This window comes from Ruditapes philippinarum, unplaced genomic scaffold, assembly GCF_026571515.1.
Source record: "Ruditapes philippinarum isolate M1 unplaced genomic scaffold, ASM2657151v2 ctg233_1_1_1_1, whole genome shotgun sequence".
Lineage (NCBI taxonomy): Eukaryota > Metazoa > Mollusca > Bivalvia > Venerida > Veneridae > Ruditapes > Ruditapes philippinarum.
In genome coordinates, this window is record NW_026865271.1 from 37,722 (window position 1) to 97,021 (window position 59,300).

A 59,300-nucleotide genomic window follows, 5' to 3' on the forward strand; every position below is an offset into this window, starting at 1 on the left:
CAACTGGGATAATGTGCTTTTTTAATATATTTTGTATAAGTTATTTTAAATATTTTTTACAAAAATGAAACAATATTTCAAATAGATTTTGTTAAAGCTCATTTTAATTTTTTTTTTTTAAATAGTAAAACAAACTCTCCCTGACAATCCAATACGTGGAGAGATAATTAAATGTCCATCAACATCGTTTTTTATATAATTTATAAAACATAACGATCAATGGGAAAAATCTTTCTAGTGATATGAAGCATCAATTTTATACTACAGACTTGCAAAGGAATAAACACTTATTTCTGTTATTCATTATTAAATTATTATGCATAATGTCTTTTTATTTTGGATGTTACACACTGAAGTTATTTTATAACTATTATAATGCAACTTGTATTATGAAACTTAAATAATTATTTCACACATAAAAGTATTTACCAAATTCAGCATAATTATATATGTGTTGTTCATACTTAATTTAGTATGCTTATTTATTGAATTTATCGCTATTTTGTACCTTTCACTGTGTTCCTATATTTTTACTTTTATTTCCAACCTGTTCATTTCGCAACCCACCGACAATTCAACATACAGATAATAGGTTTTAACAGGCAATTAGTTATTCTCTCTGACATTCGATGACGTTATAAACGCTCGGACAGTTATCAGGCGTTCCATGTTTTCTTAAAGATTGTCAAACACTGTTTATATTACACTGATATTTTAAACCCAAAGAGAGATGTCCGATAGCTCGATAAATTAACATAAATGAAAATAATCTTTACCAATGTCTGTACAGAACTGAATGCCGTTGATTTCAAAACTAAAATCAAACCGTTTAATCGGGTAAAATAATGACAGATCCGGTTTTAACCAGTCAACATGCATTGTCTTAAGTGTTAGATCAAATTAAAGCGGTTAAACATTTGCACAATCTATTTTAGCATGATTGTGACTGGGTGATGAATAGCATACGGATTAGCAATGTCATTAAAAATATTGAAAAAATCTACAACGTTGAGATTTTAATGGCATACACTGTGACGTCAAAATAACATCACGCGTATCAACAACGTGCCTTAATTTCATTTCAAAAATTTTCCAGCCAGCTTACGTATAATCGTTGGTTCTACTCAAGCGATTGCAAGTAACTTCAAGAACACGAAGCTACTTCACCGACAAAAAGTCACCTTATGATTTTTTTATCTGTGTAGTTTCTTAAATAATATTAATAGTCGATATTATAATTCATTTTTTAAATGCAGATTTACCGTTTATTCTGAACAATAGACCGCCTATATGTTAAAAAGACAAAATATTGTGTGTAGCGGCTTAAAGGTCGAAGAGGTGTATCTGTAAATTTTATTTTCCTAAATGAAACATTAAAAATATAGTATGCTCATCTTAAAGTTAAATATTGTTGTCACAGAAAACTATTGAAATCAGTGAAATTCTTACTGAATATACATGATATATATGACTTATTTTAAACAAGAATAAATAAACAATGTACTGGAAGCTGAACTCCCTATTACAGGTCAAGTTAAGTTGGTCTCATTTCAAAAACCTGCCAGTTTTTTAATGACGCTATATATTCATATTGTGTGAAGAATTTTAAACATAACATATTTACTTTGTGTGAAGATTTATATTTACAAAGAGACTGTGTAGCAATTAAAAGTATTTTCTAATATCAAATTTGAGCACAGTATATCTTAAAGGGTGGTCTTTAGCTGTGTTTTAATTAAAGTGAATGAATACCAATACTGACAGGCATTTTGGTGCACCATGATAACTGCATAAATTCAAGGATCACAGGCAGACAATAATTGATAATTGTTTAATTTGTCCGTCGCAGTACAATTAATATCGGATAAAGATTTCTAAGGGTCACCACAAATTGAAAGATCCCTGCTCTGACCTTTTATTTGAATAACTATAAATTTTATCACAAACATGCCGGAACAACAATGGAAGGCAACATATCCTCAAATGAGCTAGCAGATAATGTTTATGCAAGCTATAAGTTCGGGAAGGAAGGAAATTCATACAAGAAATATTTTATTGGCAACAACGTAGTCGGATAACAAATCAATGTTTTGTTGGAGGTCCAAAGTACCATTTCGAAATCAAATATACAATTTTTGTAATTTATTTTCAGTTTCGAAAGCAGATTTCTTACGGAACTAACTTGACCAACATCTGTCTCGATCAAAACTGCCGAATATGTGCTATTGAAACATACTGCATACATATTACACAACTAAAATACTGCAGGGTATAGAAATAACTAACTATTTTATTTTATGAGAATATATCTTTAATTATTGGTTGTTACCGTGACATAATTTTTGCAAGCTTTGTTATAATTTATTCCAATAAAGAACTCTAACTTTCATATATAAAGTTTAAACGTATTTAATGTACTATCTTATTAAAGTCCGTTGTACACTTTAATATGTATACGGTATCCAGAAGGTGGTATTGTTAGCGTATCGGCAAACTCCTTTCTGAAAATATATGTTAAAACTCCATTCTGAAAGTTTTGTTTATATACGTAAGCATTTGAGATTTATTCTTTAAAATTAATCTTACTCTTACAAAATTGCATAGTTATTTAAAACAAACACGAAACCAGCTGACATTTAATCAAGATATTATAGAAAACAAAATGAGGAAGGGGGATCAAAATAGTCATCATATTTATTTTCAGCAGTCTGTATTAATTGCAGTGTGACAAGATTTTATTTTTCCTATCAGTACAAGTGAATACGATTCAGTTTATGACAGAATCTGATCATTGTACATATTCATCGTTATTAGAAATTATGTTATTTACCGTTCCTCAATTGTCAGCATTGGTACAGAATCCACACAAAGGACAAATGTTACAAATGTTTGAGCTCTTCAGCAGTCCAAATTCATATCTAGTTATTGCTTGGTGAACTGGCAAAATTCAAAATTAAAGAAAAGTATTGATGTTTCAAGTTTCAAACAGCAAATGAAAATGATGTATAACACTAATACATGTATAAGTGTGTGGACTTTAAGATCCTACAACAGCAAATATACCACTAATAATCTAGTGTCTACATAAGTGTGAGCATCACTGAGAAATGAACAGAGCATTTTCTTTCATGCATTTAATCGTTGTAAAAACCTTTAATGTTTTCATTATTTTAAAATGTAATGTGCTGGTATCTTCTTTATTGTACCAATAAATTTAACTTTACACTCATCAACCCGTTTTTGCCAATAGAAAACATTTAAATGAATGTGAACAATAATGGGTTTATGCCTTTCGCTCACTTCAATTGACATTCTATTTTACCTGGATCATAGTAGTCGTATGCTTTCACGTGACATGCTTGACTTTTAACAACAGGGTCAACACGGTCCATTTTCACATCAACACAAATGTTTGTACTAGGTTTAACCTTCATTTAAAATAAAAAGCATGAAATCTAAGTCTATCTACCGCTTAACTTGTTTCGATGGTTAACATTTACAAGAGTGAACCATAAAACAAAACGTGTATTAAATAGAAGTAGAGTATCTTAGCAAAAACGTTCCCTCAATGGCATATAAATGCAAAACATATTTTGCTATTAAAATGTTAAATGTGTTTATATGATCTCTTGATACCTACACCATTGAAATATAGAGCAATTATTCTGCCATTTGTTTCGTGTTTCATTATCATACTCTGGCGGTTTAGTACAGTGGCATTAGACTGAAAGCCAGTTGGCATTTCGACCTCCATAAGTAACATGCCACTATCCAATCTTCCATTCCATCTTGCATGAAAACAAAGTTAAAAGGTGTCAAATGTTCAACATACAACAAAAAATATCAGTAATAAAAATCAATCATTTTTAAACTTCTTATCTTAATCACTTTCAATAAAAAATGTTTAAAGATGTATAACAATAAATTCATGTTAAATGTAAAAGATCAACTGAAATTTTCTATGAAAAGATCTGTGAGTTTTATAGTCTGATCCATGAAGATTAATTCAAGAATTATCTCGGAAAACAGTTTTTTAATATTATTTTGTCAATAATTATTGAAGTGATGTTTACCTTAAGCACGATTTAATCGAAACAGTATTTATAAGCTCTGTTGTAACTGTCACGTTCACTCCGATCTTATCATCAATTTCATTTCCAGTAACATAATAGGAAGTAGATACCTGTACAAAGTAAGTGACATAAATATATATATATATATATATATAATGTTCATTATTTTGGCTGGATTAACGAAAGCTCTTGCAAAATCATATTGGTTAAAAACTTAAGCAACTGTTTAATGAAACAGGGGGTGCAAAATGTTCAACCAAAATGAAAACAAATGCAAGTTCAAACCTCTCATTATTCTCCAATCCCAAAAATCAGTCGATAATTTTTTTTATAAAATATGAAGGTGTAATCGAACTTAAAGGGACTCCACTGAGGTTTAAAACCCTAAACATAACATTTGAATTTCTTACATAAATGAGCTGGGGCACTTTTAACAGAAATATTTGCAAAGATAGTTAAGAAATATACTTTGAAATAAGTTGAAAATCGTATTTTGATGCTTTTCTCAGCCCGATTTGTGTGAGAAGCGTTTAAACGCTTTTCATTTTGGGTCATTTTTCTACAATTTGAATATTTATTCTGGAAAAACGAAGTGCGCGAATGATCTGAAATTTTGCATAAAGTTTAGAGGTCTAAACTTACATCAAATGATACATTTATCTGGAAAAAATATTTCTTATCCTATCATGACAAAAAAACTCAGAGGAGTTCCTTTGAGAAAATATATTTACTAGCAGATTTTACAAACAGTTATACATTTTCGGTGTCTTAATGCTACCTTTAGAGAAAAGAATTATTCACTAAACTTAAAAGAATTAACATGCAAAATTAATACAGACGTTTTTTACAAAACGATATTTCTAAGACACGGAAGTAGTATTACGCGCATGCGCATTATGTATAAGGCAAAAAGCAGTAAATAATGAAAAATACATTTTATCAGTATTCAACAACTTCATTAACGACTTGTCCTAGACTAAATGATTAAGCACTAGTTCAAAATACTTTCTTTTGATGCAAAGTGAATTTAAGTAATAAAAGGTGTAACCATATAATAAAATATGCATGGCTAACAATTCAATGTTCCAGAAGTATACATATTAGTTATCTGCTTAAAGTACCATCATACGACTTATACATCAGTAATTTACACAAAAACAGCATGGTATTCAAGATAAACTTATATCACTCGTCCAACACTCGTCCATTGCATGATATAACACAATTTGTATTGTCCTTTAATAATGCGAATTGGCAAGCGGGAAGTCTTAAAGAGATAGACACGTGTAGGTTTGTTTTAGCCAGTTTTCAATATTAATCAAACGCGACTTGTAAAAAGTAAAAAGTCTCCCCGTACATTTAATCAATGATGTTATATTTTCGATCCCTGTTCAGCACGACATTATTGTTGTGCTTGTGGTAATTTTAGTTTCAACTTTTCGGCATTTTCTAGTTGGGTGGTTCCATATTCCTACTTGAATAATGTTAAAAATCATCCTTAGGGTATGCTGCCTTTTTTTTAATTTGTTTTTTGACGTCTTATCTGTGATACGCAGGCTTCATAACCTCTGATCCCCTTTTTAAATTCAATTTTATTTACTTCCGCCCATTTTTTTCTCGTTTAAGGCACACGCTTTTTATTACTTGGAGACGATACGCCGCTTTTCGTGGAATGGCATGAAGTGTCACATTGAAGGTTCCATGATAAACGCCGTATGAACACATCTGCGGATGTTTCTAAAATCAAAATTTTACTATTTCATGTTTATATGTTGAATTCTGCTTAAGTCGGTGCTAGGGGGCGTGGAAGGTAACTTGCACTTTCCAGTACCGTCCATGAACAGGCTCAATCAAACCGAGCCTGCAACATTTTCAATTTTGCCGTGTCGGGCTTTCTTTAGGGATTTTTTATTCATCTATTTTGTAAGTACCATGGAAAAGATAATCACTAAATTATGATGAAGGTTATTTAAATATCTTATATATATTTCAATCTTTTCTGTGTTTGGAATTAATTTTGTGCAGCATACAATAACATTAATATAGATTTTGAAGATGTGTTACGATTAACTAAGTAAAAATCTGTGTTATAAGGCAACACGCCGGGGAAATGCTCTTGACTTCTCAAGATTTTTACAAAACATATCAACATATTTTTGTTACTTTTAAATATATATAAATGTATGACATAACAGTCAAATGAGATCAAGGGTAAAATCTGGAAAACTGATATCGTAAACCATTTTCATAGTCATTCATTATCTCATGTTCATTACCTTTTCAGAATAATGATTTACCTCCAGTACATATGCTACATAAATCTCTTTAGTTTTTCAAATAAACTACTATGAATAAAGAAGAGCTCTTTTCTTTCTTTAATATACTTTCACATTTTCAAAATAATTTACTCAGTGATTTTCAAGTCCAACATGGTGACATACACGAAATCTTCTTTTTCTGCTTTATTTATGACAACAATGGACCAAAAGCTAAAAAGACAATTTTGTCGTTGGTAAAATTTATTAAATATAATTTTACACTTTGTACCGTCAACTTTTGCAGAACTGTTTATGAATTTTACTACATTTCTATGTAGGGCAAGGATTTTTTGCCCTACACAAATTGCACATGCGCTGGAGAAATTATCAGGTAACGGTCCGCATCGTAGAAATGTCTGGAGGCAAAGTCACTTCTTTCAACATTACATCATGTCTATTTGAATACATTTCTGATTTTTTATTGACTCAATATACTTTTTTCATCACTCAAAATATCATGTAAGTGTATAATTATAATAAAAAATAACTTACATCAATTACCGCTAAACCCGATCCGTTAACTAGAACCGTTATTGTTTCAACATCGTTTGGTACCTATAATATTTCATGATAAATATCTTACTGAAAATAATATAGTGTATATACATGTATTACTTCTTTACTTAACATAACATTCAGGTTTTATCCTAATAATGTGTTGGCATTTAAACCATGTTTTAAATTTGCATTTTAATTTTTTCAACATGCAACTTTCTTATAATTATGTTCCAAAATAATTATTTCTTGCACATTATGAGGATGATTGTAAAAGAGGTTATGGAAGTGTTTGTCGGTAAGGCTTACAAAGCGAAATTCCATCACATTATTGCATATTTCGTATGAAGTTACCTTAAAAATTCGATAATAAGCCTTGGCTTATTTCAAATTTTGGAATCAGATTAGTGAGTTATTTTCGAGATTATTTTTAGATCATCAGTAAATCTTACTACAAATGCTATCGGTCCATGTTCGTACGGTATACAGTCAGTGTTTGGGTATTAAGCTGTTTGTGGATACAATATTTAGTTTAATGACTTTTACACAGCTTTTATCTTTTACTGAAACTGTCAAATGTTATGACATTTCATAATTTTGTAATTCAGTACAGTATTTATAAAATATATATATAATATTGAGTTTTTTTATTTCAGTGTTTATTTTTTCTCTGTGATCATACAGTAATAAAATAGGCCGCGTCACGACCAAACCAACATAATGGGTTTGCGACCAGTATGGATCCAGACCAGCCTGCGCAACAGTGCAGTCTGATCAGGATCCATGCTCTTACCAACTCTATTACAAGTAGAAAAATTGATAGCGAACAGCTTGGATCCTGATCAGACTGCGTGGATGCGCAGGCTGGTCTGGATCCATGCTGGTCGCAAACCCATTATGTTGGTTTTGTCATGACGCGGCTCAAATGTACTAACATATATTAAACTAAGAAACAATAAGGAAAGTATGCAGTACGACACGTCAGAAACACCATAGTAGGTTTGAGATATTATTAATCGACCAGTTTCGGTCAGATAATAATCTTCATTAGGATAATTAAGACAACTTTACTGCAAGTAATACAAAAACATAGTGACTAAGAGTTGTTTCTACACACAAACGCACATGCACGCACGAACGCACTCACTGCAAATCATAAATATCAACAAAATTTATAACTGTAAATATTTCGAACATAACACACACACAAAACAGCACTCATTCATTTCGGGTACCTTCAGTAATACGGTATTCGTTTTAGAGTTACCTATTATTTACAAGAGCACCGCAAGGCGGAGCTTTATATGCCCGAAAGTGATTTTTAGTAAGGATGAAGCATTTGTAAGATATAGGATAGGGAATCAAATAAAGTATTGCCTCCTTCAAAATGCGATCCTCCTTTTAAGTTGAAGAACCTTCATATATATACAGTTGCAGTTTCTAAGCACCACAACCATCAAGTTGTTATCTTGTTAAGTAAACATGCTACGACCGATGGATGTATTGGACATAGCTGTTCATCCTATACAATTTTACAGCTGTGGGTTGATTTATACTTAAGTTATTGAGCGGAAACTGTATTCAATTTTAAGGTAATAGTGACCTAAACCTTTTGACCTTGTTCTCCCAAATCAATAGGGATCTTCTACCAAATATGGACACTCATCGTATGAAGTTTGAATATTGTGGACCAAATGGAACTTCAGTTATGCTCAGGAAACTGTTTTTAGTTTTAAGTTAATATTAACCTTGACCTTTGATCTTGTGACCGTCTTCTCCCCAATATGGACAATCATCCTATTAAGTTTGAATATTGTGGGCGAAATAGAACATAAGTTATGCTCCAGAATCTGTTTTCAGTTTTAAGGTAAAAGTGACATTGACCTTAGATATTGTGACCCAAAAATCAATAAGGGTCTTCTACCCAATATGGACAATCATCCTATGACGTACGAAAATGGGCCAAATGGAAGTTAAGCTATGCTCCAGAAACCAAATTGCTAACGGACGGACGGACGGAAGTGCCAACATTTTGGGTTTATGATCTTTTTCTTTGATCTTTATTTGGCATATTTCCCCATAAACTAGTAAAATTACCACATAAACCAGTCGATTTATGGGATTTCCCTCTTTTAACTAAAATTATGGACGGAATGAAGCTCATAGACCATTGGATGTTCGCCCTGACAGACCCCAGGCGGTATAACATAATATGCCATATAACATATATTAACAAAAAAGCAGAAAGGAAAAGTAAAGAAAGTGAAAAGAAATACAAAGGAACACAAAAGCAGAAGATACCTGTACAGTTTTTGACCATTTGTTAACTTAATTGTTTCTATATTCATGTAAGTAACATATTTTCATGTGTCAGTATTCGTATCTATTTCTAATCCATCTTTTCGAATGAAATACCAGTTTATAGTGATTAAATGCAAGACATTTTTCATAAATTATACCCCGGTATGTCCAAATATATTTTTTTAAAACATAAGTTGAATTGAGGTGTGTGTATTCCTTTTTCTACACTAAATGTAATATTTTGCAACCAAAAGAATAATGTTTGTTGCACCTGCATGTATCTGCCTTTGAAATTAAGAGATATGTTGATTTTAGTCAATTTCTATAATTCATTTTTAATATTATATTAAATCTCTCCAAAAAGACTGCGTGTATGAACTTTGCCATAAGAGGTGTTCAAAAAATTTACTGCCCACTGCACAAAAATCACAAAGTCTCGAGGAAAAAAGGTTTCATTTAAGAAGAATTTTGTTTGTAGCAATTATGTATGTAAATATTAATATTGAAATTTCTGAACTTAATGTATATTGTTGTGTTAGAATGTGTTTGTATGTTTAGTTCCAACATATGTTTTCGTTTCCAAAGATATTTTCCAACTAATTTCCAGCATGAATTTTGAATTTGTTATCATTTTAAATTGATTTGCATATAGAAATTTAATTGCCTCTTTTGGTTTTAAGCTTAGGCGCTTAATGTTATTAATTGGGATGATTATATTACCATTGTCTAGACTGATACAAGAAATGACGTCAGTATGCTAAAGTCAGATATTCAATGTAATCTGCATCAGGGTTTCATGAATAACTAGGTAGAGGTAACACAGATGAGAGCTTAGATCAGTTTTGGTTAAGTAAAGGATATGATAACATTAACATTACCAAGGGGTGTAAAAGAAATTTCGGTGTTGCCATTGCTTAAAGTAATTTTCAAAATCATAAATTTTAGGTTCGTAATTCTTTTGAAGAGTAAAAGTAGAGTTTGTACAAAATTTCATACCTTAAGATAGTGCACTGTCAGAAGTCAATTGGACAGTATTTAGATTCTGAAATACTTAGTCAGTCTAATTTTAAAACGTGAAATTTCTTTCGTTTCATTTTTGGCCTGGAATGGTGTTGAAATCATCGAATAATCGATTAAGTTTCAAAAGATCCATTCTACCCATCACTTATATACGTTGCATCATCCGCAAACAAAAAGATGTTGACCTCAATTTTATTTATTGTTATCCCCTATATTTTGTCATGTTTAATAATACAATTGGAATGGAGTCGAATGCTTTAAAAAAAAAATATACGAGAGAGTGGAAATCCTTGCGTACAACTCTAATCACTTTAAAGACACATGTCCCTCATCAATAAGACTGTTTTGTGGATCATTGTATAAAAGTTTTATCCACTGTATTGTTTACCAGTTTCCCTAAAAACCGAGTATCTTTGTTCGTTTATTGTAACAGAGTGATTATAACAGAGTGATGATACATAGTTTCTAAATTTCAGTCAAATTTCTAATTTCAAAAGAATGTTTGATAGGGTTAATGTAGATATATTTTATATCAGACCCAAAGATTTTATATAATTATGTTGCTTATCCATCTGATCAAGGACTTTTATTATCATTTATATTTTTAAGAGCTGGTAAAAATTAAATTTTTAGTAAGTAAGCTATCTAGAGAAGTTTGTTCTATATCACTCATTTTTGTATTGTTGGAACCACAATCATACCATATATATCCTATTTACTTCTTTCTCATCAATAAGTCACAATTTAAAAAATCGGTATTTGTGTAATTAAATAGATTGAGCTGTCTTTCACGCCGGCTAACTTACAGTTTAATTTTAGTTTAAACATATTTTATTTCTCAGAATATATATACATGTTATAATTCACAATATACAGATGCAATTCAAATATTCTAAAAAAACAGGATTAGGATGAAAGACAATATGTCTTATGAAATTCTTCTCCTAAGTGAGTAATTGACATGTAATAGGCGCTTAAATAATTACATATTTTATAATCTGAGATGAATAAAATATAGAAAAAAAATCTTGAAAAAAAAATATATTAGAGAAAAAAACACACAGAAATTGATATGTATTCAAATGCTTTAAGAAACATTTATATGTTCCATTGAATATATTTAGGATGAATATATATTTAGAATGAATATATCAATAGATTGAATTAACATTCAAATAAATATTATCATACAAAGTAGAATAGTATTTGAAAAAACACAGAAAGGTGAAAAGGTAGTGAAGAAGGAGAAAGATAAATAATGAGGTATAAAGTATATGAATATAATGTTTAAGTGTTTGGGTGTTAAATGAATCTTTTTGTCTCTTGGATGTAAGTGTGTACGTGTGAAAAAGTTTTGTCATTAATTGGTCAGAAAGGTCTGGGTTGCCTGAAAGTAGAACATTTAAATCAATGTCAAAGTTATTTAAAATTTCGAAGTAACTTTTGTCGAGCTGTGTCATATTGTGTACATTCGAAGAAGAAATGAAAGTTATTTTCTATTTGGCCGCAAAGACATAAAGGTGATGCAGTTATTTTTTTCAAAAACAAATGGTAGTTTAGAGAACTACACTTTGTTCGAAGTCTTGTATGAAGAATTTGAAGTTTTCTTTTACCAGACAAGTAATACTAAGGCGTGTGCCGTATGTTTTTCTTCAAATTTTGTTTAAATGATGTGATAGTTGGAAGGGTACGGACGTCGTGTGGAAGATTATTCCATTCCCTTATTGCAGTCGGAAAAAAAGAGTTAAAATAAAGTGTAGTTCTTGCATATATTCCCGGAATATTGTCACTATTTCTTAGGTTGTACCTATTATTAGTTGATGTTGGGAGAATTGAGAAAAGATAATCTGGAGCTAGTCCGTTTTGAATTTTAAAAAGTAAGATCATTCTATGTATATATCGTCTTTCTTCGAGAGATTCCCAGTTTATTTCATTTGAAAGATTTTCGAGTGAAACAAGTCTTGTACATCCGGAAGCAATACGAGCACATTCGTTTTGGATTTTGTTAAGTTCGTCTAATTCAAAATTTGTAGCATTTCCCCATATAACATCAGCATATTCAAGTAATGGACGAATGAAAGAAGTGTAGATTGTCTCTAGTGATTTTCTATCTAGGCGAAATTTAAGTTTTCTCATAATATTTACCCTATTCCATGCTTTATTTGTTATATAATCTATATGTGAGTGCCATGTGCAGTTATTCGAAATTAAAACTCCAAGATGCTTGTGGTCGGAAACTTCAGTAATAGTCTGATTATTCATTTGTAGTTCTGGGTGTTGATTTGGATATCTCTTTCTAGAGACTTATAAAGACTCAGATTTACAAGGATTAAATGAAACAAGCCATGTATCTGCCCATAATGAAATTCTGTCTATATTACAGTTTAATTTTGACTGTAAGGCAATGATAACTTTTTTTCAAAACATTTTGTATCGATTCAGGCTTATAATGCTTATTATAGAGTTTTAAGAATTTAATTGCAGCAGTTAATATAATATACGTTGAATATAAAATATAACTTTACACAGCTATTTTCAAAACAAGTAAATAATCCTTTTTTAAAGTATGACCAAAGTACACTGATTTATTTATATAATATAGTCAAAATGTTCTATTTGACCACAGAAAAATAAAGTTCTGATTTCAAAAGCACGGTCATATCTAGTAAATTGCCTAAATTGTCAATTCGTTTGGATCATTACATTTTGTATCAGAGATGGTCAATTTCAATTTCAGATATACATGTCCGACAATACTTACAAAAGCAATTACACTTGCAAATGTCACCATTTAACTATTGTTGAAATAGAGCTGTATATTGTCTTACAAAAGTTGATTTTGATCTTAATACTTTTTCACTTTTACTTTTCTTCTGTACTTGGGAAGAAAAGCTGAAACTAAACGCTCTATACTTTTGAAATAACAGAACACACTAGTTTCGCATCTGATGTGGCATTTATATTATTAAATACGAAGAATTACTGGTTATTTCTGCGGATAGCTAATTATGCGATATTTTGCGGATCCCTTCCGACCGCAAAAAACAAATTCGCAAATATTTTGTTGTTTTATTAAGTAATTTACCCCGTTTGTCACCTCAATTTAGCTGTTAAATTAATCAATCACACTTCCCGCTGGTAGCCCCTAGCTCTAGTGAAAATCGTCTATTATTATGCTAGAAACGTTGCAAAAAACTGTGTTGTATTATTGTGTTGTATTGTTTTGTATTGTATTGATTAAGAAATGTGAGATGTTTATAACGCGGTCTAGGTGTAGTCAATTATCACAAAGGATTTAAAATGTAGATTATCGTGAATTAAGTTAAGCTAGATTGTGTTTGTAGGCTGTACATTTAATAAAATAACAAAGGAATTATTTTTTTCAAAAGTTTTTTATGCAAAACGCAGAAATTAAATTCGCAAAAATTAATTTACCCATTTTCAGTCCCAAAACGTAAAGAAATTGCACCCCAGAAGTTACCAGTTATACGGTAATTGAATGAATACTTACCTCGATTCTATGTACGAAGTCGAAAGTAGCAGAGTTAATTGAATATTCATGTTTGAAATTCCCTGAACTAGATAGTCTAAAAAATACTCCGTAGCCTGGACCTGGTGCACCATTCCCGCTACTTGCATATTCGGCCATCGCTTGTATTGATATAATTGTGTCCTGAAAGTTATGTAATCAGCAATGAAATAGTCAGCATCAAGCAACACGCTTTAGACAGCTACTGAGTTTGATGTCTATGTATCCACTCTGCCATTGTTATGACGATTACGTATGTATTATAGATTCAATTTAAGCCGTCATGATCGGAACTATATCTATATAATGTGCATTACCTGAGTAGAACTCTGACCACCAGTCGGGTTTCGTTGTGACACAAGCCATGTAACGATAGGGAAAGCCTCTGAGAAGTATCCAAGTTTCATGTACGTTAGTAGAGCATATGATGATGCTTCTATATCCTTTGCCGGTGCTCTATCTGTTAATACCTTGGAACCTACTTCCCTCTTGGAGACTTTACGATTAGCTTCCCAGTGTACCTTATCATCTACAAAGAAAATATTTGAATGTTTTAGGTCATGAATAACATATCTTAATACTAGCAGATTAAAGTGTTTTCTTTAAATCTTCAACAAAACTTTATATCTAGCTTTAAAAAAACTTACTTTTGAATCATATTAATAGAGAATATGTATCGCATATTGTTTGTGTTATAACGACTGCAAATCATTTCCTACTCGAAACATTTAAACACTTGATTAATGAAACTCTTGTAACTAATAAAAGTTTTGATATCATCTTTATTTCAGAAAATGTATATTGAAATAAGACCATCGTATATTGCAGCATCTTTCAACTTCATATAACATGTTGATCTCAAATGGCTGTTGGCACTTGCAAGAGCGTAGCAAAGAATGGCAAGTGTATAAGAATCTGTGACATCGTGAAGTTTTCCTTCCAAATATGACGAAGCCTTTGTAATTGCACTTGTTAAACCCTATTTTAAAAGAACTACTTATGTAATTATCTGTACAATGCCTGAAACTCTCTATTTTCAGAAATCAAAATTCTTTATTACTTTTATTAAGGGTCCGCATATGCAATTATGTAATCGCTCAACAATATTGATGAATATTTTAATTTATAGGCTAAATTATTATAACATGGGAATGTCAGTTATCTTGTGGTTATATATAAAAGTGTTACTTCTATTACCTGAACACCTCCCATGTTTTTGTTTTCTAATAATGATATAATAATGAAAGCTGACATCGTTATACCAGAAGAAGTACCACCCTAAAACAAGACAAAAGGTGTTCTGTTCGTGACTAAGACTCGTATAATAAAGAGATTGCAAAATTTGATACATGAAATGTTCAAATTATAATAAAATATATGTAAAGAAAATTATAATAAAGAAACCAACAATTTACTGAATTTTATAAACAAATTTTGAAATATTCGAGAATAACAATAAAAATGCAAGACAAGCAAATTCAAAATCGTATGAAAATAATTATGAAATGTAAATGACAAGAATCATGCTGTATTGTTTACCTGCATCTGGTAGTGAATAACCCTTCCAGGCTCTCGAAAAGATCCGTCACTATTTTGATACCTCAGTAACCATGTCATAGCGTTCACCATAATTGTATCATCAATTTGTATAAGCCCTTTCGCTTCCCCAAAGCATTTCAATACGAATGCCGTCAACCTTTGTATCACAATGGAAATCATTCGAGAAATAATTACAATATAGTAACTGTAAAGTATGAACAGATATTAATGTCTGTCAAAAAGTCACGAATTTAAAATTTCACGTGTGTGAATATTAGCGAATTGTGCCCGAGTAGAATTAAATGACATGTTCTGTGATGTTTACGCCAGTAGAAATTTTATCATTTTTTTTTCAATTTGCAAATATTTCCGCGTCGCTAGCTTAACCACTTATATAGTAATTTGTTATAATTGCTCCGCTGTCATTACTGATATTGGAAGATTTGACTAAATTACGAATTTATTCAATAATAATATTTTACGTTATATTTTACATAACTGTTAAATATACATTGAATTTTGTTTATGATAAAGATATACAGATATTTTAAAATGATAAATGTATTCGTTTGATCGTAACAATACCAGCTGCTTCCTGACGAATCACGATTTCCAAATGCGCTAAATGAGCCGTCATAGCGTTTAAACGTCAGTTCTTGTTGAAATCCTGAAATGTGTTTTCAAATTCCCAAATTAAAGCTACATTCTGAATGGCGATTAAGCAACCTATTGCGCATTTCACTATTTTGCAACTGTATGTACTTTAGACAGTGATTTTCTCTTTTTCATCTGACAATAGAATGAATTATGTTTTTTGATAACTAATAATTATGTTGTGGTGAATTTTTTATTATATATTATTTTATAGTTCTAAAATAAACTATAAAACTGTAAACTGCTTTCTTTAAAAGTAAATATTCTCAATCTCAAAAGTCAACCAAATGATGTTAGAACTGTTACCTTTATGCAAACTTTCAGCTGATTTAAGTCGTATTTCTGCAGTCAATTTTCCCACGATAGTAAGATAATCCGTGATGTATATTGTTGGGGCAAAATTAATCATAGTCTGCTCACCGCAACCATAAGGCAATTTTATCAAACTGTCTAAACCTTCAATACTAGGTACCATGAAATTTCCTGAAATATTTTTATCAAAAATTGAATTATTTTTCAAAAGCAAAGATAAAAATTTGATGTAGATAGATCTTGACCAATAACTTGTGTGAAAAATTTCAGATCATACACTCATTCAGTTTTTTGTTGTTTTTTTTTTTTTACTTTTGTGTCAAATGAGACTAAGAACATCATTGTACACTTATAAATTCACTAAATATAGCATGTGTCATAATGTAATGGAATTAAAAAAAGCATTGAAATACTAACCGGTTATGATGATTATAGTAAATTCGGAATTTTCCACCATATTGTCAGGAGTAATAATGGTAATTTGTTTTGTAACTGGGCTGGAAGCTGGAGTAACGGATATCAAATGTTGTTCATTGGTTGTTTTAAAAACGCCATTCGGCTGGAATAAAAACAATTAATAATTTACTTAATATGTCTTATTATCAACAGATGTTACATTAATTACTTTTATATCATGTTTGGAAATTGATGTCAAAAATACACTAAGATGATGCTTTGGACACAATATTGTTAGGTTTTTTTATTAACAGTTCAAGGCACGTAAAAAATGAAAATCACATGCACGATGTCCTGTCGATTTTCTATGATGGAGTTAATTGAGACGGAAATATTTAAAAGAGTACCCTAGATTGTACCCTAAATGAAATAACATCGAACAATATATTTATTAGGGGATTTAACAGGGAATGGACAGCTACAGATAATGCTTTGAATTAAAATGACCAATATCAATCAATCATGAAATCCTGTTTTACTCCATATTCGACCTTTATGTCAACTGATAAAATTTCATGTTTGTTATGTGACTAGTGGCCTTTGCAGGCGCAAATTTTATTCTCAACAATTCGTGTATTACTGTGCCACTATGATAATGTGAGAGTGACGTTTCATTTTTTGTGTACACAAAGGTTTACAACCTTTGTCTGTATAGTTAAAACAGGATTTTTAGAAGCGAATATAATACAAGATAACAAGAATTATTTGAAATGTCTTGATAGCAAAGGTAGTATAGTCCTTGGGATGCGAATAAATGTGAATTTTATCATGAGTTCGAGCCCCACAAGTTTTTTTACTTTTTCTTTTTTTCTTTCCATATTTTTTTTAATTTACATTAGATGCAAATTAATTGGAATATAAAAGTAGTTTTATATATAATATGTTATCATTCAAATATACTGGTAAATTTGTGGTATTAATGACTTCTAAAACTGTCTAGTGTGTTGTATGTAGTAGTCATAGTACTTACACAGTGCACGAGTATTTCGTGTCAAATGAACCATAGTTGAAACATTTTTTGAATATTTATGAAATCCGTTCAGTATTCAGTATAAGGTTGCACTAACTTAACTTGCTAGATATGGCTTCATTGAATTCTGGTCGTAATTACCAGAATTACGACGAATTGTCTAAGAAAATTCTGCATCATGTTATAAAGGCATGTTGTGTGTTTATATACTCTTTTGTTGGTTTTCCATAGTCAGCCTAAATCGTTGATATTCATTCATATGTTTCCATATTTCAGGTCTGTAAAGATGAAAAGCAGTCTGGTGCATTACAGATTCAATTGTCATCACCCATGGAAAGGGCTGCAAACTTGACCGGTGTCTCACAGGCCACGTTATATCGCATACAAAAGATGATGAGCAAGCCGGCTGCTCAAAGGAAGGTTAGGAAAGACAAAGTCATCTTGGATGATTTTGATCTTGGTGTGGTTCGACGGACAATGCAAGAAATGTTTATGCAACAGAAACGCATCCCAAACATTAAGACCCTTCAAGAAGCCTTACACGAGAAAATCGGTTACAAGGGCGGAAAAGAGAGTCTACGAAAGACCCTACATCAATTAGGTTTTGTATGGCGAAAGACACAGACAAACAGAAGTGTACTAATGGAGCGTTCAGATATAGTTGCAGTCAGAGTTCACTTCCTGAGACAAATAAAAAAGTACAGGGATGAAGGCAGAAGCATTGTCTATACAGACGAGACATTCCTTCACACTTCCCATACGGTTGCGAAATCCTGGCAGTCAACTTTTGTTGGACTTAAATCGCCGTTGAACAAAGGGGATCGTTTAATTGTGGTACACGCCGGAAACGAAAATGGCTTTATTGAAGGAGCATCACTGGTGTTTAAATCGAAGTCATCTACCGGAGATTATCACAGTGAAATGAACGGCGAAAATTTCCTAAAGTGGGTCAGAGAATAACTTGTTCCAAATTTGCCAGCAAGGTCAGTCTTGATAGTGGACAACGCTCCGTACCATAATCTTCAAACCGACAAGTGTCCTACTCAAGCCAACCGTAAAGCCGAAATTCAAGACTGGTTACGTCGTCATGGTATTGTTTTTGAAGATAACATGTTGAAGGCCCAGCTACTGCAGCTATGTAAGAGTAACAAACCAGCGCCCCGGTATGTACTTGACAGCCTGTTGAAAGATCATGGCCATGAAGTTTTACGACTTCCAGCATATCATGCTGATCTTAATGCCATAGAGCTTGTGTGGGCAGGTGTGAAGGGATCTGTTACGCGACAAAATACAACCTTCAACATGACGGCGCTGCTTCAGAAAACAGAAGAGGCTTTATCATCCATCACAGTTGACTTTTGGCAGAACTGTATTTCACATGTTCAAAAAATAGAAAAACAGTACTGGGAGCTAGACATCGCAGTTGATGCCGAAATAGAAAAGATTGTAATAGAATTGCACTCTAGTGACGAGGAAACCGACACAGCGGAGGAGGGTGAGGACGTGTTGACGGATTCGGAATCATCGGAATGAAGTAAATGTATTGTTTTTCAAAATATTGAACTGAATTGAAAATAATTGTTATGAAATAAATTGATAAGTTATATATATAAATATAGCATTGCAATATATAAAAAAAATAAAAAAAAAGAAGAAAAGAAGGAACGAAAGAAAAAATATTGAAATAAGAAAATAACACAACCCTTATAATCTTTACAAAAAAAATATTTGCGAAAAGAAAAACAATCAAAGTCTGACTGTCTTGCATTGATATTTAACTAGAAAATTAACAGACGATATCCTTACCTACTGCGTTACGCTGACAGTTGATAAATTTGTCGATATTTAAATTTATATCGCTACTTTGCTTCCCTACAGATAACAAATACAGTGTAATAACTGTTTTACACCGTAATAGTGGACTTGACCGACGCGTCACTAAATAATTATCCTAAACGGACAGTAACTTAAATAAAAACCTATATTTTGTACTTAAAATCAATACCGTATGTCTAACCCATAATTCAAACAGGATTTCGAATGTATGTTTAAAAATCTAGAAAAATGGAAAATACCTCGAGAGCAATAAAAGTAAAAACTGAAAACAATGAAAATTGAAAAATCGGTGTGATTGAGGTGTTTTAGAGATACGGGTTTTTTTCTAATTTTTTATGAGAAATATATCTATAAGAAGTCAATATCAAATATTCTACATCACCAAAGATACATAAACTCATAAACGTATTGGGAAACCTACCCGTACTATAACACTTTTCATTATTATGTCTGGTACAGGAAAGAACATATTGTCCATGATGAATGCTTTAACTGTTATATTTAATACTCCAATTTGTTCAGGCTGAAATCGAATAAATGTTGAATGACCGTCATTTCCTTTCACCTGCAATATACAAAATAACAAGTCAGTTTTAAATTAAAAACATGATATGAATTAAACCCATCAACAGAATTCGAATACTTCTTGACCGGTAAAAAAAAAAGTGGTATTAGGTCAAAGACCTTACCCAATCGGCCACAGTGTTTTAACTTATTATAAATTCAATACAACATACCTTAATTAAAATGAATCAATAAGCAAAGTTTCTGTCCGTTATTATTATGTTTTGAGTAAACGAAATGTACTAGTGTAGTTGATTACTTTTGAGTAGTTATATCTTAAGGTTTACTTACTTTAGTCGAAGCTGGAAAAAGGTTGTTCGGATTATCAGACATCGTTATCTGTAGGAAAACCTTTAAAACGAAACCAGGGTTTTTTTATTTGTTTTTGTTCTCTTCATTAGAAAATTACCTAATCGATTTTCTTGATGATATAGTGTACACAGAGATAAATTAAACATTTCCTGAATATAAGCTTACAGCTGCTGTGGCATACCTTTAACATTTGTCTCATTAACTAACAATCTTTTGTTATCATTTACTGCAAGATTCACGATGTATGTGTCATAAATATTAACATAATTTCAACATATAACAGATGATCCTTTTGAAATATTCAATACGATTACTTCGAACCAAACCTATAAATGTTATATGGTGACTTGCCCCCTTTTCTGCGGAGAAAGTCGTCAGAAGCAGCTCTTGGCACTAACAGGCAACTGAGTAGAACCACTACTTTCTGTAAACTAGCTGGAAAGCTTCCTCATATGAAATAGTGCAAGTCCCTGACATAACCCACGGCAGTAAGGGGATAGTGGTTAGGAGGCAACACACTTAATCTCTCTGCAATGGACGCCCAATCAATTATCAATAAGCTTTATTATTGATTTTACCATTTTAGTCACAGGGTAGTTATTGAAAACTGTAATCTGGAGGAGAAACTCTTCGCCAAGAACAATCGACGCTGGAAGGTCCATTGTAAGAAAAAACATTTTTCTAACTGTTACCTGAAATAATTCAAACATATGTTTAAAATGCTTATTATGGGGTTGCGCTTATGGCTTGGTAGCACTACGAGATAAGACTTTTGAGACATAAGACTGTCGAGACTGTTGAGGAAATAATAGTCTTTGATAGTGTATCGAAATATTTAAGTGACAAAGTATTTGACGTACGTTCACTCACACAAAAAAGAGTTGGAAGGTACACATTTGTGCCTGGAGTGTAACTTTTTTTTTAATTCAAGGCTTTAAAAATAAGTTGGCACAAATGTCTACAACATCAAGACGACGTGTCGCGCCCAAGAGTCATGTATTTACCTTCAAGTAAAGGTAGTAAGTTTGATGTGAATAACACTTCATTTTTCAAGAACAATTGTCAGTGACAGTCCTTGTTGTTGATGCTGTTTGTCAAAATGTCATCTCAGTTCAATTCCGGCAATGAACGATGATATCAACTCGTGATCGGTCCTCTTTAGAAGCGCAAACATCCGCAATGTCAAAAGGCGCTACGGGAAAGCAAAACTATGTATGACAACGCAGAACACGGTCTAAGCCAATTTTGTCGTTTTAGGCGAACAGAAGATTTTTTTTCTCTATCTTATTGCAGCATCTGATATCTATGTTAATTGTGCTTGTTGAGGCCGTAAAAAGTCGACCAATACAATATTATCAAACATGTAATGTTTCCGGTCCTTGAATAACGACATATTTTGTCTGTATCTGTTTTGGTAATTAATTTCCTTCTTTGTTTACCTTTTTCAACTTGGGTGGTTCAATGGTTCAACACTACCCTACTTTTGACGTCATAATTTTAACAATATTTTATTTGTAAACATTTTATTTACATAATAACTGACAAATAGTAAATTGTACGGATTGAGTAGGAAGCTTGAAAAGCTTTTTTACAAATCCGCACATTATTGACTTCTTGTTTGTAATATTCAGGCTTCTGATCCTCTTTCAAAATTCCTTTTTATCCTTTTTATCTAGTTCGCTCATTGTTTTTTCTTGTTAAGAGCAAACACATTCTTTTATTTGGCGTGGAATGGCACTTGTATTTATAGGTTTTGTTATTCAGGGAAAGTAAGATTGTTGGCTTATAACGATACAAGGACTTCAGCTTCTCTCTGTTATTTACTGATATTGGGATGTTAAAGGTACTGCCTGTGTGAACAGCTTTTAATGACTTTTATTTCGTCATAGCAACTTACTGTTTCTACATAATTGTTTCTAACAGATAGATTTATTTCCTGCAGGCAAAACTGTTTGAAGAACTCAAAAAAAAGTCATATATTGTAAATAAATGATAGTTTAGCAGTATACCTCTGGCTTTAAATCATAAATTCCAAATCCCGTCTTCGGGTTAAGTGCAAATACTGACGTCACCCACGTTGTCATGGAGTCGGGTACTTTCAGGTTGACATTTATTTCTCCACTTGACCTAAAATTATAAATAATAAACGCATATAGATATCATTTTATAGCATGGTACTTAGCTACTAAGTGCGCACGCGATAGCTACTACTTGTGAACGAGATAGCCTCTACGTTGGTCAATCATTACCAGGGCTTGTAAAAGCTATTGCGTCCGCACGTTGTAGATATCGTGTGAGCACGTGGTAGATATCGCGTGCGCACGTAGTAGCTATCGTGTTCGCACGTGGTAGATAAAATATTTCTGATGGCCCCCAAATGCAACCTTAATTTTATATCATTTGATGATATATTTATTCTTCATATACATGTACGTATACAGTATTAAAAAAGTCAATTTCTATTTTCATATTTCAAGTGTGTCGTTCAATAATCAATTTGAGAATCTACATAAATGGATAAAATCAAATAATGTATCAAATATTCCATTAAAATAAATTTTGAAATATAAATCCTCGACAGCAATGAAACAAAATTCAAAGAGTTGAAAAATGCCGACTCGATTTTATTTAGCTTGTTCGTGGGAAATATTAACAGTGCACAATAGCTCACGTCCTATTCTTTAATACTCGCTTAAGAATGTTTCTACTCTTAACACTTAACTTATTGGAATCAATTATTAATTATCCAGAAAAACAAGAAAAAAGAAAGTGCCGAGAAAACAGAGCTACCGGTATTTATGATATGTAGGAAGTGTTTTTTTTATTCTTGTTGAGTTTGTAAATAAAAACCTTTTATTTCTGATTCTGTTTAAGTCCATCTTCTAACTTTCTGACCTTTTTTTAAAAAAATAGTCTAGCCGGACACACTTTTACTTAAAGCCTATAACCACTACGATAATATCTAAGAAGATTTAAAATGAAAACTGGATGTTCGTGAGTGTGGATTCTTGAGTAAGGTGATAGATTGTTTTGGCGTATTTATATTGCAAAAAAGATATCTAACCCAATTCTATAATCATCCCATAACCACGTGTCTGGAAACCTAGTACGAACGATTTCCTCAAGGGATGGACCTGCAAACATTGATTTGTAAAGTTAATCATTCTATTCACGAAGAAAAACCTAGACTTTCAAAGTACAACTGAAAAATGTTATTTCAGTAAACAAAGTTAAATTCATGATAATAGAGAATCAATTATAATTAAATTTTGCAGTAGCGTCTGCATTCTTCGAGTTGAACACCAATCGATTATTAAATGTTCAATTGAGCCGTATTTAGAAACGAAAGTCAACTAGCGGTGTTTAAATGCATGTTGACTTTAAATAACTAACATTTAAAACAGGTTATAAATACAGAATATAAGAAACACATAGCCTAAACATTACTCACCCGGCTCAACAATGCCTTCTATGGGAAATCCTTAAACAGTAAAACAATATCCATGTTACACAAAATTCATGTTTTACAATTAAGAACGATAAGTATTAAAATTGAATGTGTTAAGCATATTTCCGTACACCTGGCTACTACTATATATACAATGGTATCAATAAATACATTAGCAGATTGTCACATATCAGAAAGTTATATTAACTGATGACAATTTGTGTACAAATCATTAAATGAAAGTTATCATTATCCATTATCACATATAATCATCATGGTTTCTCTTCATATATATATATTTATAGCACATTTTAATTCAAACAAGATGATACAATATAACATTTGTTACTATTTTGCATGAGTAAACTGACAATACGTTTCCTTAACGATGCCGAAAACTATTTAAGGATGATAATGTATAGTAAGTTTTTTTAATTGTTATCCTGGTAATATGAAATGAATCATATTTCCATATATAACAGGTTTTGCTCTAACGATAGCATGGAATCAAATCAATGTTCCGATGTACGACTAATACGTTGCAGGACGAAGATATTGCTCAGAAAATATAAAGTACTCATTGCTGTAAAACACTTACTGTCCATAGGCCGCCTTGGTGGTAGCATACCTGGAAAATGTAAGTTTAATAATTATATCTTGTAGCAAAGGTTCCAATGTATCTTTCTTACAAACACATTATTATTGCTTATCCGAAAATAACAATGACTATTTTTTGAGTAATTCTAAAACATTGGAACTTTTGTAAAGGCATCATTTTGTGTATCAATCCTTTTCGACAGAAAACACTAACTCAAACATGATCACATTTCTCATCTGTCGATAAAAGCATCTGATATCCGATATACAACTAATCTTTGCGGAGATATTGCTAAGAAATGATTAAAATAACTTATGTATTACGATGAAACACTTACTGTCCGGCATCGGTTCCATTCCTGAAAAATGTAAGTTTCAAAATAACATATTTTAGCAAACGTTACAAGGTTGCGTTTTTATCGTTGTTCATAAAACTTATTAATAATGATAAAATAGACGAGACAGACGCTAGGGCACATTTTTCCGTTGTTTTGTTTGCTTTATTGTCTGGTGTGTATGTCTATCTCTAATTCACTTGTGACTGTATATCAGCGGCCGGTCCGCCTTATCAGCTTTTCTGAATAACATACCCAGTCATTATAAGTTACCGACAACTAATTTTACACTGTTTCTGATCCAGCAATACAAAGTTCGATTTACCTTTATGTCTGAGATCAGTTGTCACGGAGAAGTTTTAACAGTTTATATATTTACAATATTTTGTGACAAAAATTAAACATTTTATTTATTGAATATCAAAAAGTGCATTATGTGATGATACGTAGTACGTAGATCGCAGGGGTCCAGGACAAACTGACATAACACATAATTGCATAAAGAGAAACATTCGTTACAAATGTATTTTGTTGATACTATCATTTAAATGCCAGACTATATCACCAAATACTAAGTAAGTCAGTATCTATTTGTACCAACACATTCTGAAAGCGTGTTTCTAAATTAAAGTATACTCAAAAATAATGTAGTAACATCACTACAATTATATTAGCGTTGATGTCAGGGTTTGATAAACCCTACAAAATATAAATTTAAATTACCATCGTCTTGCCCTGTCGTTGTGGAATATGATGAAGCTGGTGTCGTTGTCCCTGAAAGAAATGATAATGATGATGTTGAAAGTAAGAAAAAGAGATTATTCATGCAAGCCTAAACGAATACTTATCAACATAAAATGAATAAGTAACAAAAATATTTGTAATTCAATAACTATTAAGACTTTATCCTCTTAAATGTGTTCAATAAGAATGGTGAACAGTAACAAAACAACAAACTATAGCTATTTATAACAAAATTACAGAGAACTTTAAACACTGCAGCACTTACATTCTCCTTTACACTCGGTTGGATATCCTTTCGTTGTAAGCAAATCTATCTTTTCCTCAGATACTTTGGCATCAGAAAGAACTATCAATCCACTTTCCTGTAAGTGTTATATAGTCCTATTATTGAATGAATAGTATGCATCATTTATCAATTGAAAACTAACAGTTCTTTCTTTTCTTTGGATTGGCCTATTTGAGTACCTTATTTTAAGCTTACTTGTTTGGTTTGTTTTTAAACTTATCCTCAGTTATCTTTTCTATCAATATTACATATTCATATTTCTCATTTTTTATTATCCCATCTCTTCGATATATACTCGACATACGTAGAAAATTAACTTGAGGGGAAGATTTTTTTCTAAGACTATATACAATGTATGTTTCCACTCCTAATGCTTTCCTTTGTATATATTGACTTGTATCCAAATTGTATTTTGCCGATTTGTATATATTCGGGAAATAATTATAATTAACCTAACCAGCATTGTAATTATCTTAATATGAATTTCGTCAAAAATACAACAATTAGAAGCAAACAAACTGACAACGGAAATCCTACAAAATTAAAGAAAATATATGAAATAAGGTAAATGTTAAATATTTGTTTCAATTTACAGTTTAACAAAACGATAACACAAACAAAGACATAATTACAATATATGTGTCATCAAGATCTCCAAGTGGTCCGTGTGAGCGTTTTACCAATCGTCTTACTTCAACTGCTCGCTGTAAATTTGACATGTTGAATCATATATAGTTTCAAATGATTCATACGTTTGACCAATTGCAATTTCATAAGAATGATAAATTGCTAACATGTATTCCATTTTTGTACAGTACAGTGTATTTCCATGTTTATGGTAACAACAAAAGAAATACCAAGAAGGTTCAATAATATACAAAATAAGAAATATGTCTGAACGACACGGTTAACCTAGCTTTATATGTTATTATGACATCAAACGTCAGCAGTGTTTTGGAAAAGGCCAATGTCCATGCTTTTAGAGTGACAGAGCACATATTTCTCAGTTTAGTCTGTACCTAAGCATAAAACTGTAAGAAAAGTTCAGTAAGTAATAAGTAATCTGTCAATTTGAAAGTAATGCATTGGTTATAATTATTATTAGGATAAAAAGAATTCTTTATGCATAACATTTTTGCCAACTGACTTCGGAATTCCTTTATGCTTGACAGAGTTATGGACCAGACAAAATATTCGAGCTGTTTAACTTTAACCTCTTAGTGTGACCTTGACATTGGGGCAAGGGGCATGTCACACAAGCTCAGCATGCTTAATAAAAGTGCCGACTTATTTTCTGGTCCTTCGGGATCATTGATGCCAACACTATAAAGTGTTGAGAATTGATTACCGCTCAAGCCGGTGCTAGGGGGCGTGAGGGATGTTGCACTTATTCATTATCCCTCATGTACAGACTCAATCAAACCGATTCTGCAATTCTTATGTTATTTTGTTGTGATTAATGCTTCCGAGGGATCACTTTGTTTCCAGAATTTTTTATTTTACGCTCACTTGATGCATGACAGAGTTATTGGACGGAAAAGATTTTCTATCTTCAGACTTTAGTGTCAGATTTTGAGCATGACATTTGGCCTCTAAATGTCACCTTGACCTTGGACTTCGAGTTCGAGATTCTGTGCATGACTTATTGTCTCATCACGCTATTCATGTGTGTCAAACTATTTGTTGTTTACCGGACAAGAATTTCTAATTGTTGATGTTTGTTTTCTAAGTTTGACTTCGAAAATGGTTCTAGAGGTATAATTTTAGCGCATTTAACACCGTCTTCTTATGCTGCACATATTACTTTGAATCCCTAAATGCATAAGTTATGATCCGGACAAGGATTTCAGACGCACTAGATCAATGGTAACACTGTATACCCTCTTTCCATGATTGAGGCGGGGGCATAAAAAGGAAACTATTTTATATTTTGTAGCATGCGTAAAATTGAGTCTCACACTTGTACGGTTGTTTTTAACTAAAGAGATTATGTATGTAGATTTCATGGCAGTACACTGCCTTGTCCCTGCTCTCTTTCTCTAGATTTTGAAACTTCACTTACAATAGGTCAAAAATGTCATTACGGCATATAATCATCATCTCACCTGTGCTTAAGTTTTACACTGAGGTGTAAAAAGAGATTATCAGTGTTCATCAGTACATTATTTGGAGATGTATTGTAACTAATTAGAACTGCAGCATTATGTATAACATTAAATATCACGTGCCTGCATTTGTATTTTGTTTTTTTTTTATATATAATTTTTCATATATGAAACAAAATTTACGAAACTATTAACGCACGTATATCTTTGCACGTACCTTTGCCCGGCTTCTAAAATTGGCTATGTTTTGAGTTACATGAGGACTGATATCAGCTATCCGATTCACCACCTATAACATAATAAACGTATTTTGATTTCATGTAATAGTTTTTATAAACAACTTCAAATAAAATCCATCAATAATTGAAATACACAATATAAAGAATATCATTTGATACCTGTTTCAGAAATGATATTCAAAATGAGCATGTATAACACGAGTGATTATCCAAGCTTTGTCACTGTTGGTGTGCATAAAACCCTGACGGCAGTTTTTAATTTTACTATATATATATATGCTTGCAGATATACATTGTATTAATTAATTATGTTAATAGTTAAACTATATAATACTTTTCTTTATTAACGGCGTTTTATCAATCGTAAGAAAGGTAACCGCCGCATGCCAATGTGCAAGTTAAAATGTTATTAGTATGTAACTTTCAGAAAACCCCGTAAAAGCAGTCGATACGTTCTCGACGTGACGACTTTATTTCTTGTGTTTATTTTGTTTGGTTTTACGGCGTACCGACACAATTTAGTTCATTTGGCACCGGAACATAGAAAAATGATTTTTGCTAGACTCGGGTTTATTTATTGATATTTTGTGAGCATGTCAAAAGTCACGACGCTTGGAATAACAGTTTTGCTTCAATCAAATACAATGCACAATAAATTGAGGATAAAGTGAAAAAATCTGTAACGTGACGCTTTGTCTCTAGATGGTATAAACGCCTTCGAGAGGACGACTCTTCGATGATCGATCAAGAACCAGATCAGTAACAAAAACACATGCAAACGTCAAAGTAGGAACTCAAGGGCCATTTGTTTGAACTACTGACCCAGTGCAACAGTATATCACGACTCCCTTTACGAGGAGCGTTTCCACAGTGTGTTACTGAAGTGCGTAATGAGGCTAAGGTAGCTGGACACCATTTTGTCACGTTATCATTCTTATGATACCTGTAAGATATCGTTGTTATCGGTATTTGAGAGACACTGGTCGCCAGTTTTCTTTATGTATTTATCTTTTATTTTTTGTGATCCATTTTTGTACATGTTCATCAAATTTACATGGTATATATCACATGTATACTGATTTTGGTTGTTGCACTATTACTATAAACGAGTTGTAAACGTAGTGACAAACCGTTTGGATTATCCCTCATAATTATATATTTTCTAAATAAATCAAAAATATATTTTGTAATGCTGCAAATCTTAAACGTGTTTAAGTGTTGAATACTAACAATACAATAAAACAAACATACATCTGTCCAGAAAATGTCGTTTTCAGTTCCGAATACACGGTTTCGGAGATCCTCCCCCAAGACATAGACAGAAGAGTGCGGGTCAGCTGATACACGCATGTTTACAATATCTCCCGGCTGTGGCGTTGTGTAATTGTACGACAAATGCACCTTGAAACGGACAATTTTATAGAGTGACAACTACAGTCTGTATAGAGGATATGATGATGACGATAATGATGATGGTGGTGGTGATGATGATGATGATGATAATGATGATGATGATGATGACGACGATAACTTATGCATGTTTATGATTAAACAAGAAAACTGTAAAACTATTTAATTTTTTAATGATACAATACGTTAAAATAATCATATGAACAATAAATTGTGGCGACTATCTGGCGTAAAATTATAAGTATTTTTGAGATTACATGGAACAAGGAGTTCACCTCATTACTAAAAGGATTTCCTTCAACTTCTATATATACATAGTCGGCGATCAGCTGACCTGTTTGTGTCAAATGATTTACTATGATGAACGCTCTTGGAATCATATTCTTCGAAACAGTCATAGTATGGGTCATTTGAGAACCACCGTTTACAGCTACCAATTCTGATTTAAGATTCATACCTCTCGCATACACCTGTTTTGTAACAATTTTACGTTTAAAAATATATATTATATAATACACATATTGTCGTTAAAAAAAAAACACATAATCTTTATTAAAGATACTAAAGCACCATTAACCATAACACATTTCAGTTTGGTATTTCCTATGTATGTATAAAGCAAATTAACTTTTTCAAATTAACGTTATGTGAATATATATATATATATAAATTGCATATGATTTGGTGTTGTTGATAATATTATAAATAAATGTAACAATCTTAAATGAATGTCTTAGCATGTAACTCTTAAGATTGAAGCTAAACAAACCTCAAACGTCAAATATCCGTTTAGACTCTCTGTTGCAGCTACATCAAGAAGAATGCTTTGTCCGACCTTTAATTAATACAAACTAGACTAAAAATTATTTTTAAACATTACATATGATCCATTTCATAACACAGTTTACGTGCCTTATGGAACTCAAGAAAAGATTATTTTATAAAATAAGCTGTGGAAGGTTTACTTAAATATAAGTGTATAAAAAAGTTAAATTATTTTGTGAAGCTGTCAACGTAAATTTTTACCTTTACTTTGAACTTGTTTACTGTCATTCGCAGAAAAGGAATGTTGTCTGGTAAAGGGTATATCACAAATGTTAAAGTAACAGGCTTACTTTGAATTGTTCGGTCAAAAAACACAACCTGGAATAAAGAACAATACAAAAACAATGTCTTAAGATATTTTAAAACTAAACCGACTAAAAGGGATATAACGTATCATTAAAAATGCCAAGTTAAGTATATATTATTTGACAGGAAATATACAATCTATGCCGTCAGAAAGTATACAGATTATGTTTTAACTTTATCTTTATTAAAGCCTTTACATGTATCCCTTTCTTTTCAGTATTTCATAAGATTTTATTTACAACATTAGTCTGTAGTTCATAAAAGTAACAAATACACGCAATCATGGAAATATATACCAAATTAAAGGCAAATTATGCCTAATAGTATAATGAATTTTTACTTCTTTAGAAAGCGCGAACAAGAATTAGTAAGTAGATGGAAGTATTATGAAATTTAAATGATAGCATGTTAGATGCTTAATATTGAAATAAAGTATCGGTGAATGTGAAGTTATTTGTGACAAAGTCAGTACAATCTTAATAAAGTAGTACTAGTATTTGAACTACATACAAAATACTAAATCACTATTACAGTACTTAATGCCATCGTTTGTATAGTTTGAAACTGTAACAGGTTACCATAAATACAAAGCTTTTGAGAAACAAGTCACAACAATTATTTGGCATTATGGTATAATCAACTTACACTAAACGATATCTTTTCTACGTTTTTAGTGTTATCATCATATGTCCAATCAGCATATCCCGACGAGTCAAAATGAATTGTAAATGGTCGCCTGATTTCCGTTTGTACATTAACCCATTTGTACGGGGGATTTGCTTTAGTACAGAGCTCCAATATTGCCGTGGTAACCGTTGGCGTCACTTTCAACGTGCCGCTCTGACCGAGTGATTTACCATTTCTTCCTACAAAAATCTGACAACAACAAAGAAAGTATAAGTATTTAAAAGTGCATTGAAACAGGTCGAACAGTTACGTTATTATTTTGTAAAGTATATACATGGTTTTGAAAATAAAGTGTAATTAATTAAATAATGTTTGAATCAGAAATGATATCAATAAAACCACATGTTTCTATCATGATTTGACCAGCGGATGGTTTGACGATAGCTTGCACTTGCAAGTTTCATCTACGAACAGGCTCGATCAAACTTAGTCTGCAATATTTTCAATTTCGCCGTCATTGACGTTCATTGGTGATTAGCTTTTCTCTTTTGTATGTAATCCAAAACTTTGTTTATAACTAAAAAGCCATTTACCTTTGTACGATATGTCATTCCAGGTATATAGCTGTTTTTATACGGATCGATCTTTGTAAGAGTTACTGGCTTTGGTTCATTTGAAGCAATATTCAGTTTACGTTCGGCTACCATTGTTAATGCTGTAGAATTGTCGATAACCATAGCTCTGACCTTTATGTTGGAGGTTATATCAAGTTTGCTGGTAAGCACTGACATATCGACATTAAACTCCACTGACCCGTCAATCTAATAATAGTAGCTAAGTATGTTAATTAAAACAACATGTATTTTAAACAATTTATTAAAAACAAATCCGATAAATAAAAGGCGCGTTATGTCTCAGAAACGGATAAATATTTCTTTCTGTATTAAGGGCAAATTAGAGTTTTATAATATTTAGGTTATGTTTTAAGAGCATGTTTGATGCATATCACCTAATGAAAGAAGTGCTGAATATGACCTTTTCAGTCATAAAAAAGTAGCAAAATGTTAACAAAGTAGTTTTTACTTCCATACAAAAGGACAAAATGGCTAAAGTTATTGGCCAATGATTATTTCTTTGGAAAATATAACCAGATATCAAAAAAAAAGCTTTTGAAAAAATAGAATAAAAAATTTCTTGGACAGAATGGGGCTTTATGCTACCTTAGTTTCTTGTGTATCAAGTACTTCAGAGAAGCACAATAAGCTGTGTATAAATGTGGTAATGTTTTACTGATGATTGTAACTGAATGCAAATAAACTTGGTGTGTAGCAAGCTTATGTTATGATCTTGCTTAGAATTGCTTATTACTAGAAAATTGCTTTCTGGTCAATGACAAGATTCATTAATGAGACTTTAATATAACTTGTTGTATAGCATTCCCATTTGAAACCCTCTATTTGGATTGTTTTGAGTCAGGTTGGATCAAAGTCAATGTCATTATTAATAAAAATAAAAAAAATGGTTTCAGATTGATAAATAGAGTTAGAAGTGAGGTATTTAAAACATTTTGGTGTGTTCTTCACTTTTTCCCCATCTACAGCAAGAACAAAATGCTTGCTTATTTCTTTTTTTCTTTTGTTTCTTACACATAGCTACATTGTGCATTGCTTGTATTTTATTTCAACTCGAAATAAAACTCAATGGTGACAATTTAAACCCTGCTTTCGTGGCAGTGCCATGTGTCTTGTTCATACAAAAAAGCTTAACAAATACTTACTTTATTGTTTCATGATATGTAAAAAAAAAACTTAAATAAAATATCAAAATGTCAAAGCTTACAACGATACGAAATGAGTAAAATTATAATTGGTCACACATGAAGAAGATTGTACCTGTTTTAAAATCTTAAAGTTATTTGACGTCTTATCTTCATTATATATTAAAAGAACGCAATCACCCTTGACATCCGTCTGAAATGTGAACCTGAAAATGCAAGTTAGTTTCCTCGAAGTTATATTTTCGCAATACAAAGAATGTACATGAAAGCAAAAATATAAACAATACTGAAACAATATACAATGAAAGCAACCTACGGATTATCACGAAACATATTGATACAGTGCATATTTTACGCGAATTCGGGTTGAGGTATACAGGTATCAGTAAAAATTAAGCCGAAATGTCAGAGGGAGAAAAGTAACTGTTTGCTGTAGAGCAAATACTTAAAATGATATTATACTCCTCATTTCTTCGTCGAGCTGACCTGAATCGACTTTCTAGTCATTGACGAAAAATTGACCATGGAAAATGTTTCAGATAAAATGTAACAACTTCCTAATGGAAAAAAATGACTCCCCCACTCCTGTTATCAATTGAATGATAACGTTATATTCCGATGGATATTTATAGAATTTTATTTGAGTCTCGTGGGTTACTAGCTATACACTAATGGCAATATCTACAGCTATTTTAACTTTGACCTGTACTTCACCATTTTCACTTGAAATGACATTGTGTCACTTTTAACAATTGGAAATAAAGTGATAAGAAACAGCGTTACCTAGGAAATTATTACCGAAAAACGCAAGAGGGTTTTGGACTCAATGTTGTCTGAATATACTAAACATTAAAATTACTTATAACTTGTCAGAGATTTAAATCAAAGAAGTATACCTTGCAGTGACGCCAATTGTAAAAAACGGTTTTGTTGGTTTTACTTCAGAGGGCATTGTAAGCTCAACAGTAAATCTCGGCAAGACTGTAACGAGTAAACCAAGAAAAATATTCAGCTCAAACTAAATTGTTTATTTGTGTGAATAATTGTATCAATGTTGGGTCACATTTGATTCACCGACCAGGTGGATACTTAATGTTATGTTCAATGGTAGCATAGCCGCGAGTGAAAATATAACGTCTGATATTGATGGATAATACAGCTGTACAATTTCAGTTAATATGTTGATTATACACAATTTTATCACTGCAATGAATATTACTTCATCCCACTTGTCTTGTACCAAACTAACGTCATTTGCTCTTCAGTAGGACAAAGTATGACCAACAATTTGTGAAAGAAATCAATTTTAACTTGTTTGCACGTTCAAACGTTTAATAAGTGTTTGCAGTAATCGAGTACATTGTACTTACTATAATGTGTATTTTTTGGCCGAAATATTCATTCGTTAATGTTAAAAAGCTTTGTGCCATTCATCTGTCATTAAACGGTTCAGAGGAATGATATAATGATAATTTTAATTCGACAGTTTCAAAGGTTAATTCACAATAATATTTCAGCGATTTAAGTCATGTGATTAAGGTACATACCGGTATATCGTGACGGGATGTAATGAGCGTTATACATACATATCATTAAGCAAACTCCTCACAGTGATTACCTCCCTTGGCAGAATTGTAATCACTGCCTTCAAAGACGTCACATGATGATGAAAGTCACATGACGTAACGTCGAAATTCAAATGTAAATATCGACCGTTACAAAGAAAATCTAACGTTATTTTTCTCTTTCTGTTTTATTTTTAACTTTTAGAGCCTACGTTCGATATAGTTTATCAAAAAATTATCGAAAGTTTACAAAATAACGAAAAATAAATTCAAAAGCTAAAAAATATAAAATATCAAAATATCGTCTCGGTAGAAAATAATCTCATAATTTTTGAAATTATTTCTAAATATTCATATTATTTATTTATTTATTCATAAACATTGTTAAATAAATGAGAGAAAACTTATCTGATAGATAAAAGCAGTAGATAAAACAATTTTTGAAAAAATATAGTATATCAGAAATTCTGATATATTGGGATCATGGTGGCAGAGATCTACGCCGAAGAATTAAGGGGAGATCACTGTGTGGAGATTGATCATTAAGAAGCCCTGTACACTAGCGTCACGATAAAATCGCGTCCAAAATAAATAGTTCATTTAGCATTGACTGTAAATTGTTTAAATTTAAGTATGATATAAATTGAATATTTAATTTGTAAGGATTCATTCTTATTAATTATATTCAATAAATATTGCAATAAGAGGCAAGATGCTTAGCCTACATTGTATCAATATCCTCTTTACGATTTCGTTACTTTTAAAATTGCGGCAAGCCGATTGCAAATATCATGATTCAGCTTCCACTTGACAATGTACGAGGGCCAGTCAATAAATAACAAGCCTAATCAACCGAGACATCCACGATTTTCACGCATTGTTTCAGTACATAAACTTTACCTGGGTACAAATCTACACATGCATTCGATCATTTGTTTGTCAGATATTGAATGTTTAACATGGCTAGTGATGTAGACGCAAGCTTTTTGTTTGGGTTTCTCCTAGGGACTTTGCCTGTGGTTCTTGTTGCTGGATCGTGTGAGGGTTGCGTTAATTGAACACCGCCTTTGTTGATCTTGTTTATCATATTTCATCAAATGTGGAGTGCTGTGCATATTTCATCAAAAGTGGAGTACCGTGCTGTAATTCGGTACTTGCACTGAAAGGGTAAAACTGGTAAGGGCATACATGTCGAATAAGTTGATGTGTTTGGGTAGTCTGCAAGTTTAATTCTGGGTTGGGGAGTTTAAACACGGTAGAACGTCTTTAGAATATGAAGCCAGGTCTGAACGCCCAGTGGATGTCACAGGCAAATTCAGGTTGAAGAAATAACACAGGCATTAGGCATTTCTCATGGTAGCGTTTCAACAATTTTGCATGATCGATTATGGATGCGCAAGGAACAAATGGCAGCAGTATGCAGTAGTTTGTTGAAGCGTTTGAGGTCAAAAGATGAATTCCGTTTGCGTCTAGTCACTGTGAATGAGACTTGGGTGCATTTTTATGAACAAGAAAATAAATCCCAGAGTTGTCAGTGGGTAGGGCCGGGATCCCAAAGGCCAGAGAAGGTCATAACTCAACCATCTGCTGGCAAAGTGATGGCCGCAGTATTTTGGGGCACGAAGGGCGTTATTTTGTTGGACATTTTACCCAAAAGAAGTACAATAAGCGGAGCATGCTATGTCAACTTGCTAGACCAGCTGTGGAACGCTATCCGCGAGAAACGCCGTGGTAAACTCTCCAAAGCTGTACTGCTGCAACAGGACAATGCAAGAGTCCACACTTGTAAAGCTACAATAGATGCTTTGAGGCGAAATGGGTATGAATTAATACCGCACCCTGCCTACTCACCAGACCTGGCTCCTAGCGACTTCTTCCTTTTTCCAAATTTGAAAAAGGATATACGTTGACGTCGTTTCCAGTCGGACGAAGAAGTCGTGACGGCAGTTGAATAGTGTTTCCATGGAAAGATCAATGATTTCTTCACTTCTGAGCTGGTTACACTTTAACACCGTTGGTCCAAGTGCATAGCCCTGGAGGGAAATTATATTGACAAAGAAGAGGTAGATCTCAACCCGAAATAGGCTAGGCTGGTTATTTATTGACTCGCCCACTTAGGATAAATATGCAGATATATATCAAAAGACATCGATATGTTTAATTCTGCTCTCTCGCACGAATGTTATTTTAGCTTGGTTGGTTGGGAAGTGTCATCACTTTTATCGCGCAAAAAATAAGGTTGATATTTACATATGATGATGTGATGTTACAATATGATAAACAAGATCAACAAAGAAAGGCGGCGTTCAATGAACGCAACCCCCATACGACCCAGATACAAGAATCAGTGGCAAGGAGCCCAGGCGGACCCCAAACAGAAACAAGATAGGGCACAAGACAGAGCACGGACAGGTTAATCACTAAAATTATAAATAATTTGTAACTGATAAGGAATTAAAAAAAAACAAATAAATGATTGAATAATAGGCCACAAAGTCAAAGGGCACAGGGGAAAGGGACAGAACCCTAAACACAATGTTAAAATGATTAGTATATCGGCTAACATAACTATAGTTTCTAACATATTAAAATGCGTTTATTTGCACTACAATACGCTTAAGATTTATAAACGGTACAAATCTATTATAAAGTAAGACAGCGTCTTTAATTTGCGTCGAACTAGTCTTCAGCTGTATGAACAATACAAATCAAATATAAGACATGAAATAGCTTTTTAACTTTCGTATTATATAAAATAAGTTTAAGTAATCACATACCGTATTCATTGACTTCGAACGATTGTATGTGCTTTCTCCCCTGAAATATGAAGTTATTTCACTTTTAGTTTACTCTGGAAAAAAAGAATTTTCTGTGAAACAATGTTAACTGTTCTTTTTTATTTTCCGTTGAAAATGTTTTATTATTCGTCGAAACAATGTACAATAACAAAACTCTCAAACAAGGAGTCTAAAACATGAGATAACTAAAACCCAACTTAATCTTTGGACTTGCTAGTATTTTATAGCATGTTTTTTCATAAGAAATATTTATATTTATTTCAAAACTTAACTTGATTAATTGCCATTATTTATCAGATAAAGTGTGATTATTATTAAGGACAAAATGATCACCGAATGTTTATATCACAAACCTTACACCTGCATGCCACCAGATGAGCTAAATTATTTTTTTCAAAAATCAGACTTGAGAAAAATGTACTACAATTTAGAGAAAAGTGAAAAGATTGAAGTAATGATTTACATGTTATGTGCGATTAATGACTGATTTTGCAGTATTAATCAGAATATTAATCCTGCGGGACTAATTCAGTAAGGGTAATTTTTGCATATTTTGACCTCTTAAATTACTTTCTTTGTTCACGTCTCAATATATTACTTAAAACGAAATATAGCAATTGTCATGTATATTAACATGAATCTGAAGGCATGCTGCTTAAACTACATTCTTAAGAAAAGAAAAGAAGGTGCATACCATTGCTTCGATGACTATTTTCCACGTGCCAAACACGGGATATCTACTTAGCTCTATATCTCCAGATATAACTCCATTCTTAACAATATCTGGTCCAAGAGCCTCAATTTTATTTCCTCCTCCATCCTAGATACGATATAGATTTATTATAGAATATTATTATTATTATTATTATTATTATTATTATTATTATTATTATTATTCGTATTATTGACGAATTAGTTTCATTTTCAAAAAATTATTGCTATATAATTGTCAATGAGAATATAACACAGGGTTCATTGCAACAGTGCTGGTCACATCTTACTCACCCGTACATGCACAATATACATTTGTTATAATGATTTCTCTCTTATTAGAATCAATTCCACATGATCTTATCAAATATGTATGATATTTTGGTTGTGTTTTTATGTCACACTAGCACACTATAGTTTAATGGCGACTTTCCAGCTTTCTCTGCCTGTGCATTATTTCAGGCAGGCACACACGGACATGAAACTTCCGTTGTTCCTTGAAGAGCTTCATCACATGAACGAATCGAAGATCTCAATGGATTCAAACCTACAGCGGTGAAGGGTAAGAGGTTTAAAGAGAAAAATGTTCATCACTCGGCCACGGACGCAATACTCGCTCAAACTGTTCTTGTGAAATTGATCACTTAAAATGTTTAAATATACTTTTATTGGTAATATTTACCTCAATTACAATAGTTGCGTATCCTTGGAAGTCGAGAAGATTCGGTAGAAGAAATACAGCCCGATATTTTACTGCAGGATACGAAAAGCAATTCTAACTAAATTTTATTGCAATAACAAAGAAAATACTGACTGCTATAAAGTTTGTCGGCCTAGAAAAGGAACCAATTCAAAAATGTATAAACATGTAGCGACGAATTTTTTAGAATTAATATAAAATCACAGTAGTAAAGCTTTTTAATGTAACAAAACAATTAAATACTATAGACCTATATTACGTTTATGGTATTTTTCAGAACTTATTTTATTTTTAAAGCAGCATGCCTCCAGATTTGTGCCTATTTTCATGAATATGTTTAAAATGCATTAAAAATACTGTCAAGTAAACTTCAAACAGCACTTGAAATCTAAGAAAATTACCAAAACTCGGTAAGAATATGCCAAAAAAAATCCTTTAAAATTTAAAATAAAGTTTTTAAATGTATATGTAAATTTTTACTTGAATCTTGAATCTTTTTACATTTCTTAAAATATAAGTACATGCACTTTTTTCAAGTATATTTTATTTCTCTTTTTTAAAATAGCTTAACTCATCTGGAGTCTTACAGCTATAAAGACTTAAGAATACTTTTTGGGATACATAGATAAAGAGACATATCAGATAAGTGCAACATGAAACATAACTACCTGTCTGACCTGCCGAATACCGAACTTTATCAGTCTGTATAAACACCATCAAACATCTGTCATCATAGAGGATACTTGTACTGTTTGAAAACTTATGTCCATTAGACCCCGTTATATGTACTCTATAATTCGACGGAAGTAAGGTACTTGGAACCTTAATTAAGAACGAAACAAACTGTTATCAATCATATAGAGAGCAACCATTTGTGTCCCTCATATTGCTAAATATTACAATAGCAAGATCAAATGATATACATAATTTTAAAGTTACATCTTCATTTATTACAAAAAATTATAAAAGAATTACATATTATTCCAACATTATATGAGATAAAATCCTGCAGAGAAAAAGATTATTAAGACTATTTTAGTTGAGGTCGAAAACTCTAAACATATAAAATTTGATTTCAAACATAGATCTGCTCGACACTAAAAACAGAACAATATTTAAGATAATTAAGAAATACACTTAAAAGTGAATTGAAAATCGTATGTGTGTGCTATTTTTAGTCTGATAAGATTGAATAGTGTTCAGTTTTGGGTAATTTTCCACAATAACTATAATTATATGGAAAGGTTAAGTGGGAGAATGATCTGTTATTGGTCAAAAATCTGGAAGCAAGGTGATCCCTCGGAAGCATTAATAATAACATAATTACATGAAAATTGCAGACTCGGTTTGAGTGATAGAATAGAGAAAATAAGAATCCCTAAAGAAAGTCCAACACAACATAATTGAAAATGTTGCAGGCTCGGTTTGATTGAGCCTGTTCATGGACGGTACTGTCAAGTGCAAACTACCGTCCACGCCCCCTAGCAACGGCTGTACATGAGTCTGTACATGAGGGATAATGAATACGTGCAACATCACTAGCGCCCCCTAGCACAGACTTGAGTCGGTACTCAATTCTCAACACTTAATAGTGTTACATCAAATGGAACATTAATCTTGAAATAGTATTGCTAGTTCCATCATGTCAGACAAATGCAGTAGAGTTCCTTCATTATTCAAATGAACATGCAGTGACATGCATAATTGTTCAATGCGATTAACGTATTCTATTTATTTGAAGTAACTACAATTGATCATATCTTACCTTCACAATAATAGTTGTATACTCTCCTGGAATAAAGGACAGATAATTTACAAGAGCTTTTCTACATCAATAAGGTGTCGACAATTTGATTAAAGGACTTCATATTCTGATTGATGACTTTATTGTTTATGCAGATAAGATAAAAGGGAAAATATGTTAATATTGTAATAAAACAATAAGCAATGAAGTTACGCCATTATATACCTTTTCTGTCCCTTCACTAAATCATTTGCATTACTTGCCTTTTTTATAATTTTATTATGCATCATACACTGCATGATGTATCTCTTCTCCATAATATATTATTTATTAATAACTTATCGTTTTATATCTTCCATACAAACACAATTTATCAGCTTACCTGTCCTTGCATACGCAAAACCTCTAGCAATCAATGTGTCGTTCCCTGCAAACGTCAGACTGACTTTTACTGGAACCCTCAAACTTCTGCTTTGAACAAGTACTCGCGTTTTCAGCGGAATACCAGGAATCAACAGGTTTGGAAAGTAAGCAACATACGTCCTATGAAAATGATAACACTTCTATTAGGCCTTTAGATTTCAGTATTAGGTTTTTATGTAACATTTTTATCAAAAATACCGTCTACTTCCTTTTTAACAACCCTCGTAAGAGCAAACAAATCTACAAAAATCTACAAAAACCTTACTATATCATAGACAAAGATGAAAACACGTTCCTTGTCGTCACAATCAGAAACCCCGGAAATAGTAACCAATGAGCGAGCATCTGAATACAATCTTTCTACCTTTATCCATTCTCCTGGCGTCATAATATAAAATAAACCCCCACAAATTGAGGCAATCAGCGAGCATGTTCTATTCTTGTCCCAGACATACAATGCAGTAATTAATTCAAGTAATCCAGTTAACGCATGTGTATACAATTTAACTCTGACACGTTTTCTATAGAAGCTAATAGTCGACACTATGATACACTATTGAGATATTTTCCCGATTAAATTATGATTAAGTTAAGATAAACAATTTGCGAGGACAAATAGTATGTTTAAAATATACACACCCTGTTGCGGCTGACAGAAAGAACAGCAGAAAAGACGCTTGTAACAACATCTTTATGCCATTTAATCCGAGTTATCTGGAATACAAATGTGTTAATAAATGCTTTAAACATTGACTGTTAAATAATACGTGCGTGATGAAATTGGGAATATCAAAAACAATTAAATATCATCTTACTACCCTTACTCAAAAAGTGTAATATGCATAAGCCATCTTTATAACTTGACGCATCACACTGAAATTATGTACTTGATATCTTATACGATATATACTTATTTCATGCTTTCCAGTGTTTTATTGTAATATATCAGATGATTATATTCTGATAAACCACTAGTGAAATTTATAAAATATAATTTTCACTGTAGCCGGACTATATCTGAATGCGGATGAACCTAAAATCATAACTAAATGGAATAACAGGCAGAAATAAATGCCGTCATACGTAAATTTTGCTTCTTTAGGAAAAGAAAGTCAATGTCATCATAGATCATGTTAGAAATTTAACAAAATTAGAGAAATTCAACGGAACTAGATTTCAAAACTGATGATGTACGTCATGATATATATGACGTCACAAAGGAGAATGCGTGACGTTTCGCGGCAAAATCAGTAAAAAATTACTTAAAATCGCTGAAAAAGCATAAAATAAAAAGAAAAATTATTTGTTTTACATATAAGATTGAAATATATTTCATTCGTGAACACCAGCTATTATATTTTCACTCGTGGCTACGCCACTCGTGAAAATATTGCATCTGGTGTTCACTCAGTGAAATTAAATTTCAATCTTACATGCAAAACAAACAAATATCCTCTATGTATTTCAGACATTCATCATTTATACTTGACATCATATGAAAATACAATTTGCATTAAATCATTATTATGCTTGTGATTTTGTCAGAGATTGAAAAAAATAATTATGATACGATTGGTCTTAAAACAACATTGAAATTTAAAAAATTGGTTATTAAATTACGGAGGTTAAAAAGCATACATATTAATGTAATATACTCAAATAACTTTTCAAATTGCAACTAACAAAATGATAACGTATGAATAAATTGATAACTTTCAATGAAATAATCCAAAAAATAATTATGAATCAGACAATTTAAACGAGGTGCAAGACGAATTCCTCTTTATTGTAAATGTTTATATAACGTTTATTTTAAATCAAATACTTTTGATCCAAACCTTTTAAATTCAAGTATGATTTATAACAATATCAAATTTAACAAAATATAATGCAAAGTAACTTACAAAGCTGAAACACGTTATGATAAAATATATAAAATTCTTCCAAGATAAAGGTTCTATCTACACCATCTGCTGCAGGTTTTATAGAATTAATCAAATACATATGTGCAGAATTTTAAGCATTATTCCTTTTTATAATACACGCGAAATAAATCTCAGCTAATACAATACACTTAAGTAAATTTTATGGCTTTATTTTAATGTCAATTATTTAGTATACCATTTTGTTATGTCGACAAGCTTGTTATGCTTAATGCGGATAAAACTGACTCCGTAAAACTAAAACAGCTGCAGTAAAGGGTTTACAGGACCGTTTCATCATCATCATGATTTGCTATCCTTAGAAGATCGCGAATCGTGTCCATTTTGCAATCTAAAATATATCAAATACAAAATTAAAATAACAGAACAATACAATTTATGACGACAAATACGCTGTTGTTTATGTTGCTTTTGTTGTTTTACTTGTTGTTGTGGTAGGTTTTGGTGTTGTTGTTGTTGCTGATTATGATAATCTCAATATGCTCAAAATTCTCTGCTTATAACATAACACGTATAATGTAAAATATTTTTATTTCTCTCAAGACTCAAGACCTAAAATAGAAAACAGAATCCCTAAAAAAACGACTTAAACGGCAAAATTGAAAATGTTGCAAGCTATGTTTGATTGCGCCTATCCTTTTGGACGGTACATGAAAGTACAAGTTAACGTCTATGTTCCCTAGCACCGGCTTAAGCAGAACTCAACATTTGAACATTTAAATGGCTAAATTTGCAATCTTAAATCATCTACAGATGTGTCCATATGGTTTTTATCATGGGACCTTCAATGTGACACGTTTGTTTCATTCTATGAAAAGCGGAGTACGGCCCCCAAGTAAAGATAATAATGCGTGTGAAAACAATTAGCGGAACTACATCTATATAAAATGGTATTTTGAAAATCTAGCCTGCATATCAAAGATAAAATTTAAAAAGGAAACATATCCTTGTGGGTAATTGTACAGTATTCAAGTTGGAATACTTGAACCATCCAACTACAAAAGAATCAAATAGAAGTGGCTAAAAGTACCACAAACATGCACGTCGTGATGAACGATCATCAAGGATCGAAAAAAATAACTTCCTTGATTATATAAACGGGGGACATTAAACAGCCGCCACACGGCACAATTAACACTGATGTGACAAAAACAGAATATCTAAAGAACGCCCAAACTGTAAAATGAAAAATGTTGCAGTCTCGTATGTAAGACATGCGGATACGATTAATTTATCAAGAAAACTTACAAACACACAAGGCATACAAAGAATGAAGTCCTGATGAAAACCAATTGAACAAATTGATTTCACAAATTTGATTAATTAATGTTAGAACCAAAATTCACAAGTGCACCGTTTGTATTTTTTTTTTCAAAAACGAAACTGGAGAAATAGTGATCTCTCGCAAGCAATGAAAATTATTATGTAATATGAAAATTGCAGACTCGGTGTCATTGAATTTGTTCACGTGACATGATAGAAAAGTCGCATTCGGATCTTTTGAATACGGCGCTTTCTTAATAATTAATATTTGGTGTAAAGTACCGTCAACATAATAATTTGATATAACAGACCTTCCATAATGGGTTAATTCACTTAAATTAAATAAAATACCTTTTAAATGTTGATAGTTTGGAAGTAAATTGTGTTATTTTTCAATGTATTTAGGGCAGGTTTGTCCGTTAAAGTGAGGTCCCACAAAGACACTGTTACATAAATGTACAGTCAACTATCGTTATCTCGACATCGCTTTTCTCGATATTTCGTTATCTCGATGAAATTTTGAAAGTCCCGATTTTCTTCCTTTTTTTATCTATATTGGAAATTTTTGTTTATCTCGATATTTTTATTTCGATATTTTCAGTATCTCGATGTAAAATTTCAGCCCCAACAGTTATTTTCACACTATAATTCTTTGTTTATCTCGACTAATAGTTTTCTTTCGTCTGTTTCATTCAGACGTGTGAAAACACAAACTAAACGATAATTGCCCAATAGCGCGTGTCATAATGATGATTATGTTTGTAACAAGTTTAGCTGTTTTTATAAAAGTTAATCTATTTAGCGATTGACTTATGTCCAAAATGAGTGGATTTTACGTTCTTTATAAATATTCGAACACTGTATCATTTCTTTATGACTTTAAATGTAAATGAAATAAACGCTATCGTTGCAATATTATTTGACAACATCACGACCGAATCAATCAGCGGTCGAACAATCTCGAGAAAAACCCGATAACAAATCTGGGAGGATATCCGGATTAACCACCCTGAAAACAATGTTTTCACCATATTGGTGTATTACTGAGTAAACCTCACTATGTGTTTTTATCACAGAAACCCGTATTTCCGCTGGTAAACATCCGCTAATGTTACTTTGTTAAATATTGACTAGGCCTATGAAAACAAGACATGGGGATATCATAGTTTATTTGACATAAAGTGTATGCACATGTCTTTTGTAAAAATCAGTTTCTGCCTTATTCAAACCCTACTATGTTTATCTCGACATTTCGTTATCTCGATATTTTTTGGACGGTCCCGATGACTTCGAGATAACGAGAGTCGACTGTATAATGAGGTACAATTTTAAAATGTGCTTAACTGGAACTACAAGCAAACCGGAAAGTATGAAATACATATTAGGACATTCTCATGAATTCAAGAATTTACAATCCAGACTTCATGAATTCGCAATTTCAAAATATTGTAATCTAGATGTCAATATTATGAATCTTACGACTTTAACATCATGAATTCATGATCTCCAATATATTGAATTCACGTTTTCAACTGGAAAAAAACTATTTCAACCTTATGAGTTTACAATTTAAACTTCAAGATTCGTACTTCTACTTCATAAATTTAACACGCTTTCGTTAACATTACTAGCATCATAATTATATCCAGCAATCTTCGTGAAACAACACCATATGTGTGGCGGCATGGCCGAGTGGTTAACGCGTCGGGCTAGTAATCTAATGATCGCTAGCCGCATGAGTTCAAACCCCGTCAGGGGCAAGTCGTTGTTTCCTTGAGCAAGAAACTTTACACACATTGCTCAGTACTGGTTGGTTCCAGGAACGGATTCGAAAGTGTGTCTATAAGCTTATAGCTTCCTACACAATCGAACTAAAATAAATTCTGTATATAAACCAACACTGTTAATTATCATTAAAGTTTAAGAAATATTTTGTCTAAAACATTACATAACTCAACTGGAATCTACAATGTTTGTTAAATGATCCGTATGTTGTGACAAAGATTATATTTATATTTGGAAACTATTCGTGTGACACATCAATCATAAAATGGAATTACTGTCAGGAAATGGAAATTTTCTAATCCGATTATGTAACACATCCGATTTAGCCAAGCTAAAAGAAAATAACATCTCTACCACATACTTTTCTAAGAAAGAAACAAAAACGTGAAAATACCGGACAATGGCGCTGGTTAAGACACAATTATACGACTGTAATAATAATAATAATAATAACTTTATTTTCAGACGGTAACACATTAAGACATAAATTATACAGAATTTACACCTTATTTGCAATGATCCTTTCTACATTAAAAAAGAAACAAAATCAAAAACACGCACGTACACACGCACGCACGCACACAAACAAACAAAAGAAAATATATCAATCGAAGAAAATATAACATGTAAAAGAAATTATTAAACAGTTATCACAATTTTAACATATATCTTAACACATATTCTGAACGTTCATACAATTCATTTTATTTATCATGAAACATAATACTTTACTCAGTGCATCATTTTAATCTGCAATTTACAAAGTAAAAAAAAACTTACAAAATTATCACAGTCAAAAACTAAAAACTTAGACAGACAGTCATTATTAGAAAACATAATATTGAAAATAAATGAATGAATATATAGAGCGTATCTTGTCGATAACCGTCTGTAATTATAGCTCTAAAACAAATGGTTTGAGAATCATTTGTCATATTAGCATTCCATAGCTCTAAATGATCAGAAAACAACAGAAAATATTTGTAAATTTAAGCAGTTTATTATTTTTTATTTTTTTCCCCATGACATTTTAAAGTAAGAAATATGGTGAATTAGTTAAAAGACAAAATAACAGTGAAATGATAACCCATCAGATAACAGTAGCAGACCTGTCTCGATTTAAAAGTCCACATGCACACCGATTTAATCAGATTTAAACATATTGATATACACATGTAGATAAAAAATATTACTAGGTATAGTTAATTTCTAAACATCAATTGATATGATAATATTGCGGTTAATTTTTTTTTCGGTGTTATAAAATGATATTTGTATACTTAAATATACTTTACACTCTAAATATACTCTGTAAAATAAATCAAACCTGGAATTTGCTAGTAAATTTTTTCAGTGATGGTAGAATAAAGGTTCTTGCGAATCGGACTATATGAGTCTTTAGCCTATTGTGCTACAAGTAATTATAATCTACAAATACATTCCGGGAGACCAAACTATTTCACAAATGACAATGCTTTCGCTCTCGGTTGTTGATAAATCATTTATGCAAATTTGTATATTTTAAAAAAAATGTTAGGAAAAATGTTTTAACCGAGAAAAGGCTCATAAAAGACATCGAACTTTATCAACAAAACGGGAATATAGATAATGATGATTTTTTTAAACAAGCTTCAAGAATTGTACAGCATTAGAAAAAAGGTTAGAGGGTTCATTGGTACTGTCGCGGGCAAAATTGGTTATATAAGAAAATCGGTATTTTAGAAATTTGGAAAACCACCATTTTGTTTAAAACCATAATTATGGCGACTCTCTTTAACAAGGCGGGAGAACTAATAAATAAACAATAGAATATTTTAGCATAACCATATATCATTTTAAGTCTGTATGATAAGTATAGGAAGTTAGTAAAATTTATTTGAATAACATGGTATACGGCATTAATATGAAAACAAAAAATTCTGAGACGCCAAAAATATCGATTACAAAGTTTTATTCCAAATGAAGAAGCTCTGTTAAGTAAAATAATACATCGCCAGACATAAATGGGTTATTTGCCGCTTTGTTTTCAAATTCCTCAAGATAAAGAAACGGTGATTTTGTTATCCGTTCTATTTAATTATTCTTATGTAACTGGGGAACTCTCACAAACCGACAAACTAGGAGATATTACATGTTAACCAAAAGGCGACAAAGATACACGTTACATGTACATAAAAACTGGTGTTTTATATTGAATTTCATTCTTGAATATAACATGTATATTTACATCTGCATGTATAGCTAATATACTTAAATATGTGTAAGACCAAAGCGATTGTATTCCCGGAAGATTTATAGGTGACATTATTCGTCTGATTTATGGTTTAATGTTTTCGTCGGGGAGGAACTGATACACGAAGGATGGAGTTCTTATGATAACTTGTTTGGAGTTCCTATGATAACTGTCACGGAGTTCCTGGAAACGTTACGAATTTCTGTGGAAAACGTTTCTATATACTTGGAGAACTCGCGTGAAAAGTGATAATTTTTACCTTTAAATGGGGAGTTTGACGTGCTAAATTAAACTTTGATAAAAAAAAACTTGCCCTACATATTGTATCATGTTTCAGAAAAACCTTTTAGTCCATTTTCCATCCCCTTTTTTAAAAAATCTGGTAGTTTTGAGTAAAATTTCCAAATTACTTGCTCATTCGTACATATTGACCTTTTCATTTGTGATCTTTTTCGATACTGTACTTAGTTACCTAATTATAATGGAGAGTTGCAAACATAAAGTCTAGGCTAATAAATTTATATCCGATTTTTTAAATGTCACAGAGTTTAAGCGTATTCTATTAGCCAATAAGTGTGTAAATTACAGATATATGTAGACAAAACTAGCGCTCTTTGGATAGGCAAAATGAGAAACAGTTATTTAGAGTTTTGTCTTGAAATAGAAATTTATTACGTTAACATTCCTTTTCAATTGTATTACTTTTTCTAGAAACCCAAAATCAATCGGTGACATTAATCTATTATCATAATTAAATGAGGTTCGAATTGAGTAAAACAAAATCCGAGAAGAAAGCACAAAATGGTAAAATTAAAAATCTAACCGGCTTGATTTGATTGAACATGTTCATAGACGGTATTGAAAAGTTATTGTCCACGCGCCCTAGCGCCGGCTTAAGCAATATTCAACATTCAACAAAAAATGGTGAAATTTTGAATTTTGAAACATACGCAGATGGGTTTAATTCGGTGGTATCGTGGAAACTTCACGTTAGCGCCATTCCGTAAAAAGCGGCGTATGGTCCCGCAATTAAAAGAATGTGTTGCCCAACACGCCCAACTCGATAACACAATGGACAGAATTAAATAAAATTGAATGTTGAAAGGGGATCAGAGGTTATGAAGTCTACATGTCACAGGAAAGCTGTCAAAAGACAAATCCTAAGGTTGATAAATCAATATTCAAGTAAGGAATACTGGAACCACCCAACTAGGTAAAAACCAAACAGAAATATTCGAACGGATTCAAAGACAGTTCCCCCTCAGACACATCACTGCAAGCCAGTTTTTGCAGACACTTCGCGCCCCAGACGCTTCACCCCTCTTTTATTGAATCTGATTGATACAACTCACCTCTTCATCTTCGGTTTCATGTTTCACAAAAATTAAGGTAAAACATAGATAAAATTGGTGGTAATTATTTTTGTTTTAACATAATTTTGATATTATAAAAGTTTGCCTAATAAAATAAAAATAATGTTATCTTTTTATTTCTAAGTTAACTCTAAGTTTGTGTTAACAATAACAATTGTTTGAATCAAATCTAGTGATTTTCACTTGATATATCATTTTAAGTTAAAAATCTCTGTTTTATCAATTTATTTCTATTTGAACAATCGAATTAATGATATAAATTTATAAATTAACTGCAAAACAGTTATGTTTATCAAACTTATATAAAATATCTAGATAAATATTAAAATATTTTATATGCCGGTGCATGTAGAGTTACGACATCGTATACCCCATTTAACTGGAAAATCTAAAAAAAAAAAAGGCTATCAAGTTTTCAGAAGTTATTTATTTAAGGATAAGTTCTTGCTATAGACTTGTGATCCAGATAACTTCCCTTTTTACAAGAAAATCAACAATGTACTCTAAACTTTTTGCGTTTTCACAGAAATGCGCGGAATCAAAATTTTTTAACACTCGAAGAATTATTTAAACCATTTAAGGGACAGTTCAGCCAGATACGAGACACTTGCATTTTATTTAGTTCCGCCCATTGTTTTCTCGTTTTAGGCACACTTTTTCGATTACTTGGGGACCATACGCCGTTTTTCATGGAATGGCACTACTGTGTCACATTGGAGGTTCCATGATAACCGCCGTATGAACACATCTGCGGATGTTTCAAAATTCAAAATTTTACTATTTCATGTTTAAATGTTGAATTCTGCTTAAGCCGATGCTAGGGGCGTGGGCGGTAACTTGCACTTTCCAGTACCGTCCATGAACAGGCTCAATCAAACCGAGCCTGCAACATCTTCAATTTTGCCGTGTTGGGATTCTGTATTTATTTATTTTATGATCACATCCGTTTTATTTGTGCCGTGTGGCGGGGCTGTAAAACGTCTCCCCGTACATTTTACAATGATGTTATATATTCGATCCTTGAGGATCGTTCAGCACGACATTATTGTTGTGCTTGTGGTATTGTTAGTTTCAACTTTTCGGCATTTTGTAGTTGGGTGGTTCCAATATTCCTACTTGAATAATGTTGAATCACCCTTAGGATATGTTGCCTGCTTTTTAAATTTAGTTTAAACATATTTTATTTCGAACATTTTACACATACAAGATTTACATACAATGGTGAAATAATACAATACAATGCTGAAAAAGGATCAGATCCGAAAGCATAAAATGCTTATAAAGGCCTTTTCCTGACATAAGATTAGTTACTATAAATATGACGGGTTTTGAAAATGTTTGAAATATTGAAGTTTAGGTAAAAGGTAATTGATTACAAAAAGGAAGAAGATTCGTTACTGTCGTCACTAAGTCAAATTAGCGACCTAGAAACAAAAAGGGGCGTTGAGTAGAATTTTCTATCTGAAAGATGTATGAATAGGGACTTAATAGATTAGACGCAATAATTGTCTGTTTATAACTGTATAAAGTTTAGAATTTCATAATTTAAGATACACAAAGAAACTTAATTTAATAAGTAGAAGAAAAGAGGAGGATCTATTCGGTGAGTAAATTTGAGGAGCAATGTATCATAGACTATGAAAATCGTTTGCTGTCTCGGATAAACATTTAAACTGCCTGAAATATGCTGATATTGATATCGTCACTTAAGTTTGTATCGCCGTTAAGTAGTATGTGAAGAGTGACATTACAGTAGGCTGAAAGAGTTTGGAAAAGGCTGTGTCTGATAGTACTGTATTGTTTGCATTCAAAGAAAAAATGATGGTTAGTTTCTACCAATCCACATTGACATAAAGGTGAGTTAACAATATTTTTTCTGTATAGATGGTAGTTTAAAGAACTGCACTCTGTTCGTAGACGTGCATGATATATTTGCCATTTTCGAACACCATTATAGAAACATTTTGGACATTTTGTTATGTTTCTATTCAAAAGACACTTAAAAGCAGATAATGTAGGTGCATTTTGTGCATCAATTGGTAGTTCATTCCATTCTCTGAGAGCTGAAGGAAGAAAAGCGTTATAGTATAAAGATGTTCTTGTGTGAATGCCTTGTATACCGTTCGAATTTCTTAAATTATAACGTGTGGTTTCACCTACAGACGGAGGGACAATAGTTGATAGGTAGACAGGTGAGAGTCCATTTTTCATCTTATAAAGAAGAATCAATTTATGTTTCCTTCTTCTGCTGTCCAGAGGTTCCCATGGGACCTCTCGTTGAAGCTCATGAAGAGACACAAGTTTAGTAGCACCAGATACAATTCTAGAAGCTTCATGTTGGATTTTATATAATTCAGCCTTTTCATATTGAGTACAATTGATGTAAACAACATCGGCATATTCTAGAATTGGCCTGATGTAGGATATGTAGATTATTTCTATAGAGTTTTGATCAAGTTGAAATTTTAATTTACGCATTATATGTATACGTTTCCACGCCCTCTCCTTAACATGATTAATGTGAATATGCCAGGAACCATCGTCAGAAAAGTGTAAGCCTAAGTGTTTGTGAGATGTCACTGAAGATATGGTATGGTTTTGCATTAGGAGGGGTGGATGGAACTGTTGTGATGTTTTACGTGTGATTAACATGGTTTCAGATTTGGAAGGATTAAACTTGACTAGCCATTTGTCAGCCCATGAAGAAATCTTGTTTATGTCAAATTGAAGAATGTCAGCCGTAGTAACTTGATGATCAACGATCAAATACAAACTGGTATCGTCGGCAAAAAGATTTACAGAGGACCTTAAGTCAACAACAATATCATTGATATAAACTAAAAAAGAAGCGGACCCAGAATCGAGCCTTGAGGAACTCCTGCGTTTATTACAGACCAATCGGATCTGACTCCAGGAAGGACAACAGATTGGCGTCTATTTGAAAGATAATCCGAACACCAGTCGAGGACGGGTCCCTGAATACCGGCACATTTTAGTTTAAGCAGGAGACCCTTGTGCCACACTTTATCAAAGGCCTTGCTGATGTCGAAAAAGACAATCCGGATCTCAAGACCTTCATCAAGAGCCTTACAGAAAGAGTTGTAAAGAAAGGTTAGTTGATTCACAGTTGAGTCGCCAGGTTTGAAACCAGATTGAAGGAGCGATATAAAGTCATTATCATGAAGAAAGTTAAAGATATACTTAAACAAAATGCGTTCAAAACCTTTTTCCATACAACACAATAGTGATATAGGACGATTATTGTTGGGTAACGATGGATCTCCTTTCTTAAAAATTGGGCAAATGTTGGCATCTTTCCAAGTTTGGGGAATCTTACAAGTTAGGAGTGAATGGTTAAAAAGAGAGCAGAGTGGATATTTGATTACGGACGAGGTTTCGAACAAGATGCGATTACTTATTTCATCGGGCCCAGAAGCTTTATTGGTATTTAGAGTTTTATGGGGGTTGCGTTCATTGAACGCCGCCTTTCCTTGTTGATCTTGTTTATCATATTTGATAGCATCTTCAACATCTTGAGTTGTAATACTAATTGAAGTGAGAGTGTTCACAGACTGTTCGAAAAAATCGTTAATAAGTCGGATTTTGATTTGTTATCATATGAAAGTGTTTGAGTAACTGGATGAGAGAGTGCCGGAATTCTTTGCTTTTCAGTCGGTGATATGAATGATTTAATGAGTCTCCACCAGTCTCTCTGCGATGTGTTGTCTGATGTAAGAGAGTCTGCTAGTTTCTTGATGTGGTTACGTTTGGCCGTGTGAATAAGTGAGATGACTTTATTACGTAATTTTTTGAATGAGTGCCAGTGCAAAGGATTTTGGGTTTGTTTGGCTCTGTGGTAAAGTTTTTTGCGTTTACGAATTAGCTGTTTGATTTGTGTCGTTATCCATACTGCATCAGTCGGTTTTACTATTATTGTTCTTGTAGGTATGTACTGCTATGAAAGTTCGAGAATTTTGTTGCTTACTAAAGTTGCGTGTTCATCTATGTCGGTGTTTGTATATTGATCCCAGTCAGTTTGCATAATACTTTGTTTCAGAGTGTGGTAGTTACCGCGATCATATAACCATATAAAACGCTTGAAAGATCCTGATTAAGGTTTAGAAAAGAAAAAAAGAGCAAAAATTAAATTTGTCTTTTGACGTCTTATCATGTTGAAGGTTCCATGATTACCACCGATTATCTGCAGATGTCTCTAAATTCAAAATTTTACCATTTCGTGTTTAAATGTTAAATTCTGCTTAAGCCGGTGCTAAGGGGGGGGGGGCGTGGACGGTAGTCTGCACTTGACAATACTATCCATGAATAGGCTGAATCAAACCGAGCCTGCAACATTTTCAATTATGTTGTGTTGGACTTTCTTTAGGGATTCTTATTCTCTCTATTTCATCGACACATCAGCGTTGTTTGTGCCGTGTGGAGGCTTTAAAAAGTCGCTCCGTACATTCAGTCAGAGATGATATATTTCCGATCCTTAAAGATCGTTCAAGACGTCATTATTGTTGTGCTTGTGGAATTTTTAGTTTAAACTTGTCGGCATTTTCTAGTTGGGTGGTTCCACTATTCCTACTTGAAAAATGTTGAATCACCCTAAGGATAAGTTGCCTGCTTTTTAACTTTGTCTTTTGACGTCTTATCTGTGATATGCAGGCTTCATAACCTCTGATCCCCTTTCAAAATTTCATTTTATTTAGGTCCGCCCATTGTTTTCTCGTTTATGGCACACGCTTTCTATTACTTGGGGACCATACGTCGCCTTTCATGGAATGGCACGAAAGCGTCATGTTGAAGGTTCCATGATTACCGCCGTATGAACACATCTGCGGATGTCTCTAAATTCTTTAGGGATTTCATTCTCTCTATTCTAAAATGATATTTGTATACTTAAATATACTTTACACTCCAAATATACTCTGTAAAATAAATCATACCTGGAATTTGCTAGTAAATTTTTTCAGTGATGGTAGAATAAAGGTTCTTGCGAATCGGACTATATGAGTCTTTAGCCTATTGTGCTACAAGTAATTATAATCTACAAATACATTCCGGGAGATCAAACTATTTCACAAATGACAATGCTTTCGCTCTCGGTTGTTGATAAATCATTTATGCAAATTCGTATATTTAAAAAAAAATGTTAGGAAAAATGTTTTAACCGAGAAAAGGCTCATAAAGGACATCGAACTTTATCAACAAAACGGGAATATAGATAATGATGATTTTTTTAAACAAGCTTCAAGAATTGTACAGCATTAGAAAAAAGGTTAGAGGGTTCATTGGTACTTTCGCGGGCAAAATTGGTTATATAAGAAAATTGGTATTTTAGAAATTTGGAAAACCACCATTTTGTTTAAAACCATAATTATGGCACTCTCTTTAACAAGGCGGGAGAACTAATAAATAAACAATAGAATATTTTAGCATAACCATAAATCATTTTAAGTCTGTATGATAAGTATAGGAAATTAGTAAAATTTATTTGAATAACATGGTATACGGCATTAATATGAAAACAAAAATTCTGAGACGCCAAAAATATCGATCACAAAGTTTTATTCCAAATGAAGAAGCTCTGTTAAGTAAAATAATACATCGCCAGACATAAATGGGTTATTTGCCGCTTTGTTTTCAAATTCCTCAAGATAAAGAAACGGTGATTTTGTTATCCGTTCTATTTAATTATTCTTATGTATATAGATATTACATGTTAACCAAAAGGCGACAAAGATAAACGTTACATGTACATAAAAACTGGTGTTTTATATTGAATTTCATTCTTGAATATAACATGTAAATTTACATCTGCATGTGTAGCTAATAGACTTAAATTTGTGTTAGACCAAAGCGATTGTATTCCCGGAAGATTTATAGGTGACACTATCCGTCTGATTTACGGTTTAATGTTTTCACCGGGAAGAAACTGTTACACGAAGGATGGAGTTCTTATGATAACTGTCACGGATATCCTGGAAAACGTTACGAATTTCTGTGGGAAACTTTTTATATACTTGGAGAACTCGCGTGAGTAGTGATAATTTTTATCTTCAAATGGGGAGTTTGAAGTGCTAAATTAAACTTTGATAAAAAAAAGACTTGCCTTACATATTGTATCATGTTTCAGAAAAACCTTTTAGTCCATTCTTCAGCGCCTTTTTGAAAAATCTGGTAGTTTTGAGTAAAATTTCCAAATTACTTGCTCATTCGTACATATTGACCTTTTCAGTTGTGATCTTCTTTGTCACTGTACTTAATTACCTAATTATAATGGAGAGTTGCAAACATAAAAACTAGGCTAATAAATTTATATCCGATTTTTCAAATGTCACAGAGTTCTTGTGATAACTCAAAATATGTTCCGGGGTTCTTATGATAACTTTTGTTTTTGCCAATGTGTTTCTTGTGCTTAATCACGGCACGTTTAAGCGTTTTCTATTAGTCAATAAGTGTGTAAATTACAGATAAATGTAGACAAAACTAGCGCTCTTTGGATAGGCAAAATGAGAAACAGTTATTTAGTGTTTTGTCTTAAAATAGGAATTTATTACGTCAACGGTCCTTTTCAATTGTATAACTTTTTCTACAAACCTAAAATCAATCTGTGACATTAATTTATTATCAAAATTAAATGAGGTTCGAATTGAAAACAAAATCCGAGAAGAAAGCACAAAATGGTAATTTGAAAATCTAACCGGCTTGATTTGATTGAACATGTTCATAGACGGTATTGAAAAGTTATCGTCCACGCGCCCAGCGCCGGCTTAAGCAATATTCAACATTCAACAAAAAAATGGTTAAATTTTGAAACATACGCAGATGGGTTTAATTCGGTGGTATCGTGGAAACTTCAACAAAGCGCCATTCCGTGAAAAGCGGCGTATGGTCCCGCAATTAAAAGAATGTGTTGCCCAACACGATAACACAATGGACAGAATTAAATAAAATTGAATGTTGAAAAGGGATCAGAGGTTATGAAATCTACATGTCACAGGAAAGCTGTCAAAAGACAAAATCCTGATAAATCAATATTCAAGTAAGGAATACTGGAACCACCCAACTAGGTAAAAGCCAAATAGAAATATTCGAAAGGATTCAAAGACAGTTCCCCCTCAGACACTTCACTGCAAGCCAGTTTTTGCGGACACTTCGCGCCTCAGACGCTTCACCCCTCTTTTATTGAATCTGATTGAGACAACTCACCTCTTCATCTTCGGTTTCATGTTTCACATAAATTAAGGTAAAACTTTGATAAAATTGATGGTGATTATTTTTGTTTTAACATAATTTTGATATTATAAAAGTTTGCCTAATAAAATAATAATAATGTTATCTTTTTATTTCTAATTTAACTCTAAGTTTGTGTTAACAATAACAATTGTACGAATCAAATCTAGTAATTTTCCCTTGATATATCATTTTTAAGTTTTATCAATTTATTTCTATTTGAACAATCGAATTAATGATATATTATAAATTAACTGCAAAACAGTTATGTTTATTAAACTTATATAAAATATCTAGATAAATATTAAAATATTTTATATGCCGGTGCATGTAGAGTTACGACATCGTATTTTCCATTTAACTGGAAAATCTAAAAAAAAGGCTATCAAGTTTTCAGAATTTATTTATTTAAGGCTAAGCACTTGCTATATATTTGTGATCCAGATAACTTCTTTCTTACAAGAAAATCAACAATGTACTCCAAACATTTTGCGTTTTCACAGAAATGCGCGGAATCAAAATTTCCTAACACTCGAATAATTATTTAAACCATTTAAGGGACAGTAAAGCCAGATACGAGACACTTGCATTTTACTTAGTTCCGCCCATTTTTTTCTCGTTTAAGGCACACGCTTTCTATTACTTGGGGACCATACGCCGCTTTTCATTAAATGGCACGGAAGTATCATGTTGAAGGTTCCATGATTACCGACGAATGTACACATCTGCGGATGTCTCTAAATTCAAAATTTTACCATTTCGTGTTTACATGTTGAATTCTGCTTAAGCTCGTTTAGGGCACACGCTTTCTATAACTTGGGGTCCATACGCCGCTTTTCATGGAATGGCACGGAAGTGTCATGTTGAAGGTTCCATGATTACCGCCGTATGAACACATCTGCTGATGTTTCTGAATTCAAAATTTTACCATTTCATGTTTGAATGTTGAATTCTGCTTAAGCCGGTGCTATTGGGCGTTGACGGAGGTTTGCACTTGACAGTACCGTCCATGAACAGGCTCAATCAAACCGAGCCTGCAACAATTTCAATTATGTTGTGTTGGACTTTCTTTAGGGATTCTTACTCTCTCTATTGCTTTGATCACAATCATAAAATCTTTTTCATAATAAGTTATTTTATATTTATCCTTTGCATTGCTCTTTCGTATCTGTATGTTATAATGCCGGTTTATTAACAGTGGTTGAAGTTGAGTCGAGCCCAACACTCAGTGGTGCTCTTGATAGTCATAAAATAACCAAATGATTGATTATACGGACAGCAAATGATTATATAGATAATTGTGTACGGCACTATACCCAGGTTCTCAGAACTCTAATTGCCAACTAGTGGCTAGGATGGTGGTGTTTGGACGCTACTTTCAATTTACTCGTGTTACGAAAGTATAACTCAAGACTTTAACTCTTTGAGATTTATTAAAATGACAATCATCAAATTTATTTATCAATTGGGTAAATGAGATTATATTTTCTAATTATGACTATTTATTAAAAAAGACTTTCTAAATATTTATTTATAGTTTATTTATTTAAGTTTTGAAAAGGTGTCAAAGCTCTAAAGCTTTGAAGTGAACTGACCTGTCTACCAGTTCCCAAGACCGAACATATAGAAAATCATCCGGCATGTATACACATTTTGGTCGTCATAGAAATGATAACTATAAGACTGATTGGTCAAAATAACCCATAACATGTTCTAAACTAATCGAATAATATTAATCAAGTCGACCAATGAAAAATATAGAACTAAATCGAAAGCACCAATCACATTAACTCCAACAACTAAGGTATGGGGAATAAGCTAAAGTGCATTAAAAACGGAACAACTTACAATTAACAGATTACTATAAAATGCAGCCCTATCACAATACATACATGTCGATCACTGAGTTGGTTATTTTGTATGGCTATAAACTTGTTATTTATTTTATGATAAATTACTTTGGTTTGAGTTTACGATTAAGCTAAGGTTATTTTCATAGTAGCAGGTAACAGAAAATTATTGTTTTAAAAATGAACGAGGTTATCGTCACAAAATTGACCTGGATTTATGTTATCTGTTAAAAGGAAAATCTTATGCACATTGCATGTATTTCTTGCCCTTTTTGAAGTTTAGCTATTATTTAGAATCTGTATTAAATTTTTGATTAAAACGTAGTTTTTACTAGTACGAGGATTTCTCAAATAAGAATGCATCCAAGCACGTTAAATGTTTTTCTTCATATATGTCATAAGAAATTATCCCGCATTTTTTCATATCATTCATATTATTATAATTAATAACAATGTACGTTAATTCCAGAAAAGAAATACCTGCATTTCCTCAGCATTTCCACAATGCTTTATAGCATTAATATTTGGCTACAAAAGTTAAATTTATTAAAGAAGTGGGTAAATATTCATCAAAACATATTATATCAAACCTAAC

General features: G+C 32.2%; 2 protein-coding genes across 2 annotated transcripts; both read right to left on the reverse strand.

Annotated features, from left to right (window-relative positions):
- Positions 1-2,351: 2,351 nt before the first annotated feature.
- On the reverse strand, positions 2,352-29,530 carry LOC132728452 (C3 and PZP-like alpha-2-macroglobulin domain-containing protein 8). Its single transcript, XM_060714094.1, has 27 exons — positions 29,385-29,530; positions 28,112-28,183; positions 26,422-26,493; positions 25,769-25,865; positions 25,483-25,533; positions 24,763-24,783; positions 24,426-24,455; positions 23,831-23,860; positions 23,444-23,513; positions 22,389-22,506; positions 20,958-21,071; positions 20,359-20,418; positions 19,925-20,068; positions 16,659-16,800; positions 16,236-16,412; positions 15,861-15,942; positions 15,276-15,432; positions 14,934-15,014; positions 14,550-14,715; positions 14,054-14,265; positions 13,719-13,880; positions 6,884-6,946; positions 4,074-4,183; positions 3,641-3,788; positions 3,323-3,428; positions 2,831-2,937; positions 2,352-2,501 (listed from the first exon to the last, which is right to left on the reverse strand). Exons 1-26 carry the CDS (start codon positions 29,481-29,483, stop codon positions 2,837-2,839), a joined length of 2,685 nt encoding a protein of 894 aa, XP_060570077.1. The 5' UTR covers positions 29,484-29,530; the 3' UTR covers positions 2,352-2,501; positions 2,831-2,836.
- Positions 29,531-29,713: 183 nt separating this feature from the next.
- LOC132728454 (CD109 antigen-like) lies at positions 29,714-41,740 on the reverse strand. Its single transcript, XM_060714096.1, has 14 exons — positions 41,659-41,740; positions 40,979-41,139; positions 40,618-40,643; positions 39,521-39,674; positions 38,835-38,905; positions 38,136-38,261; positions 37,421-37,460; positions 33,975-34,059; positions 33,194-33,284; positions 31,895-32,122; positions 31,320-31,550; positions 30,570-30,686; positions 30,313-30,378; positions 29,714-30,013 (listed from the first exon to the last, which is right to left on the reverse strand). Exons 1-14 carry the CDS (start codon positions 41,706-41,708, stop codon positions 29,714-29,716), a joined length of 1,746 nt encoding a protein of 581 aa, XP_060570079.1. The 5' UTR covers positions 41,709-41,740.
- Between the last annotated feature and the right edge of the window lie 17,560 nt (positions 41,741-59,300).

Bases quoted from the DNA above. Each gene is read 5' to 3' on its own strand.
- LOC132728454 (XM_060714096.1), bottom strand. From the start codon at position 41,708: ATGTTGTTACAAGCGTCTTTTCTGCTGTTCTTTCTGTCAGCCGCAACA. The intron at 32,123-33,193 runs GTACAATCTTCT...TACTATTATTAG, and splicing joins ACTTTAAGATTTTAAAACAG to ATTGACGGGTCAGTGGAGTT. The intron at 31,551-31,894 runs GTAAATGGCTTT...TGTTGTTGTCAG, and splicing joins GAATGACATATCGTACAAAG to ATTTTTGTAGGAAGAAATGG.
- LOC132728452 (XM_060714094.1), bottom strand. From the start codon at position 29,483: ATGCGTGTATCAGCTGACCCGCACTCTTCTGTCTATGTCTTGGGGGAG. The intron at 25,866-26,421 runs GTAATTATGTCT...TAACACTTACAG, and splicing joins ATCTTGATGACACATATATT to GAAAGTGGATTGATAGTTCT. The intron at 16,801-19,924 runs GTAGGTTTCCCA...TTTTTATTCCAG, and splicing joins TGAAAAGTGTTATAGTACGG to CCGAATGGCGTTTTTAAAAC.